Source organism: Anomalospiza imberbis, chromosome 6, assembly GCF_031753505.1.
Source record: "Anomalospiza imberbis isolate Cuckoo-Finch-1a 21T00152 chromosome 6, ASM3175350v1, whole genome shotgun sequence".
Classification (NCBI taxonomy): Eukaryota; Metazoa; Chordata; class Aves; order Passeriformes; family Viduidae; genus Anomalospiza; species Anomalospiza imberbis.
The window spans coordinates 1674581-1746669 of record NC_089686.1 but is presented as its reverse complement, the minus strand read 5'-3'; positions in this window follow the sequence as shown (position 1 = coordinate 1746669).

The following is a 72089-nucleotide window of genomic DNA, read 5'->3' as shown; positions in this document are numbered from 1 at the left end:
CCATTAATCCAATGAAAAAGTTTATTTTTGCCAGCCCTTCCCTGGTGTTGGCACAGGCAATGAGCACAGCCTCTCTCTGTGTTTTGTGTTTGGTTTTCTTTCTTTATCTTTTTCCTCCCTTGGTGTGATCCTGACATTCTGAAGGAATGAGCTGCTCCAGCCAGAGCATCTGGGCTGGAATTGAATTTATTTCATATGGAACTGCTTGTAATTGCTCCTAGCAAATAAAATTATTCCTGGCTGATATTCCCAGCTAATGAGAGCAAGGAACAATTCCAAACCAAACCCATTTTTTGTGTTTGACTTTGTGAGGAGCAGGACAGGAGCTCGTTAGGTATTTCTGTCAGGGATTTGTTATGGTTCCAGGAGAAAATAAAAATTTTTTATTTTGAAAACAATAATTTGAATTTTTTTTTTAAATTTTATCTTGGAGCACCAGGGGTGGGAGCAGAGCTCAGACATCGCCGGAGCTGCTGCAGCTGCCTTAGCCCAGAGGTTCAAATATTGCGGGGAAATGAGATTTGTGGGATTTTTATTTCCCCTATTAAGAATTTCTGTGTGTTTAAGTGTTGTGATCATCACCAGAGAGGTCTCTGGTAGGATTTTAGTGGCAAAAAGCTGAATTTTCACAGGAGAGGGAAGATCCTGGCTGGATACATGGGTTAATTGGCTGCTCCTGTGGGAGGTATTGAAAGCTTTTTATTTTTGAGTGAAATTCTTTCCAGAAGATTTTCCTTAATCCAAGAATTCCAGGTAACTGGAATTAATTAGGGAATATTCAAAGTACCTGATTTCAAATTTAATGATTTATTCAGGGTGCTGGGTCCAGGAGGAAATTCTGGCTCGTCCTGAAATTCTGAGGGCTGGAGCTGTGACCCATCAGATTGAGGAGCTACAATTAATAAAGGAATTAATTAACACATTATTTAATTATTAATGAATTATTCAGAGGGATTGCAGCTCCCACTGCAGGGGATGCAGCTCCTCTCCCAGCACAGCACAAGGTGCCAGATTTTGGGAATCTGGGTTTATTTTTCCCAGGAAAATTGCTGCTTCCACTTAGGGAACGAAGGATTTTGAGCGCTGAATGTGGGATTTTGGGACACTGGAAACTAATTTCATGGTCCTTTCCAGCCTGTCCCATCCTGGAATTCTGGGAATTTCCGGTTATTCCGGAGTTGTTACTTCTTCCAGGCATAGGTGAGAACAGAAAATGGGAAGAGCTTAAACTCTTTAATTATTATTTGCTAAGAAACCTCAAAAAATCCCCTTCCCATTCATTTCCTGCCCTGCTGGTTGGACTGGAGCTGTCTCCCAAACTCCACACCCCAAAATTCCTTGTCCCTAAAAATTCCCATGGTCCAGTATTGACTGGTTTTATGCTGGTGTCCATAAAAATTCTGAGAACTTCCCTAATCCAGGGATTTCCATGGAAAATTGGTGACATCTAACCCCTGATGAGTCACTTATTTTATGATTTCTATGCTGCTGGAAAAGGAAATGGGAGAAATTCATCTGGATACTCCTAAATCCCATATTTTGTGCTACTTATAAAACTTCTATGGCACATGAGGACAATATTCCAATACAAAAAAGGAATTATCCCCTGAAACATGGGAATTTTCTGTTGGAATTGTTGGCCTGGTGTGTGGTCACAGCTCTGGAGTTTCCTCTTAGGAATTAAGTCAGGAATAAAAACCTTGAACAATTCAAATCTGTTGCTGCCAGTGCTCATTTAGGACCTGAGTGGGAAATATGACAATTCTCCCAATTTTTTGTGGCACTGGAGGCCTGGTGGAGGAGAAAATCCTTTATTTTCTGTCTTTGAGGTCAAGGTGACTTCTGGTGTGACAAACTGGGGCCTGATTTCAACCAATAAACACCTGGAAGTGTCTTAAATTCCATTTTTTAGCATTAAAATCCCAATTTAAGTGGAAAAAAAAGTCCTACACTCTTCAAATATCCATGGCTGGTTTGTGGGATAATATGGGAAAATCCTACTGGCATTTTTGGGTTGTTTTTTAAAACTAAAAATTTGCTCCTTGTTTTCTAGGAAGGGATTAAAGAGCTTTTAGATCTTCTGGAATAAATGAATCCAGCCTGACCCTCTTAATTCTTGGGATAATTGCAAAGAGATTTGAAATCCTTCATGGATTTACAGTTTTCCCAAGGCTCCATCAACATTATGGAATTTGGAATCCACTTTAATTTCTTTAATTATGATCTTAATTCATGGTTTAATTCTTATCTTAATTCAGGAGGTTTCTTCAGAACAATAAAAAGCCAATGAGGAATTTGGGGAAAAAAGGAAATTTTGTGCTCCCTTTTTCCTAAGGAAACAAAGCTTGGAATGTTTGCATCTTTCTTTTGCTTTTCCTAAATCCAAACAGTTTTTGACACATGGGCCCATTTTATTTAAATATAAAAAAATAGAAAATTCTGCTGCTTATTCTCATTATTTTTCCACTTGAGAGTGATTGGTGCCACCATAAAAGTGGGATTTGTAAAGCTGGAATATTGATTATGGATTTATTAGTAGGAAAACCAAGAAATCAATAAGCAATAGAGGGTGGAATATTAATTAAAGAGAATGATGTAATTTAAAAGCAATTAACATTCATTTTTTTGCTAAAAATGTATAAATCAGTGAAAAAATTTTGTGTTGGTCGCACACAGACCCTGGCCAGGGATAAACTCATGAATTCCTGCCCCTAGAAAACACATAAAGGGTTGGATTTATCCTGAGGAATTTGGGGGATTTAGGAAAAATCTGTAATCAAGGAGCTCAAGGAGATGAACCTGTGGTGGGAAATGTGGGGAAATTCCACCTGCCACAGCTGCTGGAAATGAGGAATTCTTGGGACAGGGAATGGGTGACGGGGATTGTTTCAGGTTTAGCTGGGGTGTGTTCTGTCCCCATCTGTCAGAGCTGGGGCAGGTCTCTGCTGTTCTCTGAGCAGGTTTCTTTGTCTCTCCCACAGCCAATCCTCCCTCCAGGAGATCTCTGCTGTTCATGGCCACTGAGTGTTCCTGCATGGCTGAGAAAATTCCATCACCCCATGGGGAGATGCTCTGCCCAGAGGAGGAGCCAAGCATTCCTACCTGGATCCAATCTGTCCTTGGAACACCACAGCAGCCTTTGCCCACTGCATTCCCAGAGGAGCAGCTTTCTTCCCCACTGCATTCCCAGAGGAAGCCCAGGCCCATCTCCAGCAGCCCTGGAGCTTCAGAGGAAAGCTCCAGCCTTGTGCAGGATCCCTGCTCCAGCAGAAGCACAGCTGGCACTGCAGGAGGGCTGAGCCACCATGGGATGGGACTGCTGCCACCCCCCTGACCCACAGGCTGCCAGGGCTGCTCTGACCCTGGCAGGGGTTTGATTTCTTTTTTGTACTATTGCATTTGTATTTTTAATTTTCCTGGTACAGAACTGTTATTCCTAATCCCATATCTTTGCCTGAGAGCCCCTTAATTTCAAAATTATAACAGTTCAGAGGGAGGGGATTTGCATTTTCCATTTCAAGGAAGGTTCCTGCTTTCCTTAGCAGACACCTGGCTTTTCAAATCAAGACAGGAATGAATCCTTTGGCTCCCAGTTTTGGGATCCCAAATGGAAAAAGGGCAGGAATGCAGTGCTTGGAGATCATTCCCAAATATTGGAGAACTGGATTTTTAAAAGTGGCTTTTTTCCCTTGGAAAGAGGAGGGAGTTGTGGTTCACAGTGATAGAAATGAGAAATATTTAGTCCAAGTGGAACCCAAAAATATTGAGGAGCTTCAGAACTGAGGGAATTGGGAACTTTATTGGATAGAAAGTCCAGCCTGGTAAATTGGACTGTGGAGCTCTGGGTTTTCACCTTTAGAATGTTCTCATTTTATCCAGGGTTTTGCCTGATCCAAGAGAGATCAAAGACAACTGTTGGATGCTTTCAAATCAGTCCTTGTCATTGTTGCCTGTACAAAAATCCACTTTGTTGGGGGAAAAAAAGCAGCAAAAGAGGTAAAACACTTGGAGATTGAGTGAATTAATTAAAGATTAATAAAGAGACACACAGGAAATGCATCCGAAGGACTTGAAAGTATTTTGGAGGCTAAAAGTTGATTTTTTTGGCCAGACAAAAAGCCCTGAACTTATTCAGCTTCAGAAAGGAATTTCATGTTAAATTCCATGAAATTCCACTTCCCAAAAATCCCCAAATGCTTCCAGAATTTAAATCTGGATAAAGCCAAGCCAATTTTAGAATTCAAAATAAAATTTGGGGGTGGTGGGATTCTGCTGCCACAGAAAATCCAACTTCATTTTCTGTATCACCCTCAAATCATGGAGCTTAAGAATTTCACTTAGGATGGAAAACTGTCTTAATATTTGATGTTAATTAAAATATTTAGAGGGAACTGATGACGTCACAGGCTCTGGGAGCTGCCATCCACGCAAACCCTAAAATATTTCATCATTAAATGGATTATTCTTCATTTAGGTTGTGACATTTGGGGACACAGGGCAGTGCTGGGGAATGGCTGGACTCCCATCTTGGAGAGTTTCCAGCCTTAATTCCAGGATTCAGCTTGGAAAAGCATTAGGAAACAATGAGGAAATTTGGATTTAAGTGGAGCATGGGCCTGGCTGGGATTTTGGGACAAACCCCACAAAATTAAAATAAAAACCACCACAGAATTAAAATAAAAAATGGCAGAGTTGTTCCCCAATAACCAACCAGGATTCCTTTTCCATGTTTTTCCTGGAATGAGGATGGCCCAACAATCCAACACCTGAGGAGGTGCTGCTGCAATCAGGGAATAAATGGCATTTTAATCATCTCCCTCATCAAAACCCCATTATGCTCTGAGTTAACGAGCTGCTCCAATTAATCTCGGGCATTTTGTAACAATCCCGTGTTTTATTAATTAATTAAACACCAATCACCCTCAGCTGGAGCTGCAGAAATGCTCAGAACTTGGTTAAAGGAGGATTTAGCCTGAGCTGGAATTGGATGTTTATTAAAAAATCATCCCAGAGTTCCTTGGAAAGATAAAAATGTTGGGATTCATGACTCTTGTGAGGTTGATCTTTAAATTTACTGAGACTAGACTTTAGGCTGAGCTCTGAGTTTACTTAAGCTGCAAATATTGATGTGAACACCTCGGGGTGTTTGCACAGATGAAGGAGGGTGTTAGAGCTGGGAAATACAAAATTTACCATTTTTACATTCCTAAAAACATAAAGGAAAGGAGATCTCAAATCTGCTGGAATTCTGCATTTTGCAGGAATAATCAAGGCTTGTTTTGGAAAAATCCTGCATTTCAGCAAGGTCTGGAGTTTCTATTCCAAGATATTTCTATTTAAAATTGATATTTTTTTGTGATTTCAGTTTTATGGTTTTGGTTTCGATGCTGCAATCAGGAGCTTGTAGGCAAATCCAGTTTTTTTTTGTGCGTGCAGGAATGCAGCTTGGCATTTTGGGGAATAAATCAGGATAATACAGAATTCCAAAATGGATTGGCTTGGAAGGATCTTAAATCTCATCCCCTTCCAGCCCTGCCATGGGCAAGGGCACTTCCAGTTATCCCAGATTCCTCCCCAAAATGTGGCACTTGGCTTTCCAGAGGATTTCTGCTCCTTGCGCACCCCCAAACTCCCAGCACAGAAATCCACTCCCAGCTTTTTTGGATTTTCCAAGACTGACAGTTTGCTCCTTAAGGACAATTCCTGCAAATTTTGCCAATTGGGACTTTCCAGTTGATACAAGTCCAATTCCATTGATTCCAACTTCATCCCAAAAGACCCCAAATATCCAGACTTTGACAGGCAGAGTCTGAGCCTTAAATATTAAACCTCAAAGCTGAACAGAAACTTCTTTTTTCCCCTTTTTAAATCTGCTTTTGCTCTCAGTTGCTGAAGAGAAAATGGAGCCGTTTGTCTGTTCCAAAAAAATGATGGTTTTGACACCGGAATTCAGCGGATTTTTGAGCTGGAGCTTTATTTGGAAGAAATGTCTAAATGTAGGCTGGGATTAGCAGCCTAAAACTGAGTGAAAGGCAGGTTTTTTTCCCAGGTTTTTTCTTTCCTCCTTGACATAAACCTCTCCTGAAAATCCCTTTTCACCCTCCGAGCTCTGCATGTGAAATTTTTAGGCCCTCTCCAGTTCACATCAAAGAAATTTGGGGATTTGATTTTCATCCCAGGAACCACTTGCTGTTAATTTGGATGCTAATTCCAACAAATCCAAATGCCTGATGTTTTTTTCTTCTGGAATTCATTTTTCTATCCAAATAATAAACTTTACACTCGGTGCCTCTTCCTCACCCTTAGGAAAATCTAGGTTGGGGGACTGCACAGGGACAGGATTGATGGATTTTGGAATTTTGCAGCTTTTTCAGTTGGTTTAAAACTATAAAACCCCACCTTAAATGTTTTCCAGGCAGGAGAAATCCCCAAGGGGAATTGGGTGTAATCACTTTTCTATTTTCAGGGGCATGAAAAAAAAGTATCCCTTGGAAAAATCCTAAATTTAAAACTAAAAATACTAAATATCGACTTTAAAGGTGATTTAGAAGTTTTTTCGGAAGTTGTGCTGTTGATTGATGCTCACAAATCTCCCATTTTTAAAGTTTAAAACTAAATGGATTTGCCAAAGTTTATTTCCAGGAATATCCAGGATAATCCAGCAAGGAATCCTGCAGTGGGATCTGCAGGAAAAATTGAAATCCATAGGAATGGGGAATTAACAGAATGTGGGGTCAGGAGCCAGAGCTGCTCGGTTGGGAACAGATAATTTTCAAGGACTCATTATCTCGCTGTTTTAGGAGGCATTTTTGATATTTTGAGGGATATTATTTCCAGATTCCCCCATGATTCCCTCTGTTTCTGGAATTTTCTCCCAACTCCTGGTGCTCTGTGTTGTTTTAGTCACTGAAATACATCCAGCTGCAATTTTCTTTGAATTTATCCTGCACCATTTTAATTTGCATTTATCAGGTGAGACCAAACAGGTTTTAGAAATATGTAGGAATAAATATTTAGGGATAAGTATTTATATTTTAATTTTAACATTTTAAATATTTTATTAGTTAATAAATATTTAGGTTTTAAAACAGATTTTATGATAAATTTTATAAATTTATAAATGTCAAGCTTGTGTCCCCTGAGCTCCTCCATTAACCTGAAAGAAAAGATATTAACTCAGGGAACAAGAATATATGGGAAAAAAATTCTTGAGGGATATGGGAAAAATACTATGTGCAGGCAAAATTCTTATTAAAAAAAAACCCCAATTTATACAACCTTTTGTCTCTTTTTCCTGTGTTTTTTCCAGCCTGGAATAATTCAAATTTATCCTTAAACTGGAGTGGGACAATTTGGTTTTTTGGGGATTCCAATATGAACATGGCCCCGAAATTCTCAAAAATCAGGCTGTGGCAATCCCATTCTGCTGCATTATTTAACTTTTTGATGCAGTAAAGAATAATAAATAAATTAAAATAAAAATAATTTATTCTGTACCAAAAAGCTGCTTTTAATCATGAACTTGTTAAAAACCAACGTGGCCTTGACAAGTGAATTATTAATTCTGTCACTCTTCTGCCTCCTGAGCTGAAATCTTCTCCCTTGTAATGTTTGGAGGCCTTTGACTTCAATAATTATGATTGAAAGTAATTAAAATAGAATTAGAGGCTGCTAATTCTGGATCTTAAGGCACAACAGGATTGGGGAGCACGGCCCCAGTCGGCCTTCCCGTAAATCCTCTTGTTGGCAAAACAAATCCAAATTATCATGGCATGGAGAGGCCTGGTTGCAGAATTTGGGATTTAAGGAGGGATATGGAAATTCAGGAGGTTCTGCCAGAAAGCAGCTGATTCATTCAGGGACAAAAAAATTCCTGGTGAAATTCATGGAAAATTTCGCAGGGGTTTTGGGTTTTTCTTTGATTTGCTGTTGACACCAAGGGATTCTGGAATCATGGAATAGTTTGGGATGGAAGGGGCCTTAAATTTCATCACATTCCACCCATTCTATGGGCAGGGACACGTCCCACTGTCCCAGGTTGTTCCAATCCCCATCCAGCCTGGCCTTGGACACTTCCAGGGATCCAGGGGCAGCCACAGCTTCACTGGGAATTCCATCCCAGCCAGGAATTCCTTCCCAACATCCCATCCATCCCTGCCCTCTGCCAGTGGGAGCGATTCCCTGTGTCCTGTGCCTTGTTACCACTTGTTCCAGGGATGGACAGCCATTCCAGGGAAAATTTCCCCAATATCCAGCCAAAATTCGCTCTGGTGTTATGAGCTCCCTCCAGATCATCTGACATTCCCTCCCAGTAAATTCCAGGTTTCTTCCCCGAAAGGGTCGCCAGGCATGGGAAGAGGTGGGAATTCCCATCCCTGAGGGATTTAAATCCATGTGGATGTGGCACTTGGGGATGTGGGGCAGTGGTGGCCTTGGCAGTGCTGGGAATAGTTGGAATCTGATCTCGGAGGCCTTTTCCAGCCTCAGCAATTCCATGATTCTGTAGAATTCCACAGAATTCCTGCATGACAAAATTTTCCTTCTGTTTTTAACCCCAGGGATCTGACCTGCCCTACAACCCTTTCCTTAACACTGGGCATTCCAGTGAAATAAATTAAAAAACCTTGGAATTTTGTGCACTTTGAGGGTGAATTTTGGGATCCAGGTCAGAGCTGAGCCTTATTCCAAAGCGGGCTCATGAAAATCCCCTCAGCTTTTACCCTGGAACAGGAATTGCTTCCAGAGGCAGCTGCTTTTAGCAGCCATTGTTAAAATTCCTGGGACTTTAAAGTTTTATTTTGGCTTTTCCAAGTGCAACCTTCAGTTATCCCATCTTTCTGCTCTGCAAAAAAACCAGTTATGGAGACAAGCCCCTGCCTGTGCAGCAGAGTGACCTGAGAGCTTGGGAAGTGCTAGGAAAAAGGAAAAAAATGGGATTTTTAGAAGGAAATATCTCTGGAAGGATGGAGCTGTGGGAGGACACCTGTAAGCCTCCAGCTTTGCCCAGGGATTTAGTGGATAAAGAGCTTGCATTTTCCCAAATCCTTCTCCCAGGATCCCAGCTCTGGGATTGCTTCCCATCCTTGTTTTCTGCTCCATCCTCACTACACCCAGCCTGTCTGCTCTCCCAAATCCCTCCAGGAAAAAGGAGTGCAGTAAGAGAGAAAAACCAACCCAAGAATTCACCAAAATCCTGCCAGGACACCACCTCTCCTGGATTTCCATGTTTTAGGCAGGAATTCTTTTTCTCACCCCACCTCCCCGCACCCCCACCAGGGCAGCACATGGCTCAGTCATGAGCTGAAAGCACAAAAATGTGTAAATCCAGAGCTAAAACCGAGAGCAAACCACACTTAATTAGCCTCAAATACTCAGCTTTTCCTTGTTTTTTATTTTCGCCTGTGCATTTTAATGCACGTTGATCCACTGGTGAATTGGAAATGTTAACCCTGGGTCAAAAATGGGCTGGCAGGAAAAGCAGATTTGTGGGAACGGAAACTTCACAGAGCGATATTTTCATTGTTTGGGCAGGCAACAAATGAATGGGAGAAATTTCCTTTTGGAGATGGAGTTTGGAGCAGATTCAGAGGGGAATTTTGAGGTTTTAATGAGGCAGTTGAGGAAAGTGAGGTCCAAGATTGGTGGTCTTGGTGCCCCACCAGAACTCCACAGAGTGCTGAGCTCTGGGCTGGCACTGCTGGTGGCCCAGGAGGCCTCCTGTGGTCCCCTCCAGCCTGACAGGTGACAGGACAAAGGGGAAGGACTTGGAACTGAAAGAGAGTTGGTTTAGATGGGATATTGGGAAGGAATTCCTGGCTGGGAGGGTGGGGAAGCCCTGGGCTGGAATTCCCAGAGCAGCTGTGGCTGCCCCTGGATCCCTGGCAGTGCCTAAGGCCAGGCTGGAGCAGCCTGGGATAGGGGAAGGTGTGGATTCCAGAGCTGGAACTTGATGATATTTAACATTTTTTTCCATTCCAAACTATTTTTAATGTTATTATTTATTATTTTCCTTAGGATTAACAGGAGACACCTTATTCTGCATTTTCCCAGACCTCCATCCACCATTCCAGATTGCTGGGCTGTGTTAAAAATATCCAATAAATTCTTGAGAACAGCTTGGAATTTTGCCAAGCCAATGGAACACCAGGAATCTTCTCTGGGAGCCACCACAGACTGTTTGCCCAGCTTGGATTGAGCCAGCAGCTGGATTTGCCGCCTCTGGATCTCAGCTGGCCCCAGCGTGGGGGTTTGATTCTTGGAGAAGGATTTTCCTGGGATTCTTCCTGGGACAAGCTTCTTCCTTTTGTTCATTTCCAATTCCATTTGATAGCCGTCAACAAAAGAAATGCTGTTCACTCTTTAAAAAACATCCTTCAACCCCTGAAAAAATGAACATTTAAGCGGTTTTCCGAAGGATGGCGAAAAGTAGGGAAAGAAATATGATAGGGAAGACATTAAAACAAATGGCCAGCAATTACTGATTCACTTTTTATTCCCTGCAATCACCATTCCAGAGGGTTTGAACACATTTTTAAATGGAATATCTAGCCCAGGAAATCTCTCCCAAATTTCCCCTGATTGCAGGCTGTGCCGGCAACGGATGATTCAGGATGGAAATGCCAATTTTTTTGTGGATCTGCAGCCGATTGTTCAGGTTTGCTGCTAAATGAATAGACCCATGTGAGAGATTTGCTGCCTTTTTCTTATTTTTTTTATTTTTTCCCCCCTGCTTTTTAAAAAATGATTGGATTATGGGGAGGTTACCAAAGGTTTCGGAGAGAAATGGGAGCTGTTGTTTCCAAAGTAAATAGTGGCAGCCCCCGGAGTGTCCTCACCTGCAGGGAGCTGTTTATGCACTTCACAGCTTTGTTATTTATTATTTTCACAGAACCCCAGGGCTTTTTGACCCAGGGTTAACATTTCCAATTCACCAGTGGATCAACGTGCATTAAAATGCACAGGCGAAAATAAAAAACAAGGAAAAGCTGAGTATTTGAGGCTAATTAAGTGTGGTTTGCTCTCGGTTTTAGCTCTGGATTTACACATTTTTGTGCTTTCAGCTCATGACTGAGCCATGTGCTGCCCTGGTCGGGGGAGAGGGGGTGAGAAAAAGAATTCCTGCCTAAAGCATGGAAATCCAGGAGAGGTGGTGTCCTGGCAGGATTTTGGCGAATTCTTGGGTTGGTTTTTCTCTCTTACTGCACTCCTTTTTCCTGGAGGGATTTGGGAGAGCAGACAGGCTGGGTGTAGTGAGGATGGAGCAGAAAACAAGGATGGGAAGCAATCCCAGAGCTGGGATCCTGGGAGAAGGATTTGGGAAAATGCAAGCTCTTTATCCACTAAATCCCTGGGCAAAGCTGGAGGCTTACAGGTGTCCTCCCACAGCTCCATCCTTCCAGAGATATTTCCTTCTAAAAATCCCATTTTTTTTCCTTTTTCCTAGCATTTCCCAAGCTCTCAGGTCACTCTGCTGCACAGGCAGGGGCTTGTCTCCATAACTGTTTTTTTTGCAGAGCAGAAAGATGGGATAACTGAAGGCTGCACTTGGAAAAGCCAAAATAAAACTTTAAAGTCCCAGGAATTTTAACAAAAGCAGCTGCCTCTGGAAGCAATTCCTGTTCCAGGGTAAAAGCTGAGGGGATTTTCATGAGCCCGCTTTGGAATAAGGCTCAGCTCTGACCTGGATCCCAAAATTCACCCTCAAAGTGCACAAAATTCCAAGGTTTTTTAATTTATTTCACTGGAATGCCCAGTGTTAAGGAAAGGGTTGTAGGGCAGGTCAGATCCCTGGGGTTAAAAACAGAAGGAAAATTTTGTCATGCAGGAATTCTGTGGAATTCTACAGAATCATGGAATTGCTGAGGCTGGAAAAGGCCTCTGAGATCAGATTCCAACCATTCCCAGCACTGCCAAGGCCACCACTGCCCCACATCCCCAAGTGCCACATCCACATGGATTTAAATCCCTCAGGGATGGGAATTCCCGCCTCTTCCCATGCCTGGCGACCCTTTTGGGGAAGAAACCTGGAATTTACTGGGAGGGAATGTCAGATCACAGAATTCCAGGATGGTTTGTGTTGGAAAGGACCTTAAATTCATCTCATTCCTTCATCCTCGAGCAGGAACACCTGCCACTATCCCAGTTTGCCCAGCACTAAACCACTGGGATAAGCAGGAACTTGCTGCTGGTCCGTTGTGATGGATCCCTTGGGATGGGGCAGATCCTTTGGAATTGCTGAGGGAAGGAGGGCTGGAATGGAGTTCCTGCTCCACGGCAACCAGCAGGGCGGGAGCTCTTCCCTTGCCTAAAAATGGGAAGAGGGAGCCAGAAATTGGGAGAAAAGTGAATCAATCCGACTGCAGCAGAGCTCTGGAATAATTAATGGATAATGTGCATTGACCCGGTTAGGGGGTTGTTTACTGCATGAATGCATGGATTTAACTTCCGAGGGAGCTGGAGGGGGAAAGCCCAGAACAATTGGGAAGGGAAAATAAGGACTGGGGAAAAAAGCTCCTGTCCTGATTAAAACTTGAAGCTTGTTAAGAGACAATGTCAGGACAAGCAAATGTGCAGGCACAGTTAATTTGGCAAGAGAGGGGAATATTACATAAGGAGAGGGAGCAGTGAATTCCAGCATTTTTTTTTCCACTGGGAGTCTCTTGCTGGAGCCACTGGCACAGAGCACCCTCTGCAAGAGGGGGTCACAGACAGACCTTTGACCTGTGGTCACCTTTGTGGTCACCTGCTCTCCAAATATTTGCCAAATGTTTCGCTGGGGTTGATCCCCTGGGATGGCAAAGCTGGCAGGATTTGGGGAAAATCGGGGTGCACGAAAGGCTTGAGTGAAATTTCAGCCCATGAGGGGCAAAGAGCTGCAACCTCCTGTTTGGGAGTGTTGGGGAAGGCTAAGAGATGGAGTTGGGGAAGGAAATTCCACTTTAACTCTTATTCACCAAGAGAGGCGGGGATAATAAAAAAAATTGGACCATAAACAAGAGACTCAGGCATGAAAATTCGGAGGCTGGTGGGAGTAGATGATGCAGGAGGAAACTGCAGGGGTATAATTATGTGAGATCCCTAATTAGTGAGATGGGAGGGGCTGGGCAGGCCTGCAGCTGTCTGGGCAGAGGAGGGAAAATCTTGGAGGAGAGGAAGGGGAAACTGCTCCTTGGAGGAACAGGGAATTTCTGTGTCCTTGGACTGCTCTGGTGCAGGTAGAGCCTGTGGGTGTTGGAAGTGGGAGGTGGGAACTAGATTTGGGAAGAATAAGTGGTTTGGGAATGTTTTGTGGGTAAATCCCACATGTTTCCATGAGAAGGAGCTGCGGCGTTTGGGTCAGGGATTGTTGGGATGGGATAGGATGGGATGAGATGGATGGATGGGATGGATTGGATGGGATGGGATGGATGGGATGGGATGGGATGGGATGGGATGGGATGGGATGGGATGGGATGGGATGGGATGAGATGAGATGGGATGGATGGGATGTGAAGGCACTGCCTGGGAGGCAGCTGGAAGTGGCCTGAACACAAAAGATTCCTGAATTCTTAATTGTGGATCCTCTCCCAACTTCCTGCTCTCTCTGATCTCCTGGAAGGAGGTTGGAGCCAGGTGGGGGCCAGTCCTTTCTCCCAGGAATCAGAAGAAATGGCCTCCTGTGGAAAGAGCAGCAGGATAGGATGGTCTTGAAGGTCCCTTCCAACCCAAACCATTCCATGATCTATTAATGGGATTTCGGGAATCCAGATCCCTCTGTACAGGATTCTTCTGCTTCCACAAACGTGCAGGTGCTTGGAATGAGGTAGGAGGGATTCTCCATCCCTCTGGATCCCTCTGGATCCCTCTGGATGGATCTGGACCTGCTCCTGGTGTGCCCAGGAGCAGTGACACCCCCAGCCCAGCTGGACTGCCTTTACTTCCTCCCTTGCAGCAGAGAAATGAGCTGCTCGTTGTCCCTGGATTCCCTGGATGCCAAAGGCTGGAGCACAGAGGGGGATCAGTTCGTGGATGGAAAAGGGAATGTGTGGCTGGATGTTGGGAATGCTGGGAATTGTGGGTGATTTATTTCTTGCAACATCACCACAAGTGCCCTGTGAAAGAGGCTGGAAAATCCCTGGAAATTGTTTGGTGCACCAAGGCAGGGATGGAATGAGGTATCTCAGGAAGGGAGGTGGAGGCACGGGGAATATTTTAAAGGAATTCCAGCCTGGGTAGGAGGTGAGACCCTGGAATGGGATTCCCAGAGAAGCTGTGGCTGCCACTGGATCCCTGGCAGTGTCCAAGGCCAGGTTGGACATTGGGGCTGGGAGCAGCCTGGGACAGTGGGAGGTGTCCCTGCCCATGGAATGGGATGGGATATGTTGGAATCCTGGATGCTGAGGATTTTAAACTTTCTGTGCTGAAAGGCACAGACCCACAAGAGAACACTGCGTTTGACCTGAGGTCGTGGAACAGGCTTTTAAAATTGATGAATAGCACTGGGATCACGGGTGTGGAGTTGGTTATAAATCTGTAATATCACAGGGTGGAAAACTTAGAGTTTGGGATTTTAGAATATAGAAATAAATATGAAGCAAGATGGAGGTTTTAGGGTGGAGGCAGGTTGTTGTTTTTTACCTTCTTCTTCCTCCTTCTCCATGGGTTTGGGTGGTGTTTTGTGATTGGACAGAAAAGTCCACAGTGTGGGCTTCGAGGGATCAGTTATTGGGTTAAAAGGGAAAATAATCTAGGTGCCACTTCTTAATTGGACAGTTTAGTTTTAAAAGACCTTGTAACAAGAGTTAGTTTGCCATTTTGTGCCGTGCTAATGAAAAAGCTGCCGAACTCACGGCAGTGAGGCTGCAACATAGATAAGAAATAATAAACACCTGAGTCCAAACTTGAAATGCCGTCTCAAGTGCCTTCAGTCCCAACCTTGAGAAACCCATAGGATGAGATGGGATTTAAAATCCTTTCCAACCCAAACCATTCCAGGATTCTACAAAAGGATTCCCATAGTGATATGGATGTTGCCATCCTGGAAATGTGGGAAAATCCATGTTTTCCATGCTCTGAGCTCTGCAACCATAAAATTGGTTTCGCTTTAAGGTTCATGCCACTGAGAATGTGCTGCTGCACCTGGACTCCAATTCCTTGGGTGTGGGCTGGTGCTTCTCTCTCATATTCAGGAACTCAAATGATCATTTAAGTACTTAAACCACCTATCCTTCTTTTTCCTCCTCTTCCTTTTCCTTCCCTGCCTGGTTTGTTTCAAATGTGTGCACAATGCCTCCAAAGATGTTCTTCCTCATTTTTCCCAGCTGATCAGCTGGAGCAGAGGCCCACGCTGGCTGCAGCAGTGGAGATAATGAGGGATGGGAAATTCCCTGCTATTTTTTAGGATTATTCAGCTGCTGGGGTTAAACCAGCCCTCAGTCAGTCCAGGGTGGGAAGCTCCTCACTGCTGGCTGGGAATGGAGATCATGGAATCATGGAATATCCTGAGCTGGAAGGGATCATCCCAGCTCCTGGCCTTGCACAGACACCCAACAGCCCCACCCTGTGCATCCCTGGGAGCGCTGTCCAAGCACTCCTGGAACTTTGGGAATGTGCCCATTCCCTGAGGAGCCTGGGCAGTGCCCAGCACCCTCTGGAATAATGGAAACTCTCCCTGATATCCAGCCTAAACCTCCCCTGGCACAGCTCCAGCCGTTCCCTCGGGTCACTAGAAATGTCAGCCGATGACTTGTGGAACGTCCATCCTTGGCTTTGCTCTTTTCACAGGAGCATCCCTAAATTCCTCATCCCCAGGGATGGCTTTCCCAACCCAAAAGGCTTTTGTCCCCTCACAGGTGACTCTGTTGACCCCAAAGCCGTGCTCCAATCCCAGTCCATGCTCCCACCCCAATCCGTGTTCCCGCTGCTGGTCTGATCCAAGCCCTGCTTCCAGCTGACCTCAGCCATGGAAGAGCTCCAGCTGTCCCTGGGGGCACTGACTCATCCCTTTTTTATAGAAAAACCTTTTTATGGATGGATCCAAGTCTTCCAAGGGGCCTGCAGGGAATGACTCATTCTATTGGAGCTGGCAGGACAGGGACAGACTCCCCCATGGCATAGGGAGAGGAGAGTTTTCCTCTGGAATTCTAGGGAACACCCAGATCCCATGTTTATTAGTGAAAGTGGTGTTTTGTAGCCTACTGGCTGCTTTTCCCTAATTTTGGGGGGATTTTTGAGGAAAATCCTGGGTCTCCAGGGCAGGAAGAGCCCAAAGTGTCACCTCTGAGCTGCTCCATGGGGACATTAACACCAGGAGGATGATGGCAATGTTTTCCTTCCTCCCTTCTTTTGGTGTCCCTATGGAATTGTGCCCTGTCCCAGGAGGGTTTGGCTTTGTTAGGCCTGGCCCAGCTAAGCTGATGATCCTGCAATGTAACAGAAGGTTCCTAGGCCACACAGTTCAGGAGACTCTGGATGCTTAAGGGTCCTTCATATCCACCTCAGGCTGGTGGTAAAGAAAAAAAAGCAAAATTTTAGCTGTAATCAGCATTACTGTGTTTTTAACAAAACTGAATTTTTCCAAAAACCACCAAAATAATTAAATTTAATGCAAAGGAAATCACTGGTTTTCAGAAAAGGAATTTGCACCGAGCAAAACAAATGGCAGAGCTTGTAGGGGCTCCCTCAAAGGCAGAAAATGCTCTGAATTCCCTGAGAATTCCTTAAAATCCAGAAGAAGTAGCTTGATTTTTCCAAGGGGTTTTCCTAAGGTTGGGGTGCTGCTGCAGTTCTTCCCAGGAAAAATCCAGGGAGAACTTTTCCTTGGCTGTCCCCATGTCTTGCCCTCGGAGTTCTTGCTCAGACCAGCTGCAAGCTCAGTTCTTCTCTGTTTTGGATGAGAAAAGTCTTGGACTTGGGACTTGAGCTTGGCCTGGAGTCAGGTTGTAAAATCAGGGGTCAATTCCCATCGAGTTGGAATTTAGCACAAATGGAACTTTAAAAGTGTGGCCCAGGAATCACCTTTGTCTGCAGGAGCTGGAGAAATGTGACCTCTCTCCTGGAAATCAAAACTATATTAAAGACCATTTTCACTTCCATGTTTTTCCCAAATTTTCCAGATTTACATCCCCAAGGAATTGTTTATCCAGAAGACATAAAATATTTACATTTCCTGACCACACAGCCAGGAAATCCAGATGTAAATATAATTATAATTCTATTTTCCAGCCCTTAGCAAACCTGGAAGCGAATCCAGTCCTAGAGCAGACAATGAGAGGGTACAAAGCAGAATCCAGATATTTTTCCTCCTCTCCAGATTTTTTTCCTCTTCTCTTTTCAAAGGAATGATGTTCCCTGGCACTTCTGTGTGGTCCATGGTGAGCTACAGAAGACTTCCAGAACTTCCAGAATGGATTTTCCACTCGATTTCCCAGCTGGCAGAGCTGTGCTGACAGCAGTCATTCCCTGAATTTTCAGGGATAAATGGAAGCAGAGTCCTGTCAGCTGCTTTTAATTGTTCCTTCCAGTTTTATTTTGCTCAGATATTCCAGAATCCAGCTTTCTGATGGATCCACAGCATCACAGGACACGAATATTCCTCTTCCCACTCCTTGCAGTAATTAAACCCTTAAATTGGATTATAAATAAAAGGCAGGGCATTAAGTGGAGGTCCAAGGAGCTGGTATCCATGTCTGAGATGTGCCTAGATCATGGAATCATGGAATGTTTCGGGATGGAAGGGACACAAAGGTCATAAAATTCCACCCAAAGGTCATAAAAGGGACAACTTCCACTGCTCCAGGTTGCTCCAACCTGGCCCTGGACACTTCCAGGGATCCAGGGGCAGCCACAGCTGCTCTGGAAATTCTACCCAGGGGCTCCCCACCCTCCCAGCCAGGAATGCCTTCCCAATATCGAACCAAAACCTCTCCCTTTTTAAATGACAAGACTTTTGGGAGTGTTTGTGCTGGAAAAGGATTTTCCAACCCAAAAAGGCCATGCTAGGGCAAGGAGCAGAATTCCTGCAGGGAATGCATGGAGCCAAAACAACTGGGTAGGAAGTAGTGGTGGCTCAGTGTTGTGAAGAAAAATTCCCCTTTTATGAAATATTCCATTTCCCCCCATCCATCTGAGCGCCTTTCTCCTTCACTACTCTCTTTTACATAGCTCCGCATTCCTTTGATTTTTTCCCCTCTATTGTTGAAGGAATTGTCTAACAAAAAGAGTCGTTCCCACTCGAGTGCTCGGCCTCAAAGGGCAGCATTTGGATTCTGGGCACAAAAAAATAATTCCTGGCCATTTGTCAGGATCTGAAATGCATTCCTGACCCCTCTGGAAATGCCACAAAAAGCCATCTGCTCATATTTGTCCTTTATTTCCCCCCAGTTCATAAAAATCCTGCGTTTTGTGTCTTTATTCTGTTTTTTTAATGGAATCACAGCCTGGAAATGCTCGAGGCAGTGGAAGAAGAAGCTCTGGGTGAAGCTTCCTTTGCAATTGTCCACAGGGGGATTTAATTCATCAAGGAAGGGGAAAAAATAATTGTGGGATCATTCCCTGCTGCTGCTGAGCTCAGGGAAGAGTTGAAGCCCAGGAGAGGCAATCCTGGCATGGAATATGTACAGGAAAAGGAGGAATTGTGGAATTTTTGTGGATATCTTTTCCAAGAAGATGGGGAGGCTCAGGCAGAGATTCCCAGAGCAGCTGTGACTGCTCCTGGATCTCTGGAAGTGTCCAAGGCCAGGTTGAACATTGGGGCTTGGAGCAATCTAAAATAATAGAAATATTATTTTATTTAAAATATTCTTTATTTTTTATTTTATTTATTTATTCTTTTATTATTATATTTTATTTAAAATAGTATTTGATTTTTATTCTTTAAATTCTTTAAATTATTATTATAATAGTATTTTATTTACTGTATTTTATTTGAATATTATTTTAAATATTATTTAAGAAGAATTGGATGGGATTTAATTTTCCTTCCATCCCTAACCATTCCAGGATTCCCTGACTCACAGACACTGCTCAAATTTCCTTTTCCTTTCCAAACTTCCTTTGCAACAAAAAATGTGGAGTACAATTTTCAGCCCAGCTGAGCCTGGTTTTTCCTGCTTTTCCTAAAGATTTGGGCAACTCTTCCTCCTGTTATGCTATAGCAGAAACTTCTTTAAAAATCACAGGGGTTAAAGAGATTTTTGGGGGTTTTTTTGGGTTTTCTTTATAATTTTTTGTTGATTTGTGATTTTTTAAAGAGCAAGCTTAACTTAAACTCCTCCTGTAATAGATCCTTTGCTGTGATGTTCATCCTTGTGGAATGACGCAAACTGCCTCAATTTCCCAGTTTACCATTCCCACTACATTTGTGGAAGATTTTTATGAAAAGTGATATAAAAAAATCCTTATTTGTACAAGCAACACTTTCCTGGACATGTTTTGGAGCATCCAGGGCATAAAAAAGGAATAATGCAGGAAATTGAAGCCACTCAGAAGTGCTAAAAGCTGTTTTTTTCGGGGCTGGATAAACACATTGAGATTTTTATTGGCAGCAAAATCATCTTTTTGGGGCACTTGAGACTCGTCTGATGGTAGAAGCCGAAAGAGTCCCATGAGTTTTTATTAGGATGAGATCAATCTGAAAAAATATTAGAAGTGAAGGGGATTTATCCATATTTTATCTGGAAATTTCCTGGGTATAAAGGAATTGTCAACATCTTTTTAAATCCCCTCAAACGCAGGCAAATTTGTGCCTTTGGGGCAATAAAAATAAAATGTGGTAATGGATCCATCCATTTTTATGGACTTATTTACAGAGATTGGATGAAAGCCTTTTTGTTACCTTTCATCAGGAAAAATGGGAGGCATTGGAAAGCTCAGACCATGGGAAGATTTGCAGGCAACTCCTTCAATTCCTGGGATTTTTAAAGGTTTTTAGCTGGGAATGAGAAAGAGGAACCTTTTTGCTGGATGAGTCTCTTCCTCTGTTTTTAAAGAGAAGGAGATTCATCTCTTTATTCCCATTTCACACCTGCTGAGGCGGCGGGAGGGAGCTCTTTTTATCAGTTTTCTGCATTTTATTTACTCTTTTCATGCAGATTTGTATTTTATTCCAACATAAAATGTGATCAAGCCCATGGAATGCTGTTGATATAAGGGAGTCACAACAGGGTTTATGGGATTTATTCTGAAGGTCAAGGTGATTGTGGCTTTTCTGGTGCATTTCTAGCCAGGAAAAAGGGCCTGGTTGGCAAAATCCCACCTGGAATTATTTTCTAGATTCTTTGGGATGGGCAGGGAAACCTTCCACTGTCCCATGCTGCTCCCAGCCCCAGTGTCCAGCCTGGCCTTGGGCACTGCCAGGGATCCAGGGGCAGCTACAGCTGCTCTGGCAATTCCAGCCCAGCCAGGAATTCCCAATTCCCAATCTCCCATCCATCCTTGCCCTCTGGCAGTGGGAGCCATTCCCTGTGTCCTGTCCCTCCATCCTTTGTCCCCAAGTCTTTCCAGCTTTTTTCCTTACTGGTTGGAGCTCCAGACCCTGAGTGAAGTGGCTCCAGTGCCAGCATCGCCCTGACTCCTGCAGAAAGAATTCCTGGAGTACATTGGACCAAATTCCATCTGGGAATGACGATGTGGAATTCCTCTTATTCCCAGCTTTTGGATTTTGCTGCCTGCTGCCCTGGGAGCCCTTTGGATGGATTTGGGATAACTCAGTGGTGGAACCAGAGATGGTTCCAGCAGCTCCACCCACATTTCTCTGCCCTTTTTTGCCTGTTTGCGGCTGAAGAAAAACGAGGTTGCATTTTCCCTTCTGGAAAACGAGGCAGGATCGTGCAGGGAATGAATAACAACGTGGCAGTGCCCAGTTTTAGTCTGTGGTGCCTGGAATTGCTTTTTTCCAGCTTTTTTCTTTACTGGTTTTCTTGTCTTCAAGGCCTGAGTGAGCACCCCAGCACTGGCGTCACCCTGACTCCTGCAGAAAGAATTCCTGGAGTTTGTTGGCAAAAAATTCCATCTGGAAACGATGAAATGGAATTCCTTTTATTCCCAGATTTTGATTTTTGCTGCCTTGGAACCCTTTGGATGGATTTGGGATAACTCAGTGGTGGAACCAGGGATGGTTCCAGCAGCTCCACCCACATTTCTCTGCCCTTTTTTGTCCGTTTGTGGCTCAGGAAAAACGAGGTTGGATGTTCCCTTCTGGAAAATGAGGCAGGGTCATGCAGGGAAGGAATAACAACATGGCAGTGCCAAGTTTCAGTCTATGGTGCTTGGAATTGCTCCGTGCAGAGCCATCCCAGGTCAGACTGGGGGAGTTTGGTCTGCAGGAGAAGGATTTTTCCAGCCTTCAGTTCTGGAATGTGGAGCTGGATGCAGGAGCAGGGGGGATGCTCCCTCTCTTTCCCTCTTTTTAATGAGATGGAATCAAATGTGGGATTTAGTCCCTGTTTGGATGAGACCAAATGGGAACCATCAAAAATCTGTGTAAATTCAGCTCCCATGGAATAGAAAGGATCTGGAATGGGATAATGATGCCATCCGTGCTCTTCCCAAATTGATCCCACAGAATGTGCTCTGTGTCCATGCACTGAGGGGTTCATTGTCCATGTGGAGATCTCACATTTCCTCTTTTCCAGGAATTTTTTTTTTGGTGAAATGATCTGTAAAATTTATGGATTTTCCTAGAGGATTTTCCTAAAGGAAGAAACCAGGCTTGGAAATTCAGACTTGATGTTACATTTGTCCTGGAAGAGAGGATGAGGATGCCAATAAATAGGGGTTACCAAAAATAAGGAAGAGGAAAAATGAGTTCAGGGCTTGGCTGCCGGGAAGGAGGAGCTGTGCAGGTTTCTGGCAGTGCCAGAATTTGGGAGACCTGTATGTGGCAAATCCCATGGGAAGCTGGGATTTGCAGCCCTGGAAAACCAAAGTGCTGCAGAAGGATCCCAAGAAGCAACAAACTGGGAGAACTGAAAGCCACCAGAGCCAATTATTTAGGATTTTTCTAGTTAAAAACATGTGGAAAACCCCAATGATTGTCTGTAATATCTTTGCCAATCCTTAAAATTCAGGGTTTATGGAAAAATGTCTGATTTATATTTTTTTAATTTAAAATTACTTTTATTTAAAATGGAAACAGGTATGGAACCTGTATGTGCATTTCAATATATGAAATATGAGGGATTGCTTCTTCAATTTTAACACGCAATATTTTAAAAAAAAGTCTTGTGTCACGAGTTTTGAATCATTATTAAAATCCCATTGTTATAATTTAACTTTAAAATAAAGTAATTAAATAATTTCAAAGTGTTTTTTTTTTTTTTTTTGTTTTTTTTTTTTTTTTTAATGTTACGACTTCAAAAATACAAACCATGGAATTATTAAGCTTGGAAAATCTTCTGAGTCCAGCCATTCCCCAGCATTCCAAGCTTGTCCCATGTCCCCAAGTGCCACATCCAGAGGTATTTTGAATCCCTCCAGGAATGAGGATTCCATCATTTATTATCCCAACGAATGGTGCAAAGGAAAATCTTAGACCAGCTTAAGAATCCTGCTTGTGGATTTGAAAGGAAATGCCCCCACAACCTCAAACCAAGCCAGGATTATTCATAAATGAGCTGATTTAAAGCTCCTAAACCCCAGAACTCAGCTTCTGCCTGAAGATAAATTACAGTTATTGCAATTCCTGCTTTTTTCCCACTCAATAACCTGCAATCAGTTATCCAGTAACGCTCCGGGCAGGATGAATAATTCATTCCCACATTTCTCCTGATGCTGGGAGCCTTTGGAATGGAGTGAGGATCCTTTGGAATAGAACAAGGAGCCTTTGGAATGGTATAAAAAGCCAGTGGAATAGAATAAGAAGACTTTGGAATGGGAAAAAGAGGCTTTGGAATGGGACAAGGAGGCTTTAGAATGGGACAAGGAGGCTTTGGAATGGAGTAAGGAGCCTTTGGAGTGGGATAAGGAGCCTTTGGAATGGAGTAAGGAGCCTTTGGAGTGGGATAAGGAGCCTTTGGAAGGGAGTAAGGAGCCTTTGGAATGGAGTAAGGAGCCTTTCGAGTGGAATAAGGAGCCTTTGGAATGGGATAAGGAGCCTTTGGAACAGAACAAGGAGCCTTTGGAATGGGCTGATTCCCATCTCCTGTTCCAGCCATTACGGTGCCATTTAAACCCACCCAGCCTCCATGAACACTCTGTGCTTCCCAAAAGATTCCAGTGAGGAGAGAGAAATGCATTCCTAAAGTTTTTAGCCAGGAATTCCAAACCAAAGGAAAGCAGTGGATTGGGATATTTTAGATTAAACCCCTTCATTAGTTTGGGTGAAGCTCATTTTGGGGCAGAGAGCACAGGATCATTCACATTCCAAGGATTTATCCGTGTTTTTCTTGGAGATTTGACCCCAGTTGTTTTTCCCCTGTTTTTACCTCACATCTCGGCATAAAATTAAAGGGGATTATGGAAATGGGCTGCTCTCCTCAGTATTCCATGTGAATTCCCAGTTTTTGAGTTCTCTTTGTCTGTCCATGTGATTCCTCATCAGCTGGAGCTGAGGAATCTCCTGGATATTGGAAACATGGAAAACATCAGGAGTGAAATGAGCTCTTAGCATCCATCAGGGAGCAGAGATTTTCCTGAGTGATAAATGTTGGATCCAATATTGGACATCTCCGTTCTGAGCCTATCCCATCCTGGAATTCTGAGGGAATTATTGATGTCCTAGTGGGAATGGAAGACCTCATCCAGCTCCCTTTGCTGTTTACTCCTGGAGTGATCCTGAGCCCATTTCATCCAGGGCTGAATTTCACTGCGGCCCGACCCACAAATATTTCCACAACAAATTTCCTCCTGCACCACAGGAGCACGGAAAACCTGCAATCAGAACAGCCTAAAACTGCCTTTTTTTTATTTCACACCCATTTTCTCCACAGAAAACCTTGAAAGCTTTTGTTTCCTGGTAAATTGTCCTGCTTTGTGACAATTCCGACAAAAGGATGAAGTCAAAATCTCCCTGTTTCTGACCCAGCTGGGTTTAAACAAAACAAAAGCTTCAGTTTTTCTCTGTGTTCTCCGCAGGCCTGAGTTGTGTTGGCGTCCCTGTGGGAGGTGAAAATCAGATTATTGTTATTTTCTTGTAGCTAAATCGAGGAGTTTTCACTGAGAGAAAAAACAAAACCCAGTTTGCTGCTTGTGTTGAAAATGAGATTTCAAAGAAAAGCAGATCTGAAACAGAGAAGTTTCTCTTCTGCTGTGGTGGGGTTGGAGTTTGGCTTTTGACACGTTTTTGGTGTAGGGAATGAGGATGGTTTATAATGGAGAATTTTCCTTGGAGTGTTGTTCACTTCAAAGGCTGTATTTTCATTGGAAAATGGAGTTGGATGGTAAATCCTGGCTCCTGGAGAGGGAATTTTTACAGAGGTGTGGAGTGATAGGAGGAGGGGGAACAGTCTTAAATAGAAAGGGGGAAGGGTTAGACAGGATATTGGGAACTGGGAATTCCTGGCTGGGAGGGTGGGGAGGGGCTGGGCTGGAATTGTTAGAGCAGCTGTGGCTGCCCCTGGATCCCTGGCAGTGCCCAAGGCCAGGTTGGACACTGGGGCTGGAGCAGCCTGGGACAGTGGGAGGTGTCCCTGCCATGGGGATGGCATCCCCTGGATGGGATTTAAATTCCCTTCCAAACCAAACATTCTGGAATTCTGTGAAGTTTTTCCTGAGCTCCAGCTCCCAGCCCTGCAGGATGCTCAGGGGGTTTTAGTGATCGACATTTCTCCAAACCCCCAATTTTGGGAAGAGGAGCAGCTCCGTGTGTCTGTGTCCCACCCTTGGGGACAATTCTTTGCTCAAAGCTCATGAGGAGGAAGAGAAGAAAATCAGAAGAGAGGCCTTGGCCTCCAGAGGAATCCCAGGAGATGATTCCTTTTCTTCTGAAATCCAAGGAAAAGGGAGAAGTGTCTGGATGAGACAATTCCTTCCTTTCATGCACGATAAAAACTCTGGGAGCTTCTTTGTCAGCTCTTCCCCATGTGCTCCAAATGAATAAGATAATGAGGGTCATTAAAATAATTTTTATCAAGGATAATAAATGAATAAAACAATTGAACATCTCCAGGATTAATCCTGCAGGGTGTCCCTTCCCAAGGATGACATTAAGGATCCAAAGCTGCCCTTGGAAAATCCCAGCTCAGTTGGGTTCTCTGGAAAAGCATCACATCCCTGCAATATTGAAGTTATTTCAAGAAGTGCAGGGACACATTCCCTGCTCCATGTCCTACTTTATGTGGCATTAGTGGCTTGGTCACCTCGTGCTCCATGAATAATGGAAATGTGTATTCTGCAATGTTTACAGGAATAAAAGCTCGGGAGATGTGGATTCTGCAATGTCTACAGGAATAAAAGCACAGCATTAATTCGGGCTGCTTGTCCCCCTGTGGGAATGCTCCCACAGCCACCGGCTCTTCCCAGGGATGCTTTGGAGCCTGGCATGACCTGCATGTTGAAAATGGATTTTCCCGAATGGAATAAGACTTTCCTTGTTTTTTTTTATTCCAGTTACAAGTGATTTAGGTGATGCAGAGATGGAGCTGGGCTGATTCCACGATTTTTGCAGCTGGCTGGAGCTCAGACACAGGGAAAGGAGCTGTCCAAAAACACAATGTGGGCTGGAAGTTCTTTTTCCAAACTGGTGGATATCTGGGGCTTTGGGAAAAAGGAATGTGAGCAGCAGGTGGAGGGAAGGGATTGTCCCCCTCTGCTGTGCTCTTGTAGGATCCCACCCGGAATGTTGTGGTGTGGTGTCCCCAGTAAAAGAAGGACACGGAATGGTTGGAGCAAGTCCAGAGGAGGTCACGGAGTTGGTAAAGGGACTGGAACATCTCCCCTATGGAGAAAGGCTGGGAGGGCTGGAAATGTGTTGGAATCTGAAATACAGGGAGCTCTCAGAGCTTTGGGCCTGTGAGCCAAAGCTGAGAATTAAACACAGGATTTGATTTGGGACCTTGGGAAAGGCTCCCAGACTGAGGTGCTCCAAGTGAGAATGTGGATTTGTAGTTTAAAGCAGAGACACGTTCAGCTAAGGAAAGGGAAGTTTAGAGTTTCAGAGTTTAAGGTATAGAAATAAAGCAGTTCCAGAGGTGAACAAGGAGTTTAGAATGCAGCACTGTGGGTTTGTGTGCCATAACATGATTGGCTAAGAAAGCTCACACTGCAGCATGGCTCCATTAGAGGAAATATTTAAGGATTGGGTCACAAACATAAATATCCTTGTTGGCAGTGTTTTATTGGTCAATAACTCCTTAAAAAGTCTTGTAACTGAGGGTCTTGTGACCTTCTGAACCGTGCAGTGAAGATGTGAGCCAACCCACCCTTCCTGCCTGTGTAGAAGATAAGAAAATAAACCACATCATCTAAAAAACTCAGAGTCCCGTCTTGAATTCCTCACAAATTCTCCACAGGAATGTTTGTCCTGGAGAGGAGAAGGTTGTGTGGAGACCTCCCAGCACCTACCAGGGAGCTGGAGAGGAACTGTTCATCAGGAGGACACAGGGAATGGGTTCAAACTGGAAAAGGGGAAATTTAGGTTGGATATTGGGAAGGAATTTGTGGCTGGGAGGGTGGGGAGGTCCTGGAATAGAATTCCCTGAGCAGCTGTGGATCCCTGGAAGTGTCCAAGGCCAGGGCCAGGTTGGATGAGGCTTGGAGCAGCCTGGGATAGTGGAAGGTGTCCCTGCCCATGGCAAGGGGTGGGAACTGGATGAACAACAACAATAAAAACAAATTTGGAAACTGCAGGGTTTTAAGACATAAAGGATGTATTTTTGGAGGATGGGAAGTTCAGGGATGCAGAAGTCCCTGGAATACCTGTGGGATCTGAATCATTGCTCTGCAATGCTCCCATGACCAAAATCTGTGGCTTTTCTGTGGTGACAGCAACGAGAAGCTCTGTGTTCAGCAGAGGGTCTGGGGTTTGTGACAGTGGGTCGGAGATCAGACAGACTGGAGACAAAACCTCCCTGGATTTCCAACCTGGGGATTTCAGCTCCCAGAACAAATTTAGCAGCATCTGCGGTGCCTGGTTGGGAGTCCTGAACTTTCACTGATGTGGTGGCTGGACTGATTGATCCCTGGGATTTTGGGAGCAGGAGAATGTGGAAGGATGAGAACAGAGTTGAGAAAATCCCACAAAACAACCCAAAAGGCTCAAACATCGGTCACAAACCTCATTTCTGCCCTGGAAACAGAGCATGGGCTCAGGGAGCCATGAGCACCAGCAGGGAGGAAACTCCAGGGGCAGATATTGATAGGACAAAGGACAAATGAAATCCATTCTAAACTAAAAGATGGAAGATTTAGATGGGATATGGGGAAGGAATTCCTGACTGGGAGGGTGGGGAGGCTCTGGAAGAAGTTCTGGCTGCCCCTGGATCCCTGGAAGTGCCCAAGGCCTGGCTGGACAGGGCTTGGAGCAGCCTGGGATAGTGGAAGGTGTCCCTGCCCATGGAAAAATCTGATCTTTAAAATCCCTTCCATCCCAAACCATTCCATGATTCTCCTGAGCCGGGATGACTCCAGGATTATTTTCCCAGTGAGAAAATGATTTCTACATTGCACATGGATATAGGAGCCTAAATCAGCCTAACTCCTCATGCATCCCCCGTTCAGATCTGGTTCGGAGTGTGATTTATTAATTAATTAGCAATTAAATACTTCCAATAAGTGCATCCCCTCTGTGGCTTGAAAACTGCCTGACCGTGCCGCTCTTCCTGGCTGGCTTGGCTTTAGAGCAGCAAAATCTTTGATTTGCTCCTGAAGATGTGGAAAATATCCCCAAAATGCTGCACTTTGCTAAGAGGCTGCCAAGCACCACCTCCCTGGGAGTGAAAAGCTGAATCATTCCAGAAACTGCTGGCTTGGAACCCACTCCAGAGCCTCATTAATTAAAAACAAAAGCTGGGAATAACTTGATACCCCTGAGGATTTTTTTTTCCCTCACAAACGCCCATGTTCATGCTCTTAATTCCTCTGGAAATGAATAACACAACAAGAAACTTCAGTTTCGTTTTATCCTTCTGCCAGTGCATCCAGCTGGGTTTATTCCATGGTAATAAATGGACTAAAAGTGGAGAAATCAGAGTGGGGAAGAGGAATCATTGTCATGGGCAGCTTTTGGGAGCCTCTTTACTTCTGAAAGCCAATTCTGAGTTTGATGTTTCGTTTGCTCACACAACCCCTGCTTCCCTGTGTGCATCCAGGAATGGCAGAGCATGGAAAGCACGGGAAGAGGGCTTGGATTTAACTCCAGCTGGGATGTGGAGACTTCAGGGAAGTGCTGCAGGGAATAACCATGGATTGCTGAACACCTGAGTGAAAGGGCATGGCAGAATTCCCTGCCCTGGGTTGAAGGAGTAACAAGGGCTGATTCCAGCAGGGGGGATTCCATGGATTGAAATGATGTGGGGTCATGGAAAAGGGCTTGGAGGCTCTTTGTTGTGAGGCAACATCTTCAGCTGCTCAACCAGTGACAGGAATAAAATCAGGGCAGCTGCTGATGAGAGATGTGGAGCTGCAGGACTGAATGCAGAGGAATCCATGGAGCTGCTCCAAGGGCTGGAGCCAGGCTGGGAGAGCTGGGAATGCTCACCTGGAGAGAGGAGAAGGCTCCAGGGAGAGCTCAGAGCCCCTTGTAGGGCCTGAAGGGGCTCCAGGAGAGCTGGAGAGGGACTGGGGACAAGGGATGGAGGGACAGGACACAGGGAATGGCTCCCACTGCCAGAGGGCAGGGATGGATGGGAGATTGGGAATTGGGAATTGCTGGCTTGGAGGGTGGGGAGGGGCTGGGCTGGAATTCTCAGAGCAGCTGTGGCTGCCCCTGGATCCTTGGAAGTGTCCAAGGCCAGGTTGGATGGGGATTGGAGATAGTGGAAGGTGTCCCTGCCATGGAATGGGATGGGATTTAAAGTCCTTTCCAACCCAAACCATTCTGGGATTCTGTGATTCCCAAAACCTTTCCCAGCCCAGTTTCTGGGACCCATAACTGATTTTTAATTTCTATTTTTAAAAACTAAATATATTCAAATTAAGATTCATGAGCACCTCAGGAAAGAAGAATTCTGTTGGATTCTTGGAAAACAAAAACTTTTCCAAAGAGGGGCAGAGCAAGCCAAAGCTGCTGTGCCACTGGGAGACCAGAGCCATCATTTTCTGGGAGCTGCTGGATAAGTGGGAAGATGTTCCTACTGGTCTGGATATTCCATAATAAGCCAAATGCTGATTCTTGCATTTGCCATGAGAATAATTACCCCTTCTCCTCCTGATTCCATGTTGATTCATTTCTGATGGAATCAATAATAAATCAACATTATTCTGGGGATTGAGTATCAGCGATATTTTTAAGGATCAATACAAGATTATCCAGGGCCACCTCTGTTCCCTGACTTCCAGGAAGGATTTCCTGCCCAACCATTCCCTCTGCTTGTGCTGGAGCTTTTGTGGGCCCCAAATTCCATCCTTTGTTGGTGCTGATTGTTAAAATTAACAGAAGGGAGGAGGGGTTTGGTCATTCCTTGCTCCATTTCCCTCCTGGATTGGAGAACCCTGCACCCTTGGGATTTTCCAGGATAAATTGCAAATGTGGGTGTGTGTTCTGTCCCCATCTGTCAGAGCTGGGGCAGTTATCCTCTGTTCTCTGGGCAGTTTTCTTTGTCTCTCCCACAGCCAATCCTCCCTCCAGGAGATCTCTGCTGTTCATGGCCACTGAGTGTCCCTGCATGGCTGAGAAAATTCCATCATCCCATGGGGAGATGCTCTGCCCAGGGGAGGAGCCAAGCATTCCTACCTGGATCCAATCTGACCTTGGAACACCACAGCAGCCTTTGCCCACTGCATTCCCAGAGGAGCAGCTTTCTTCCCCACTGCATTCCCAGAGGAAGCCCAGGCCCATCTCCAGCAGCCCTGGAGCTTCAGAGGAAAACTCCAGCCTTGTGCAGGATCCCTGCTCCAGCAGAAGCGCAGCTGGCACTGCAGGAGGGCTGAGCCACCATGGGATGGGACTGCTGACACCACCCTGACCCACAGGCTGCCAGGGCTGCTCTGACCCTGGCAGTGTTGTTTTGTATTGCTGCATTTTTTTTTAATTTTTATTTTTCCCTAATAAAGAACTGTTATTCCTATTCCCGTATCTTTGCCTGAGAGCCCCTTAATTTCAAAAGTATAACAATTCAGAGGGAGGGTGTTTACATTTTCCATTTCAGGGGAGGCTCCTGCCTTCCTTAGCAGACAGCTGGCTTTTCAAATCGAGACAAAGGGCAGGGAAAACCAGGAATGAGCTGCATGGACACAGCACTGAGCACAGCCAGCAGCCCCTGAGGATGCAGAGTTCTTGCACTGGAGGGACTGGGGCAGGCTGGGAGCAGCTGCTGTCACAGAAAGATGGATGAGGGAATTTCAGGAAGCAGCACAGGGCATTCCATAGGAAATATCCACTTATCCTGAACAAGGGCAGTTGTTCTGGTCATGTCCTGACAGAAGAATTTGGATCAATTGTGCTCCCACCAAGCTGGACCACCCAACATCAATCACTGCAGTGTGGCTGTGCTGGGGCACGGCCTCGTTGGCAGCACTTAACGAGTTTCCTGTGCTAATTAATCATTTTATCAAATATAATTGCCCTTTGCACTCTGCCTCTATCAGGCTTCCTTTTCCCCAATGTTTTTTGAAAAATTTATGTGGCTCAGGACGCTGCTGGGTGAATTTGAGGTGCACAGTAACCTGTGCAGGTAAGAGCTGCTCACCTGGGGAGGTTTAGCAATAAACCTTTGTTTTAGGTGTTTTAATCAACAATAAATTCCTTTTTCTGCTCTGATCGATGTCTGCTTGCAGCTCTTTTCTGCTTTTTTAAGTGGAAATGATTCTCATTTCTCTGGAAGTTTCAAATCTGGAGCAGCTCCAGCTACGACAACTCAGGGGGAAGGTTTTAACCTCCAAAACTCTCCTAAATCCAGGGAATGGGGTCCTGGAAAAGGGATATCTTCTGCTCTGCAGCCCCAGTCCCACCTTGAGCTCAGAGCTCTGCCTAAATTCTGGTTGGAAATTAGAGTGTGCAATAAAACTGGAATATAAAGAGCTTAAATGGTGAGTGTGGAGGATGGGAAGTAATGGAGATTCCGGAGGTATTGGAGGGAGGTCGGCAGGCAGAGGAGACAATGGGAAGATTGATAGAACATTGGATTCAGCAGAGATGGAAATAACCCCAGAATTCCAGGATGGTCAGGCTGGAAGGGACAACAGTGAGCCATCTGGTCCTTGCTCCAGCACAGGATTGTGTCCAGACACCTCTGGAATATCCTGAGGGAGAAGACTCCACCCCTCTCTGTGTCAGTTTAGCGCCCAGGGCAGAAGTTCTGCTCCTGGCCAGGGGGAATGCCTGGGATCAATCCCTGCCCATCCCTCTGGTGCCACTGCTGGACCCCACAGAGCAGAGCCAGGATGAGTTCCCATTATTCCAGCCCTGCCAAGGCCACTGCTCTCCATGTCCCCAAGTGCCATTTGTTGTGTTAAATCCAACAAAAATTTGTTGTGGAGATCCAACCTGTGTTACCTGCTGAGGGAAGTGTGGAAAAGTCTTTTCCTGTTAAAATCTCTGAGATTCCAGCAGAGCTTCTGAAATTTCCTGACAAGACGGCTCCTGGATAAGTGGTTCAGAGGGTTTGCTGCTGAAATAAAACCCCAAGCCCAGCAGCTGGCAATTAGAGATAAGCAAACAGTGGAAATAAAAATCTCTTCAATTATCCCACACTGAGCACAAGGAAATGTGGGAATAAAAACATCCCAGCCTTTCCCTGGAGCTGCAGGCTCCATGTTTCCAGGAATTCTCTGACGGTGCTGCTCTCTCTGGGCTTGGATCATCATTAATTTACACCTTTGTTTGGATAATTACAGAAAAAAACCTTTAATTTTTTCCATCCTTACAAGGATGAAGGATTACCAAAAAAATCCCTTCTGTAAAATTAGGGAAGTGTTGCCTTCTTCCCCTCAAAAGGAATTTGTTAATCCAGATGTTTCTGATATCACACAACCCAGAATGGCTTGGAAGGGACTTCTGAAGACCATTCAGTCCAACTCCCCCTTTAAAATCTCATTTTTAAATCCATTTATGGATTTGATAGCAATTTTTGGGATCTCTTGTCTGATATTCCTGTAAATGCTAAAAAAACCTGTGGATGCGGAACTTTCTGAAATGGATTAGTGGTACTTGTTCAAAGGCTGGATTGATGATCTCGGAATCTTTTCCAGCCTTAATGATTCCATGATTTTGCCTGGGAGGGAATTATCAATTCAGCATTTTTAAAGGCTGCTGCTGTCCGGAAAACCTGAGGGAAAAGGGCTTTTCCTACAGATCCTAAGGTGACAGGAAAACCTTTCCTGCTTCTGGTTGTGACCAGGGGCTGGCTTTGGGCAAGAAAAGTGGATTTCTTCTATTAATTCCTGCCATTCCCAGGTATTTTTGGGATGGTCATTGCAAATCTGTGCAGTGATGGGGTTGAATGGGATCCTGGGGTGTCCAATCATCCCAGATACCACAGGAGATAATGGAAATGGGAAGATGTGGGAAAATAGGAAATGGGAGATGAATTCACTCCTGTTAAGAACTTAAAAAAATGATGGAATGCTTAAGGTTGGAAAAAACCTTTAGGATCATCAACCAGCACCACCACTAAACCAAATCCTCAAGTGCCACACCCAGGCATTTTTTGGACACTTCCAGAGATGGGAATTCCATCACTGCTGTTCCATGTCCATGCATTCCATGGAGAATTTTTTCCTCATATCCAATCCAACCCTGCCCTGGTGTTACCTGGGGCCATTTCCTTTTGTTCTGTCACTCAGGACAGTTCATCTTTAGCAGAGAACCTCTTTTTCCAGGTGTTTGCCAGGCTGGCATCCACAAAGCTTGGAAATATGGAGGAATTTCAGCATTTGGAGGTATGTTAGAGCTGATCTTCAATGAAATTAATCAATAAATATAAATTAATTGATTGATTGATTGCCCTTATTGGCAACAGTGTCTGATTTATAGTTTGAATTTATTCGTGCCAGATTTCATTACATCTTTAAAATGTAAGAAGAATGGGGTTTTTATTGCATTTTTGTTAAATTTGAGGTGCTTTTGGGCCACAATCAGGTCAAGGAATATGAATCAGAGAATCATGGAATGATTTGGGTTGGATGAGACCTTAAAGATGTTCCAGTTCCAATCCCCTGCCTAAACTGCTTAAATATTCCTCTGGAAGAAAAATTTCCAGGACCATGAGCTGTGCTTTTACTGAAACCAAACCCACTCCCAGGACTGGAATATTTATCTCTTAAAATGCCATGATCTGTGTCTTAATAAGGCAAAAATAGAGAATTTTGATGAAGTCAGCATCTTAAACAATACAAATATTCCCAGACTGGAATAAGAAGCAGGATAATGTTTCATGTGGATATCTAACCTGACATCATTTATTTACATTGACTCTTAGCAACTCTGCCTGCATGGAGCTCAATAAATTCTGATTAAAATGGAGCTGTATTTTGGAGAATCAGTCTCTCACCAGCCTGGAAGAGCTGGAGAGTTCTCCTGCCTTCCTGCTTGGATGCTTTTCCATCAAAAGCAGGAATGTTGCTCCCTATTTCAGTTTTTCTGTGTTTTTCCAGCTCCGAATTTCTTGGCCAGGAGATAAAAACCTGCTTTGCCTGTTGGGTGTCTGCAACGTGAGGTGGGGATGATGGAGGCATGGGAAAAAGTTGAGGAATTTGTCACTGAAATTGGGATTGGCACAAAAGAAGGGATTAATTCTGGTTTACAGGAGAAACCAGTCCCAACCCCTGCCATGGGCAGGGACACCTTCCACTGTCCCAGGCTGCTCCAAGCCCTGTCCAGCCTGGCCTTGGACACTTCCAGGGATCCAGGGGCAGCCACAGCTGCTCTGGGCACCCTGTGGCAGGGCCTCCCCACCCTCAGCCAGGAATTCCTTCCCAATATCTCACCTAAATTTCCACCATGTCCTGTCATTCCAGTTCCTGAGGACTTGTCCCTCTCTGGTTCCCTGTAGCCCCTTCAGATCCTGGAATTTGCTGGCAGATCTCCACTCAGCCTTCTCGTCTCCAGGCTGAAGAGAGCATTCCCAGCTCTCCCAGCCTTTTTCCGTATGGAAGGTGCTACAGTGCCTCCAGCAACCTTGTGGACTCCTCTAGATTTGCTCCAACAATGCCATGTCCTTCTTTTTTTGGGGACACCACACCTGTCCATGATATTCCAGGTGGGATCTCATGACAGCAGAGGAGAAGGGCAGAATCAAGCTCATCCATGTCAGCCCAGCTGATCCAGCTACTTCTCCTTGCATACCTCTTTAGCCATGAAGGATTGAGAAGGAGGGAGGAGCAATTCCCACCAAACCCCAGCAGGAATTCCTGCATGGACTGGGAGCTGTGGCAGCAGAGGTTTGTCCTCCCTACAAGGGCCCTTCTCACACCATGGTCCTGGGGAGATGTCGATGTCTCGGGGTTCAGAAGGTCAAGGTGACCCCGAGATCATAAAGAGTCTTTGCTTCCCAGCCTGTGCAGCCAAAGAAGGAGCCTGGAATGCTTCGGATCGCGCTCTCAAGGTTGTTTATTCTTCCTTATCTATAACATTCCTTCTCTGAACTGCCCAGCTCTGGCTAGCAAGGAGGCAATGGCAGTCTGCCCCCGAGCCTCTGGTGGCTCCCACCTTATCTACTCGAAACTACGTGTGTATGTTTACAATTTATTACCAATTCCCATCACCCATGTTAGACTGTGAATCTCTGCTTTGAACCAACAGAAAAGTGTCACCATCACAGCGAGACATGGAGGGCAACAAGAAGGAGAAGAAGGCTAGGGCACGCCCAAATCCCTCCAACTTGACCCCCTGAATTTTATTCTAAAAATCCCAAAATTCTACTTTTCCACCATGTTTTAGTTCAAATATCACACAACTCAAACCCTTTTGGCTTGTAATTCCTCATACAAAATTGGCAGCTTTTTCCACGGGCTAAAATCAAAGCCACAGATGTTTTTGACTTCATGCCAGGGTCTCCAAGCCCCTTGCCAGGGTCTCAAGACAGCCAGGGCAGCCAGAGGGATGTCCTGGACTCCGACAGGGAAAGTCACCCTTGGAATATCGGGAGTGTGACTGCAGTTCCAAGAGCCCTGATGGTTTAATAAGAATTCCTGGTGATGCTTCACCGGCTCTTTCATGGCTCTGACACAGTGCCTCTGGCAGGACAGATTACACGGGCTCCCCTTTCCAAGAGGGAATTGTGCCAGTAATATGGATGTGTCAGTGGAGATCCCACTTCATCATCAGCCTGATGCCTAAAACTCCAACCTTGAACTCCCTGGGCCTGTCTTTTTCCATGAGCTAAGGTCCAGGATGCTGCTGTTGCCTCCTGGAATGGCTGACACCTAATCCTTCACGGAAAATCAGATTTAATAAATTCACAGCTGTGTTGCTTCCGTGGGGAAGCTCTGTATCCTTCACATAATCACACGGAACCTCCAGGGATGAGCAGCACCTTTTATACACTCCTTTCCCTGAGATCTGTGAGTATATCCCAAATAAATCTTGGGAGAAGATTTCATTTTTCTTCTGCGGGGTCGATACTCAGCTCGCAGGGAGCAGATCCATCTGTATATTTTCCTCATCCCTTTGCAGGATGGATGGAGCACAAGGCTGGGAAAGAGATGCTGTTATTTCCTCTCATCTCAGCCTGTGATTTCTGGAGTAGGCTGACACAAGGTTTAATAAATATTCCCTTAAAAGGGAAGTGAAAGGTTCTCTGGAAAGCTTCAACTTTTGAATGGAGGAAAGAAAAAAATAGGGAAAAATCCAAGATATTTCTGATTTTGAGGATTGCGTTGTTAGAAGAGATGGGATGGCTGTTCCTGGATTAAAATACCAGGAATGGGCCTGGAGCCCAATACAAATTAATGACAGAAAGAATGATTGATTTAATTCCTCACTAAATTACCATCGGCATTCCAGGGATAAAAAGCAGGGATAAGACTAGAGTTGTCCCCCCCTGCCATGGAAAAAATCCATTTAATAAATGCCAGGAAACTTATTAAGTTGTTCCAATAAATCCCAAAATCCCATTCCTGGGGTAAAGCTGTGTTTTGCTGCCCTGACACATTCCAATTCCCTTTGTGTTATGGAATCCCAGAATATCTGGGACCTTAAATCCCATCCTGTCCCACCCCTGCCATGTGCAAGGACACCACCAACTATCCCAGGGTGCTCCAAACCACTCTGAGATTCTGGGATTCTGTGCTCTGAGAATCCTGAAAACACAAGCATGGTCCTGGGAATTTGTGCAGAAACAGCTCCCTTGGCAGAAGGAACTGGGAATCCAGGCACGGCTCATCTTCACAGAATTCACAGAATTTTCTAGGTTGGAAGAGACCTTTAAGATCATCGAGTCCAACCCATGTTCTAACACCTCAACTAGATCATGGCACCAAGCGCCACATCCAGTCTTTTTTTAAACACATCCAGGGATGGTGACTCCACCACCTCCCTGGGCAGAAGATTCCAGTATTTGACCACTGATTCCAGGAATCCCATTCCCAGAATTTGGCTCCTGGGATGGAGGGGCCTGCACCTGAGGGTGTCTCTGTGCAGGTGAGTGTGTCCTGAGGGCTGCCCTGGCAGGGAATTGAGGCCTCAGGTTTTGGCTTTTCTATTTTCCCATTCTGTGCTGCTTTAGTGTGTGGGTCTGGGCTCCATATCAGGGGATGGTGAGCTCTCTGCACAGAGCAGGGAGACAAAACAATTCCTTCTCCAGCTGGGCACCAAGGACAAATGATCCAAACCTCAGGCCCAGGAGCACAAACAACGTGGGCTGGAGAGAGGAAAACAAGCAGGATGGGACTGCATGGGCTAAAGCTGGAATGGGACAATGAACTGCAATGTGCCCATGGAGCAGAGCTGATCACAGTGAGAGCCCCCGGGAGCGCTCGTGCATTTTGGGACCATTTGGGTTCATCTTGGGTGCAGCCCTGGCTGGGCTCTGGTGCTGCCCAAGGTGGATCCATGGAGGAGATCCTTTGACTAAATCCCTGCTTTATTCTGGAACTCCATCCAGCCCCTGCTCCAGGGCAGCCTTCACAAGGCATCAGAATCACCACATTCCTTGCTTGTGGTGCTGGGTTGTCCGACAAACTCTGGCCATTTCCGATCCTGAGTTTTGTCCATTATAATTCCCAGTTCCCTGTGCCTTGTGTTGCCAGGGTGATGGATTTCAAAAGGCCAAATCCGTGCTCGCTTTTCAAAGGCCGAGTTGTTCTTTTTGATCTGCAAACCAGGGGCAGCCACAGATCCAGGCCTGGCTTTTGTGTTCCCTTGTTTTGTCTCTGTGTTACAACCAGAATGATCTTGGCAGCTGAATTCACTGGGATAAAAACTCAGCGTGGGATCTTGTCAGGGAGGTGCTGAAGTCACTTTGGAACTGCTGAGGTAGCTGTGTAAAAAGACATTGAAACAGCCAGCCTGTGAATTCCTTGATATTTTCAAATTCGTGGGCAGAATTATGGGATTGGGATGCCTCCTGAAGATTTTCCTGTGCTAGTATCCATGGGCATCCTTTGGAAAGGCCATGGGATGCAAAAAATAGTTGTGGACCCTGTAATTTATTGGGAGAATTCTGTTTGGGACCGGCAGGAGAACAAAAACGCAATTATTGCATCTCTCACCTGACTCAGGACCTGGCACAAGGAATGACTCGTGCATTCCTGGTTTTTTCTCCTGCTGAGATTGAAATTGGCTCACAGCTTCTTCCTTGGCCTTTTTGTTGACTCCTGAAGTTAAAGCTTTTAATCCTGAGCTCAGGAGGAAAACTCCTGACTCAGCTCTCACACTGCAGGGACCAGGCAAGAACTCGCACAGCACAGGGAGGGAATTCGAGCTTATCTTCCCAAAATTCTGCAGGAATACAATAGCCCCGACACCCAGAGCTGGGATTTTGCAGATATTTATGTCAAACACATTTCACCTCCAAACAGCACAAGTGATGCTCAGAATTAAGCAGACTAATTCTGGTTTTATGTTGCTCTTTGACTCCCTGAGCCTGGGCATTCCTGATCGTTCCCATTTTGCCCGGCCTTCAGTTTCTTTTAGGGGAATGCTTGACTATTTTGGGGTGCTGGAAGAAGGATTTGTCTTTTTCTGCAGAATTTGGGTCCTTTGGGAATCATCCAAGTTTATTTTCTGCAGAGATCACTTTAATTTAGCTGCAGCCTTTCCCATTACCTGGTAGGATCTGAAACAGGATGGAATTTTAGCAGTTTAACAAAATCTGACACCTCCAGCTCCCAGTTGTGCCCCAAGCTGTGGAAAAATTTGGGAATTCATCTTTCCCTACTCCACAATGGGAAAACATGGATTAAATACCTTTAGTTTGCACAGTTCTGGGCTGAGCTGTTGCACCTGGACAGCTCCTGCGGGGAGCTGATGGATCACGCCCGGGTCACTTAATTAATGAATAATAGAATTAATTCTTGTCTTCAAGCAGGAGCTTGGAAGTGCCAGCAATGTGATTAACGCCCATCTGCGTGGGGCAGATGTTGCTGAGATCCAACCTGTTGGAAAATGGATGTTTCTCGGAATATCCTGAGCGGAAAGGGACTCCCAAGGATCGTGGAGTCCAACTCCTCACCTCTTCACACTGTGCTGGCACCAAACTGTTGGCACCTGATGCCATCCCTGCACATCTTCCCGAGAAGCTCCAGGAAAAACACCCAAAATCCCCCAAACCCCTCCCTAAACACCCCCAAATCCCCCTGACTGCCCTAAACCCCCCATACCCCCCCCAAATCTCGCTCACCCTGATGTTGTGAATCCTGATGACCCCAAAATCCCCCCAAATTTCCACAAAACACCCCTGAATTCCCCCAAATCTCCCTCACCCTGATGTTATGCATTCTGATGATTCCAAAATCCCACCAAAAGCCTCCCCAAACACCCCCAAAGAAGATGAGGAGATGCTGGAAGATGTTGGTGTTGGTTCTGGCACAGGGAACCTTGCCTTCTCCTGGAATTCTGTGGGTATCTGCTGGGCCTTGGCCTGGGGTAGGCACGATAAACCACTGATTTCATGGCTGGGCTTTCCCCCTGGCCCTGGTTTAGTGGTCCCAGCTCCATCCTCACGGCATTCCCAGATTTGCTGTGTCCTGTGGCTGAGCCCTTAGGTACTCCCCGGAATTCTTCCCTTTGCTGTCTGCATTTCCCTCCTCTTAAATCTCCATTTTCCCATGGATTGGGAAGTCGGAATCTTGTTTTTTTCCGGGGCTGGAGCCTCAGCTCTGCCTGTGCTGACTCTGGATTGTCTCTGTGTTGCTGTTTTTGTGGTTCAGCGTCATCGTTTCTGTTCTGATCTTTCAAAAACTGCAGGAATGAGGGGCTGGAGCATGTCCAGGGAAGGGAATGGAGCTGGGAAGGGGCTGGAGCCCCAGGAGAGGCTGAGGGAGCTGGGAAGGGGCTCAGCCTGGAGAAAAGGAGGCTCAGGGGGGACCCTGTGGCTCTGCACAACTCCTGACAGGGGGGGACAGCCGGGGGGGTCGGGCTGTGCTCCAGGGAACAGGGACAGGAGGAGAGGGAACGGCCTCAGGCTGGGCCAGGGCAGGCTCAGGGTGGACAGCAGCAGGAATTTCCCCATGGAAAGGGTGCTCAGGCCTGGGCACTGCCCAGGGAGGTTTGGAGTGCCCATCCCTGGAGGTGTCCCATGAATTCCTGGAGGTGGCACTGAGAGCACTGGGCTGGGGACAAGGTAGGCATCGGGCACAGCTGGGACTCGCTGATCCTGGAGGGATTTTCCAACCCCAGAGTGAAGCTGCTGGTGTGGAAAAACAGGGGAATTTCTGCCTCCTTCAGCAGTTGCCCCATGGAAACCTCATGGAGAAACACTTGGGGTGTTTTCTGTGCACTGTTTCAGTTCAGTGACACATTTGTTCCAAACCCCCTGACTTTTCCTGCCTGGAAATTTCCCTGCTGGCATTCCTTATCTGGCAGTGGGCATCTTTCAAACTGGGAATGGCCAAACCAGGATGCAGGGAGATAATATGGAAAAGCAAAATTTAATCACCTCAAAACAATGATTTAACAGCTGCTGAGGGAGGAAATCCTTCAAAAAGGGTTGAAAACCAAGTCTGAGATTTCCACCTGCAAATCCAAGGTGTGAAACACCCAAGGCAAATCTGCAGCATTCCCAGGATGCCTGGAATTACAAAGACCTTGGAACCACTTGGATTCTGCCCTCTGCCTCCAGTCCCCACCCTGGCATACACAGATCCCTCTCCTTGAGAGCTTTGTGGGGGTGTTCAGTGCCTAAAATCCCATTTTTCTGCTCCCAGTGATGCCTTGAGAAGGCTGCCCTGGAGCAGGGGCTGGATGGAGTTCCAGAATAAAGCAGGGATTTAGTCAAAGGATCTCCTCCATGGATCCACCTTGGGCAGCACCAGAGCCCAGCCAGGGCTGCACCCAAGATGAACCCAAATGGTCCCAAAATGCACGAGCGCTCCCGGGGGCTCTCACTGTGATCAGCTCTGCTCCATGGGCACATTGCAGTTCATTGTCCCATTCCAGCTTTAGCCCATGCAGTCCCATCCTGCTTGTTTTCCTCTCTCCAGCCCACGTTGTTTGTGCTCCTGGGCCTGAGGTTTGGATCATTTGTCCTTGGTGCCCAGCTGGAGAAGGAATTGTTTTGTCTCCCTGCTCTGTGCAGAGAGCTCACCATCCCCTGCTATGGTGCCCAGACCCACACACTAAAGCAGCACAGAATGTGAAAATAGAAAAGCTCAAACCTGAGGCATCACAGCACTCCAAAGGTTAAACCCCAGGCCACAGGCCTGACTTTCCAACTGCATTTCCCTGGAACTCCTCACCTTTCCCAACCAATCAGGCTCCAAAGGGTTCAGCTGTCACGGGCTGTTGGAAAATGCATCAATCCCCAGGAAGGAGCCAGCAGGTGAGTCTGGAACAGGACTGGAGAGAGGGAATGTCCTGGGATTGGAAGGACATGGAGGAAATACTGAGTGCCCACCACAGCCAGCGAGGAAACCTCCGAGTGTCACCTCCAGCTTCCCAGATTCCAAAGGCCGTGGATGAACTGCCCTGATTTACTGGATCAACAACTCAGCAATGATCTGTCACTCAGGTGTCACCACAGCACAGGTTGAAGGTGCATTTATGGCTCTGGTACTTCCAAAATCCTCTTTTTTCCTCTTTCCTGTGGGCTGGCAGGATCTGGGATACAGCCTGGTCTATGCTGGACAACCAACCATTCCTTTTGTTGGGATACAATGGAATTATTTTGGTCAGAATCCCAAATAATCATCTTCAAAATAAAAACCTGCTGGAAAAGAATGTGGCTTCCACTTTAACACCTGGAATGGGGAAACATTCCATTATGGACAGGGTGAAAAAACCCTACAATAGGCTCCCCAAAGAGGTTGGTTCCTCAAATCTGTTGGAAAATGGCGTTAATAATGTATTTTTACCCTTTATCAGCCCTGATGTGCTCAGGGAGTTGGACTAAATGATCATTGTAGGTCCTTTCCAACTGAAATATTCTAATTTTTCCATCTTTTCCACACCCCACTGGAAGAAAAAGCCTTCACTAAGCAAACATGAAGACTCACAGTTAACATTAAGGAACCAGCAGTGACAGCAGGAATCCATGAAGAGTCCCTGGATGCCACCAGTTTTCCAATAGATAGGAAATCCATAGGAATGGATGGATTGCAAAACAATATGGGTTTTCCTAGGAGAACAGCAGATATTTCAGCAGGAATATAATGCCTGATCCACCTTTTTTTCACGTTATATCCATGCCTTGAAGGATTCTGGAAAATGAAACGCAGAGGAGTCTGGAAAATGAAGGACAGAGGACTTGGGAAAATAAAATGCAGGAAGCTCCTAGAATTATGGAGTTCTAAAGCCCAACCAGCTTCTGTCTGAAGATGAAACAATGAAAAAAACAGGGAAGATAAAAAGCTGCTGCAGAGCCTGGTACAAATTCCAGCTTTTTTGCAAATACAGTCCCAGGAGAACAAGAAGTTAAAGAGGAATAATTTTAGGCAGAAAATCTGGAAAGGAGGAATGAGGGAAATGATTTGTTGGGAGCTTCAGCCTCTGCAAAAGCCCCAAAATACAATTCTGTGAGACACCAGGTAGAGCTGGGAGGGATTTTTCCAGCAACACTGCCTGGTTTCCATGGCATTCTTCCCAAAATAATATTCCCTGTTCCCAGCCAGGCCACCTCAGAGTGGTGGAAATTCCCCAAAATCTGGCTAATTCCAAGCTCAGGTCTGAAGACTCGGTGTACAAACATTCCTTGTGGGATGACTCCATGTGCCTGAGATAGCCCCAATCCCATCCCTGTCCTGCAAATATTCCTGGGCAGCTGCAGGAGGTTCCCACAGCAAATCCAAACACTCATTCTCAGCTTTCTACTCCTTAAAATGAGCTTGGAAAAGGAGGGAAAACAATTTTATACATGGATAGAAAGTGCTAGGAGAGGAACGGTTGGAAGCTGAAAGAGGAGATGTTTAAATTGGATATTGGGAAGGAATTCTTGGCTGGGAGGATGGGGAGGCCCTGGAATAGAATTCCCAGAGAAGCTGTGGCTGCCCCTGGATCCCTGGAAGTGTCCAAGTGTTCATGGTTAGGGAACTTTGTCTAAAATAAAAGTTTTGTCTTCTCTATTCGCCAGAGAAAGACTTTTAAGGTCTTTGAGTCCAACCATTCCCAGCACTGCCAAGGCCACCTCTGACCCATGATCCCAAGTGCCACATCCACACAATTTAAAAATTTTTAAATATATATTTTTAAAAATCCAGGATTTAAAACTTTCGGACTTTCTGGGCACCCTTTTCCATGAAGAAATTTTCCCAATATCCACCCTGAGCCTCCCCTAGCCCAGACGGAGGCCATTCCCTGGGAGCAAATCCTAGCTCCCACCTTCCTACAAACATTGCCCATAGATTAAACTCCTTTTAATTTCCTGCTCACCTCTTGTTTTCTGTAGTTCCATCATTGTCCCAGGGCAATTCACGGCTTATAACATAAGACATTTCCCATTTTTTGTTCCTTTCCTCCTGTGAATTCTTTTCTCCTGTGAGAAGATTTAATGTGAGGAGGTTTTTTTTCCACGTTCGTTTAGAACAACCCGAAATGTTTTTTTTTTTTCTTTTTTTGCACCTGTTTTCAAATCCACGGAGGTCAAGAGATTTTGCTGCCAAGAATTTGCTGACTCCACAGCTCCGAGTGTCTCAGTAAGCAAATTCAGCTGCTTTTGCTTTTCTTGCCTCGTGTTGAGCGGAACTTGGAGATTTTCAGGTTAGCACCACCACAAAAGCAAAGGAAAAAAAAATCCTTTGAAAAGAAGTGGCTTGGTCAGCTCATTCTGCCTTTCCTCAGATGATAAAAGAGGAATTGTTGTTTTGGAGACACAAAGCTCATCGTTTTTACAAAGGGAGTGGCTTCAGGGAGGCTCATCTTGGCTGAGGGTGAAAAGGTGCTGGAAGATGTGGTCTTGGGTTAAAATATGAGTTAATGACCCTTCCAAGGGCCCATTAAAGAATTCCAGGATATTTCGGGTTGGAAGGGACCCTAAACTCATCCCATTCCACCCCTGCCATGGCAGGGACACCTCCCACTGTCCCAGGCTGCTCCAAGCCCCCGTGTCCAACCTGGCCTTGGGCACTGCCAGGGATTCAGGGGCAGCCACAGCTGCTCTGGGAATTCCATCCCAGCCCCTTTCCACCCTCCCAGCCAGGAATTCCTTCCCAATATCCCATCTAAGTCCACCCTTTTCCAGCCTAAAGCCATTCCCTGTGTCCTGTCCCTCCATGCCTTGTTACCAGTCCCTCTCCAGCTCTCCTGGAGCCCCTTTAGGTACCCTCAGCTCTCCCTGGAGCTTTCCCTTCTCCAGGTGAACATTCCCAGCTCTCCTAGCCTGGCTCCAAATTCCAGTTTTTTCCTGAGCCAGTCCTGGATTTTATCCTTTCTCACAGCTTCTATTCCTCCCTGCTGAGTGGCTGTAATTTTGGGAATGTCATTCTCGTTTTGTGCATGGATTGTTAAGAAAAGCTCCCTGAAAGGTACAGAAAAACCATATAAATTTCCAGAGCCGTAATTTAGGGAATTATCCAGCATCCTTGGGCAGTGGGAGGAATGCAGATTGTGTTTGTTGTGGTTCCTCTGCATCAGGACAAACCTGGGTCTGATTACCTGGAAATAATTCTCACTTGCAGAGGGGAGAAAATGCAGCTTTAATTTAAAAACAGGATAAAAAAAATCCCGAATCCAAAACCTTTTCCATGACTTCAGAAGGAATTTTCCCCTTCATATCTTGTTTTTTTTCTCTCCTTAACCACTCATAGTTCACAGGACTCCTCATCCTCTCTTTCCTCGTCCACTTTGGGAAGGAGGAGAGGAGAAATTACACTCACTGGGATTAATTTTGTTCCACACTTTGGGGATCACTGAGAAACCCTGGAATTTCAGACATGGGTTGTTTCCTACAGGAATTCTTTACTGGAGAAGGGCAGGGACAATTTCCACTTTCCAGGGTGCTCTGAGCTCTCTCCAACATGGAATTGGATTATCCAGGGATGGGACATCCATGGTTCAGCCTGGAAATCTGGGCTCTCAGAGATGTATTATTAATTCCTGGAAATTCCCTAAAATACTCTGAAATAATTCCTTGAATAAGAATTAAAATCCTATATTTATTAATCACTGAGACAAAAAATGGAATAAAGATTAAGAATTGCGCCTTGGACTTAATTTAATTTGGTTTTGGGAGAGCAGGAAAACCTCAAAGCCACTCATAATATTTCAAATGAAGTTATTCACACACTCATAATATTTTAAATTAAGTTATCACACATGGAATATTTCTATAATTCCATATGAGAATCCCAACGTTATCCTGGTAGGAGGATGTCAGATACAGCTTTGGATTATTGGATTTTTCTGTCTCTCTCTTTTTTTTTTTTTTTTTTTTTTTTTTTTTTTTTTTTTTGGGTGGAAAAAAGGTATTGGGAATGGTCAGCTTGTCATGTTGGAGATTCCATTGTCCCCCTATTCCATAAGGAACAGAACTGTAGGAAATGCCTCTATAATGATGCACTTGGAAGGAGCAGAATTTAGGAAACTTAGGGAAAATAAAGCTGGGAAAAAGGGAGAAGAGCCTCAATTCCTCTGTTCCTTGAGCTCCTTCCTTCCCTCTGCCCAGAGAGGACCTTTCCCTGCAGGTTGCATTCCCAAGCTCCTGTTTTGCGCTTCTTTCCCAGAAATTTGTGCTGGAACAGCACTGAGTTGATCGATCCCACATCCAGCCAGTGATTCCCTGCAATTCCCGTGCTTAAAGGGAATGATGGCTTGGGAAAAAAACACCCAAAGCAGACTTTTCAAACCAAGCTCCTACTGGATGTTGCCCAAAGGAAAAATCCCAAGGATTTGCTTTCATAAAATTCCAACAAATTTCAATTTGCTGACGTAATTGGTTGTTCACATCCCTTTGTTTCAATCCCATTCTTTCAGTTCTTTCACAATACTGGGAATTTATTTAGGGTTCTGCTGGTGTAGTATAAAGGGTGTTGATTTTTCCAGCTCCTGATCCAGGGCTGAGGAGGATTCATTTAAGAGGGAATCTCAAAGTAAGGAAGCAGAGGGAAGAACGGGGTTTTCTGCCTTTCTGTGGATTCCTGGGATTATTACCCAAAACGGAATCCCAGGATGGGTCAGACTGGAAAGAACCACAGGGGGTACCTGGCCCCATTCCCTGCTCCAGCAGGGCCATCCCAGAGCACAAGTGTAAACTTGGGGAATATCCTCATCCCTGGAAGTGTCCCCATCCCTGGAGGGATTTCAAGGCCACGTGGATGTGGCACTCGGGAACAGGGATCAGTGGTGACCTTGGCAGTGCTGGGAATATTTGGACTGGATGATTTTAGGGGGCTTTTCCAACCTTAATATTTTTATGGTTGGATTTTGTGGTTCTATGGATTTGGGGACAACACTCCATGGGAATAAGGGATGGTGGATTTAGAGTTGGGCAAGACTGGAGGGGTTGCCTGGGGGAAATCTCCTTGTGGTCCTGCCATGGGTGGAGTGGGAGCTCCAAAGGTTTTTAGGGAAGCTCCCATCGAGTTGGAAGGTGCAGAGAGGATCCTATTGCTTCCTAAACTCCTTGGTGTCACCTGGGGTTGGCTGGATCCAATCCCAGTCAATGGTTTAAGTTTTGCTGCTGCATCCCACAGGTTTTAACGACAGAAAATCAGATCCATTTATATAAACATGAATTATTTATCACAACAAATGATTAGATGAAAGATCTTAATTAGAATTATTGAGTGTGCAGTCTAACACAGTGCAATAAAACAAAACAATTCTATTCAAGCAATTTTATTGAAGGCAGCAAAAAGAAACAATTATTAAGTCGAGATTGATAAAACTCACCCACACCAACACTCCTGGGCAGGGCTCTTCCTCTTAACCTTGAGGAGAATCCTTGGAGAGTGTCCTCTTCCCAAAGGAGGAATCCCCCCACATTCTAAGAAGGAATATGACAGGAGAACCTGCACTAATCAGGGGTTTTAACTTTGGACTTGCTGAGCCAGACTGGTTTTACCCTAATTCCACACCAAACCCAGCTCATGATGCCCCTCTCATCCCACCACGGACTTTCCAAATGGCAGTGTCCAAGCTCCTGGACCACATTCCAGGGAAAACATCCTGCTCCAGGCTCCTGATGCCCAGTTAACAAGTGGATGAGTTTTGAGGACACACCGAGCCAGCAGCAGCAGCTCCCAAGCTGAGATTTGCTCATTCCCACAGAAAATCCCATCAGTTTGGCCAAACCCCCCTTTGCCTTTCAGCGGGAAGATTTATCCCAGCTTAAAGTGGCCACTTTCATCAGACTTAAAGCTCTTCCCAACCAGCAGGAGCTAAATAAATCATTTGGGATGAGCTAATAGGGGATTATCCCTGGGGAGTCTCACACCATCTTAGGGAAACTGGTTTAAAAATTACCCCTTAAATTAAAGCAGCAGCACTTCATAAATTGAGGAGCTCGGGATGGCGGGATGGCGAGGGATCAGGCACTGAGTGACTGATAAACAGAATATTTTAGGGAGAGGTGAAATCCTTGGGAAAGACATCTCCCTCTTGTCTGAGGACATTCAGGGAATGTCAGCAGTATTGTAGGGATGTTTTGAGGTTAATTTCCATCTCTTCCACCTTGGAAGATTCAAGACGCCCAATAAATGATGCACTTTTAACTGACACCATTTTCAGGTGCATTTTTGAGTGCTTGAAATCATTTTGGAGGAAGAATTTGAGCAAATAAACCCCATTGTGCTCATCCTCAAGCAATGTTTCCATTTAATAGCTATGTCAAATAAATTCTGGGAAACGTTTCCAATTAATAAGTGATGTCCATGCTCCCATATTACCCTGCCATGGAGAATTTAGGAATATTTGGGCAATTTACTCCTATTCTTTCCAGTCCCCATTAGCATATTAAGCTGCAATTATCATCTGCTCATATTTCAAACCTTCTGAAGTTTTTATCATGGAGCAGTGGAATTCTTTTCCATGATGCCTTCAAGAAAAAAAAAAAAAAAAAAAAAAAAAAAAGAAAGGGAAGATGATACTGGTTTTGAAGAGAGCTGAATCTGCAATTAAGGAATGAATATTTGAGAGTCTTACATTAGGAAATTCAGCTTTAAATCAGAGAGATAGAATTCCTTTAAACAAAATTGGAAAATGATTCTTGCGTAGAAGGGGCTGATCTGAGCGATGGGTCTTTGTTAATTAAAATAAAACATTTCATGATGTTAATAGGAGGAAATAATTAGTCTCAAGACAGTGTTGTGGGGAGAAAGAAGATGTTGTTCCTCCAAAATTCCCAGTGATTTGCTAGGAAAGGTTGGAAACGTAGTCTGAACATATAATCATGGAATAGAATCATCATGGAATGGTTTGGGTTGGAAAGGAGCTTGAAGATCATCCCATTCCACCCCATCCCATGGGCAGGGACACCTCCCACTATCCCAGGTTGCTCCAATCCCTGTCCAAGCTTGGATTAAACTGGAATACCTAAATTAATTCTTCCTCCCCCCCACCTTTACTGTCTCCAGCTCTTTTGGATTCAAAGATTTCTGGCTTTGGAATTTGCAGCAATCCTTGATGGAATTCTTGGAAACTCTGCAAAATAAAGAAGCCTTTGGAGGAGGGGATTTTCCTCTTTCTATTCAGGACAAGAGGAAACGGCCTCAGGTTGTGCCGGGAGAGGTTTAGATGGGATATTAGGAAAAATTCCTTCATGGAAAGGGTTGTCCAGCACTGGAATAGGCTGCAAGAGCCAGAGGGAGTCCCCGTTCCTGGAAAGGTGGATGTGGCACTTGAGGACACAGTTTAGTGGTGATGCTCAGTTAATGGTAGGACCTGGTCTTGGAGGTCTTTTCCAGCCTCAGCCATCCCATGATTCCATGGTAAATCATTGGAAAAATTGAGGGAAATAAATGTGACTCTCCACTACTTCCAATTCCTGTTTTTCCAGTGCCATTCCTGCTGAACTGTCCCTTTCCAAAAATAAAGGTGATTTCAGCCGCAGAGGCCACACAGCACCAAGGAGCTTTCCCAGACCTTTTCCCAGAGAGGAAAGGGAATGGGAGCAGAGTGAGAGCACAATGGGATTCTGGCTCCAGCCTGCTTCCACTTCTCCTCAGGAAAACCCCAGCCAGGAACAGAAAACAGGGATGAGAAGAACAAGGCTGAAGGATTCCAGAGGAGCTGCAATGTTCCATCCAAAGGGATTTGTGTATGAATCCATTTCCTGGAAATCCTCCCCAAAAACACCAAAGAAAGTGTTAAGAATAATCATTGGAAAGGGAAAAAAGTCGGGGAGCCAAGTGGGTTTTGTTCATTTTTCAGGACATATTGACAGAAGATTGGTGGGACAACAAAGGGATCAAAGCACTCTGGGACAACCTGTGGTGAGTGAGGCTTGAAATGCAGCAAAACTGGAAAAATCTGTGGGATTTTAGGGTTTTCCTGGTTCAGTATCAGGACAAAACTTACTGGAGATGGTTAAAAAATAAAAGGAGGGGAGTTAGGGTAGGAAAGGGCTGGGAGAGAAACCTTGAGGGGCAAACTCTATAAATATTTGAAATCAAAGCTGCAGCTTCACTGGGAGCCCTGGGAGTGGTTCTTGAAAGGATCTTGCCTGAGTAGAAAGGGGTGAGAGGAGTAGGAAAATGGGAAAGGTTGAGGAAAGCAAAGCTCTGGTGGGAAGAGCATGAGGAATTTCCATGGGAATGAAAGGTAAGAAGTGCTGAGAGGAGGAAAAAAAAAACTCTTTTCTGCAGTTCATCCTCAGCCTGTAGAACCAAAATACAACTAAAACCAGGATCAGCATTACACAGTGGTGGCTAATTAAAATATTTCCTATTCTCCTAATTAAAGGGTGAAAGGGAATCCCCTTTCATGTCATTGACACCAATCTTGACCTTTTGGGATTAGCTGGAAACCCATTGTAAGGAGCGGATTATTTCACCCTCCTTCCTTTTCCAGGGAGTTCCTCTCTCATAGAATTTCTCCAAGGAACTGGGCTCTATTCCAGTCTTGGGATTTCCCTGCTCCTGGCTGCAAATTATCCTTGGGATAGTTGAGGTGGATCCCCAATGGATGGGAATTATCCCTGGCTGTGGGAACCTCTGGTGCAGAACCAGGATTTGTGGTGTCGTGTTTTGGATTTGAAGTCACATCAGGAGTTTACTCCTTGGGATGTTTCCCAGGATTATTCATTTGATAGGAAAAGGTGAATTTAATGTTAATTTAATTTAATTGTGCAGCTTGAGGAGCAAAGCATGCGGGGAAGTGTAATCATAGTTGGATATCAACTTCTTGCTTGTTAATTTAATAAACTTTGGATTCACTTTATTGACAGATTTTATCCCACATATCCTCAAAACCCCACAATTCCTGATAATTTGCTACTATCCGGCAACTCTTTTAAAAAGGAGGAATATTTCTCCATGGGATTAATTTTAGAGCCATTTTTCTTCATCCTATTGTCGTGCTAACAAGGAGACAAATTATTCCTGCACAGTGCAAAGACAAAGAGATGAAGAAATTAAATATTATACAATTCATTTGAAATGAAATTTGAATTTTTTATCTCACTTTGATGAAAAAAGTGGCTTTTAATATTTGTCTGAAGTGTTTGCACCAAGACACAGATTTTGTTTCCAAGAAAATTTGGAATTGGCGGTGGGACTAGGTTGGACTTGGTCTTTAAGGTCTTTTTCAACCTTAATTATTCTGTGATTCTCTGAATTACACCACAAATAAGGAATTTAATTAATTTACTAAAATTATATCCTGGTATTCTACCAGTTTATATCCCTGCTCAGGATGGGGTCATGTGGATATTTAATCATGGCAAATTTCCTGGAAAAATGCTGACTCCAGAGCTTTACCTTTCAGGAGAAGGTTTTTCAGTGCAGATCAGGACGAAAAGAAAGATTTTCACCTACATTTGAACTCTAGGTTTGGGTTTTTTTCGCAATTATTTTAAGTTTTCAGGACGTGTGGATCAATAAAGCTAATTTGCAGGTAGTCCAAGACTTCTTTATCCTCAGCTTCCAAAGAATTTTCTCCTAATGGGAAGATCTAAGGTGACAAAGAACAACAGGGAGATGTTGAACAAGCTACAGAGGGGAAGAACTTTAATTAATTTACAAGATGTGTCTTCCCCTACATGAATTTCCTTTCTTTTTATTATTTTCTCTTTAATTCCCCTTTTTTTTTTTTTTTTTTTTTTGTTTTTAAGAGGAAATGGTGACCCCGAGTTGCAAACAGTTTACAGGAAAAAGGGATGAAAATAGCACAGAAAATTTAGATTATACCATTAAGAGCCACTGTGAAAGAGTGTGACATGCAAAGATAAGTCATTTTTAATTAAATTAAGAAGAAATTAGTATTTCCCAAGGTCATCTCCTGCTGTCTGGAGCACATTTGGAGCATTGGGAGGGAAGCAGGAGGGAGAGCAGAGGAGAGAAAACCAAGAAGACAAAATTGGCCTCTTTTCCCAGGTCTTTCCAGCCCCTTCCAGGTCCTTCCAAGACAATTTCTCCATAATTCCCACATCAAGGTCTAGGAAAGACAGGGATTATAAAGAAACCAGGTCAATAAAGACCTTAAATTTCTCAGTTTCTCTTCCTCAGCTGGATCATGGGATGTTTTTTCCCGGTTCTTTTCCATTTGTAGCTCCATAATGGATTCAGACACCACTTGTGGCAGGAATTGGAAAAGGACACTCACGGCCATGGAATTTTGTCTCCAGTACTTTCAGGTGAGCTGGGAAAGATCTTCAGAACATCCTTTCCAAACCCCACAGGCTGTAAACCCCGGTGCTCTGGAAGGAATGGGACATTCCAAATGCCTTTCCCACTTTCCTGCTGCTCAGACTCCACAAAATTAGGAGGAAGAGCCACAGGAACCTTGAAACAGGTTTTTCTTGGAGGAAATATCCCTCCCCATCATGTGTTCCTGTATCCCATTTGGCATTCCAGAGGTAAAATTTGGGCCAAATGAATCGGAGCCATTGCAAGGTCCTTGTAGGAGAAACATTTTGAATTGTATTTAGAGATTTGCTCCCTTTTCCCATTTTTTTTCCTTGCAGTTTGTCCAATCCTTGCTTTTGAAGCAGAACCTGCACATTTTATGTTATTAATTTTAGTTATATTAATGAATACCCATCACAAATATTAAAAATAAAGCATTAATTCCTAATTAATTCTTTTAGCAGCAGAAAATCTGTTCAGCATAATTTGGCAGGATTTCTGACAGGAATTTCTCCTGTAATTGTGTGAGTACTGTCTAATATTCCCTGTTGGAATTGTAATTGCTGAATAACTTGCCTTAAAAAAAAAAAAGAAATTCCAGCCCCTTCTGTTGTCTAGTCCATCAAATTGTATTGGGAAGGAAAATGCCACGAGCAGTGGCCATAAATTTCCATTTGGACATCAACTATGTCTTGGTCATGTCCTGAGTGCTTGGCCAGGGTTTTCCAGATCAAAATATGGATGTCAAGAAAAAAATTCCAAAGATTTGATCTGAAAGAAATGGAACACAACAACTCAGAATAAAATATGAAAGTCTCTTAGTATTATTTTAGCGATTAAGGTGTTTGTGGAGAAAATGGATTTGAGGAAGCTCAGGAGCTCCTGGTCCTTGAGGATGCAGCAGATATGGATTCATATTTGGAGCTGGATTTCAGGTACATCCATAAAAATTGATCTTAAAACATAGTCTGAGACCTGGAGCCGGCTGGGCACTGCAATTGGAAGGGTTTGTGTCCTGAAACATTCCAGGATGCACCAAAACTCAATGGATGCCCTCAATGCACCAGTGCTTTTCCAAGGGGAATGTGCATTCCATTGTCTCTGTGATCCATTGGAGCAGCAGATGGAGAGCAGAGCCCTGGAGGAAGGAGCTCGTCCAGGAAATTCCCGTTTCCATCATTGCCATCCCAAAGAATCTCAGATTTTGGATACTTACCCAACCTGACCTATCCCACCTTGAATGGTCTTTGTGGGTTTTTTCCATCTCCAGGATATTCTGTGGAGGTTCTACCAATGAGGAGTTGGTTAATTCAGGGAGTAACAACTTCCTGGTGATTTTTTTTTTTTTTTTGAATTCACTGTTGATATCTCACCAAGGGGTAATAGAATCCTGGAAAGGTTCAGGATGGAAGGGACCTTAAATCCCATCCCATTCCACCCCTGCCACGGGCAGGGACACCTTCCACTGTCCAAGGTTGTTCCAATCCCTGTCCAGCCTGGTCTTGGACACTTCCAGGGATCCAGGGGCAGCCACAGATGCCCTGGGAATTCCAGCCCAGCACCTCCCCACCCTCCCAGCCAGGAATTCCCAATTCCCAATCTCCCATCCATCCCTGCCCTCTGGCAGTGGGAGCCATTCCCTGTGTCCTGTCCCTCCATCCCTTGTCCCCAGTACTTCTCCCAGCTCTCCTGGAGTCCCTTCAGGCCCTGCAAGGGGCTCTGAGCTCTCCCTGGAGCCTTCTTCTCTCCAGGTGTATATTCCAAGTTTTTCTCCCTCTTTCTTGTCTGTCCCTTTACATCCAAGGGCATTTTTTATAATATTATTGAAAGATTCCTGGAAGGAGTGGATTTTCCAGGTGGATCAAATCCAGAGCCATCAACAACTCCTTTTTTTTCCCAGAACAAAAGAATCCTGTTGGAGTTGGCTCTGGATTCAGATACCATCAGTTTTCAACACTATCCCTGTCGGAATCTTTTAATTTTGCTGGATAATTCCCTGTCAGGAGGATCAGGAAGCAGCCTCCAGGAAAAAGCAGAATTTTGCTGACATCCTTCCTGATCAATGTTAGTTTTATTTGAAATGGATCCTACCTGGAATGGGGACTTTGGGAAAGGACACACTGGGATTTGTCACATTGGAGAATCCTTGTGGAGGAACTCCCAGAAAATTTCCTGGGAATCACCATAAAATCATTATTTGTTCATAGTTTAAATTCTATTTTCTGTGAGAAATCAGGAAAAAGTCAATTTTGGGACACACCAAGGGAAAATTTTACTTTGTGGTGGCTATGACAGAATTCCTGAGACCAAGGAGCCAAGGAGCTGTGCCCTATCCATGATAAGCAGCATCCCAACCCTCTGGATGGTTGATGGAGGTGATCACATGTCACAAGATCAGGTGATGCTCAGAAGGAAAAAAGAGCTGCCAAAATCTGGTTTTGGGAAAAGAAAGACCCGATTAAGAATTTTCTCTGTGGGTGTTTTTTTTAATCCAGCTGTACAAATCCAATTTAAAGGAATTTTGCTGTCGGAATTGCAGCTGATCCAATCTCATGCTGTTCTCTCCATGCCCACAGCTCAAGGAATAAGGGGATTTTAATCAATTAGAGTTGGGGTGAGTATCAATATTTGGGATTCTCAGTTCTGGCCCTTGGAGAGTTCAGCTTTGCTGGGGGATGGGGCCAAGTGTCTCCAGCCTTGTGCAAAGGTTGATTCCTGGTATCCAATTAGAGAAGATTGGCAGTTGGAATTAGTCTGAAAAAGAGGATTTTTTTCCTCCACAAATTTAGCAAAAACACTGGAATTGAAAGTTGTGACTCAGCCCCCAGGCCCCTTAATTTGGATAAGAAACTCCAGAGTGTTTTTTAAAGAATACTTGGGTCATTTGCTTCCATATTTTCCAGTTTTCTCCTTAAATAAAACTTGGATGTTTGAAGCAGAATTGAAATTAAATTCTAATTCTAAATTAAATGAAATCAATTAACTGAATTTTAAAGTTTTAATAAAATTAATTCTAAATTAAAACTCTTTTTTTTGGTAATAGACCCAGAAATCCATGGAATTTTCAAAGGTGTGACTGAGGACCTGAACTTAATAATTCCAGTGACTGAACTTAATAATTTCCTTATTTTCTTGTTTTAGTTGTGCCCAGCGTGACACAAATTCCTCTTGCTGATTGTTTCTTCCTCTGAGCAGAGCAAACCCAGTTTTTTTCTCCTTTAGGCTGAGCTTGCTTTTACTCCAAGCATTTTTTAATAAGGAAAATCATGGGAATTACAAAATGTGACTTCCCGTCCTTGAAGGGAAGGGACCATCCAGGATTTGTAAATGTTTGGGTTGAAAAGGAACGACAAAAGTCAGGGGATCCGCAAAAGATTCCAGAGTTTATTGGTAAATTATAAATTTGGTGTGGTAATTGGTGTTGGATTGTCCCTGATCTCCTAGGATGAGCCCATGGGAATGAGGTTTGGATAAAGGTAGATAAAGGGAAGAGAGAGAGGGAGAAGGGGATAAAGGGAGATCCCCAGTGCTGGCTGCAGTGCTGACCCAGGTGATGAGATGTGCAGGGTCCTGGGGCTCCTCCTGGGATTTGGGGCCACCTTTTTAGGGATGAGTTTTCCACGTCCTGGAGGACAAATTAATTCTTGGCTCAGTTTGTTCTTCCAGACCTTCCTGGTCATGGGTAGGAGGCTCCGGGCTCTGGGATGGTCTTGATCCTCCTCCAGTCCATGGGCACTTCCTGGCCTCATTCCTGCCCCGTGCTGGGCTGAGCTGATCTCCAGGAGCCAGACCAGGGATGACATTCCCAGAAAATCCCCACCTCCACATGCCAGAGCTCCCAGGGACCCGGGTCAAGACATAAAGTTTGTGTTGCTCAGGTGTTGATCCCCTCACTCCTCCACAATTCCCTCTTTTCTCACTCCTCAGGATTCCCTCAGCTCCCTCGGGGAGTTCAGGATGTCCCTGACATCAGATGTTTTCCACAGGGCCACCACCACTCCGTTTATGGAATTAATATCCAGGGGATTTGGGGAGCTGAAGGATGTGGAGGAGGAAAAGTGGGCACGCAGGGTCCTGGGGCATCTCCTGGGAATTTGGGGGCACCTTTTTAGGAATGAGTTTCCCACCCTGGAGAGTTTCTCCCTTTCTATGGAACACTGTTCTCTGCACAGTCTGCTCTTCCAGACCTTCCTGGGGATGGGTTGGAGATTCCAGGGGTCTGGGGTGGTCTCGGTCCCCCTCCAGTCCATGGGCACTTTGCAGCCTCATTCCTGCCCCGTGCTGGGCTGTGTTGATCTCCAGGAGCCAGAACAGGGATGGCATTCCCAGAAAATTCCCACCTTCACATGGTCCCTTCTCCAGCCACATCCTGTTTTTCCCACTGAGTATTCCCAGCAATCTTGGATGGCTCCATCCAGCTGTGGGTGTTTGGGACATCCCAACACACAGGGACAGAACTCCTGGGATTCTAGGATCCTACACCCAAATAAATACTCATTTGGAGTTTGATGAAGGCTGTGCTCCGGAATTACCTTTCCAGATAATTTCAATGGAATTCATGGGAATGGGTTATCCCTTTTCAACTCTCCCCCACCTTCAGAACACACCTGCTGCAAAAAAATTCCTTTGAAGTTCAGGAAAAGAAGCTCCTCTCTATTTCCACATTGTCTGGATTTTCATCTGGGCTTTACTTACAATTTTTTAACAAGAATAAAAAAATATTCCAGGACTTTCAAGCCCCATTTCAAGGCTTTCTGCTTCCCAGGTTTCTTATTTTCCAAACCACAAAAAGAACGAGGAAGACTCGGGCTGGGTTTCAAAGCTTTTTGCTGAAACCATTTGCATTGGCATCAAATTTAATTCATTGAGCTGAGCTCAAAACCTCCTCAAATCAACTCCTCTCCTGTCTGCAGTGTCCTAATTAATAAAGCTGCTGCCTATTAAAAGAAATCCATTTATTTGAAGGAAGAGAATTACAGTCTTGGCATATTTTTCCCTCAAAATCAATTTGCATTCACTGCTCCTTGGGATAAAGCAACTGTACTTTTAAAGCTCTGGCAGGAGACAACTTCCAATGGAAAATTCTTTCGGAAACATTTTACTCTGACAGCTTTATTAGGCCATGAATAGAGACTTGAGGCTGGGTTTAAAGTATTGATGGGTTTTAAGCTGCTGCGTGAGCAGAGGCTGCTGAAAGCAATTCCACGAGTCAGTCCCAATATCCCGGAGTTCATAGATTTACTGGAAGTAACTTTTGCTCCATTCTCCAAGTAACTTCTCTCCATTTCAGATCTTTTCCACCAGTAGGAAGCTTCTGTTACTTCAGAGGGGCAAAGAATACAGGAATTGAAAGTTAGGAACCAAAACGTGGTGGGAAAAAGCTTCAAGCCCAACATTCAAACATTCCTCACTCATCCCCATTTTCCATACAGGGTCTGTGATGATCTGTGATTTATTCACGTACCAAAAAGTGATGTAGGAAATGCTCCTGGTCCTTGTATTGGTGGTAGTGGCTGGAATACCAAGGAATTGTGGAATGATTTGGGTTGGAAGGGATCTTAAATCCCATCCCATTCCACCCCTGCCATGGGCAGGGACACCTACCACAATTCCAGGTGGCTCCAAGCTCCATCCAACCTGGCCTTGGACACTTCCAGGGATCCAGGGGCGGCCACAGCTTCTCTGGAAAACATGTGCCAGAATTTCTCCCAAATACCTGAGCTACATCTCCCCTCCTTCAGTTTAGGGTGATTCCCCTTGTCCTATCCCTCCATATCCTTGTGAAAATTCCTTCTCCACATCACATCCAGCAGATGGGAAGTGGATGGAGAGCCCAGTGTCCCTCTTTGCAGGGATTTCTGCAAAGAATGAGTGACACGATAGGGGAAGTGGCATCAGAGGATCTGCAAATATCCACAGAAGACTCTGGAATATTCAAACAGCTCATTCCCACAAACACACAAAGCCACGTGGACAGTTCCCTCAGGATTATTTACCTGGAGCAAACCAGCTGTGGCAGAACAACTGTATTTTCAGTGCTTGGAAAAATCATACAAGAACCATAAAATCAACCCCCAAAATATCCCAAATATTCCAATTCCTTATCCGTTTAGTGGGAACAGTTTTATGTGGAGTTTGCATTCACAATTCAGTGAAGATCAAATACATTTTTAAAATAAATGTTGGTTTCTAGAACCAAAATGCACCTGAAAGTTCACAAATGTCATTTAAAAATGGCTTTTGTGACAGGGAGAAAGTGTCAAGTTCTAAATCTGGCCTGAAATTCCTGGGATGTTAAAAATCTTTTCTCCAGATACCCAGCTCAGTTAAGGGAATCCTTATTTTCCACACATTTGTGAGTTTGGAAGGGAGAAGACTCCACAGTGATAACCCAGTCTTGACCTTGCATGGAAGACACTGCAGAATTCCATCTCCTGCTTCCTTCCCTGGTGTTGGTCCAGGGACAGAGGAAAATCACTAAATCATCCAAGGCAGGAAAAATATCTTTAACATCATCTGGTGCAGAGATCTCCAGATCCATCAAGGAACAAGGAACATCCTTTGGATTGGTGCTACTTAATCCCTTGGGATGCAGGGATGTTATTTACGGATCGCTTTCCTAGGAGCCATAATGGTGCAAATCCCAAATTATAATATTGGCAAATCCAGGTGCGTTAAGGCTGGTGGGATGATTTCTTATCCATGGCTCAGCTCTGCCACAGGTAATTTGAATTCCTGAAATTTTGCCTGCTGAGACTCCATTCCCAGCTGGGAAGGAAACACCTTCCCTCCTGCCAGCTCCTGGGATGAATCCTGCTCCTTCCTCCAACTGGGTGACTTCCCACTGTTCCACTCTCATCCCTGTTCCCACCCTTTCATTCCAGATCCTCCTTCCTCAGCTGGATTAAAGGAATATTTAACAATTCGGGACCTCACTGCCTCTCAGTCTGGCTGCAGGGAATTTGATTTCTGACCTCTGGAAAGTTTTTTCCAGGCCCTTTGTTCCCATTTTATGGTTTCCCAGCTGTCTTTTTGAAATAGAAGGGCCAGGTTTGTGCTCAGGATCTCCGTGGAGCCTTCTCAGTGCTGGAGGCAGGAATAAAATTCCTAGTCCAAGGAATTCCTGAATGTGGCACTCAGTGCCAAGGTGAGAATTGGGCATAGCTTGGACTTGATGATCCTGGAGCTCTTTCCCAAAATCTGTGATTCCAACATTCATTTCTTTGGAATGATTTCTCTCCCTTTCCACCCCAGAATCATTTCTTTGAACCTTTCCCATTTTTCCTGGGCTCAGGGAGCCAAAGCTGCTCCCATATTTTAGAAATAATCCCATTCTCCAGTTCCCTGCTGTCCACTGCAATTAATGCAGCTCAACATCAACCCTTGATGAGCAGCCACGACTTTTTCAATGACTGTAACAAAAATTCCATCACTTCCACCCAAAGCTCCTCATTCACCGCATTTGTAAGCTCAGAAAAGAATGGAATCAGATTTGTCTGACACGACTTATTTTTCATGGAATGCTGTTGACTGGAATTAATGATATCCTTATCTTTTAACCCTTATTGATTTCCATATCAGCTTCCTCGTTATTTTGCCTGGAACTGAGGGCAGATTAAGCAGCCTGGGAGTTGCTTGGATCATCACAGCAGCTCTTTTTTTATTTATTAAAGTGAAAAATTCTGACTTTTCCGGTCTTCTGGAACATCTTTTTTTTGTCACACTTATTAAGACTTCAGAGCAGTGGGGAGAGACTTTATGGAGTAACATTTTTTTCAGGATTCTTGACTGAAATTTATCTGGATTTGCCTAACTTTCCCATAATATTGTATTTTTAAAAATGAGGCTTTTTGATCTGAAAGATATTTCATCAATGATTTGGGATATGAGAACCTGAAATAATGGGAACTGTCCCTGTCCATGGGTTGGAATGAGAGGAGCTTTAGATCCCTTCCAGTCCAAGCCATTCCCTGATTCTGTAAATATTTTATGTCTGTGCTTTTCCAAAGCTGTCTTGGGATGTTCTCCCCCCACACACGAAGTTTCTGCACCCCTGGGGGATGTGATTCCTTATACCACTGCCCATTCCAGGGATTGCCCTGTCTATATTGCTGTGGAATTGGGAAACGTGGCAGAGGAGCATGGAGAGGTGGGAGTGAGGTGTTGGAAAAGCGTGATCCTCTACCCACGTTCCCACTGGCAATTCCTTTCCTTTCCTTCCCTTCCCTATAATCTGGCTGTGCCAGCCATAAAAAGCAGGATTTTGTGAGTGGGGGAGGAAACCTTGCTCAGATGATTTAATAAATACTCATTATTGATAATAACATACTATTAGTCGTTAATTTTAGGGCTTTGTCTCCCTGTATTCTCTGGGATCCAACACTGACAACTTTCTCCTTGATGTAAGTAGGTCATTCCTGCTCCTCCTCCCACTCGATAATTACAGGAGGAAAATTAAAATAGATACAAATTTAACAAAGGTCCCATTTTCCCTTTATTCCCGGAAATTTTTGCGTTGGTAAATCTGCAGCTTGCGTTGTTTATGTGTCACCCAGCCTGGTGGCAGCGACCCACTTGGTGGAGTTGAAAGTTCATTAGTTCTGGTAGATTAGACAGCATTAATTAGCTACGATTAAACATTCTTTTAAGCCAGCCTAAAGTGGCAGCCTATTAAAGAGCATTTTCTGGTTGTTTGTTAAAGCAGACTGAAGTGACAGTGGAATTATATTTGTCCCATCAAACACAAAGGTCACTTGACGAGCCGGATGTTTCCTGCTTAATTACAGCTGGATTATTTCCTTGATTAAAATACGAGCTTGTTAAACCTGTGCATGGAGCTAAGAGACATCCAGGAATCCTGGGAAGGCAGGAGAGGGATGGGAAAGAGATTATTTTGTAGGTTAATTCCACTCCTTCCTGCTCAGAGCCTTGGTGTGAATTCTAGCACTTCCCAATCCCTGGAAGTGTCCAAGGCCAGGTTGGATGGGGCTTGGGGCAAGCTGGGATAGGGAAAGGTGTCCCTGCCTGTGGACTGAGATGAAATTGGTTGGGATTTAAGGTCCAACTAAAGGTCAGTGATGCCCTAAACAAAGTAAAAACCAGTAGGATGTCAAAATCATGGAATTATTAAGGTTGGAAATGACCTCTGAAATCATCCATGTTGTTAATTTGGAAAGCGTTCTTTATTTTCAAAGATCAAGGATTTAAGGGAAGGGGACAAAAATTTCATTTTCTCACCTTTTCACTCAAGTTTTTGGGAATTCACTGGCAGAAACAAGCTCTGGGATCCTTGTTTGACCATGATCCATGTGCTGTGCCCCTGGCTCTCCAGGCATCCGTCTGGAGACTCCAGGTTGGAAGGGACACAGGGTGACACTGGCAGATGGCACGAAGGACTTTTGTCCCATTTATTCCCTTCCCTGCACACAGAATGTTTTTTGGGATGAAAGAACTTTCCAAATTGAGGGGCAAAGCAGGATGAATAAACACTGAAGAGTTCCAAAAATCCTGGGAAATCAGGGAATGAAGATATTCCTTCTCCCTCCATAAACTCCAGACCCTGTTGGGATAAGGATGGTGATGAGAACAGGTGGAGTGAGGATTGCAAATACCCTTGGAAAGTCACAGAGCCTTGTGCAGGGCAAGCCAGCCGTGAAACCACGGGACACATTCCAGGCTGGAAAGGCACAGGACCACGGAAATGAGAGGAAAAGTGCCAAGGGTGCCAAGGAAAAGCTCAGGAGCAGCATTGCAGTCACCTCCACGTCTTCCAGCCTTGGCAGCCTTTTCCAACATCCCTGTTGGAAAAACCATTTCTGCTCTGATTTTGAGGGTGGGAGATGTGGCAGTCAAAACTGGGAGATTGTCCTGCCAAAAGCTGCTTCCTCTCCTGGAACATGTTGGAAAACACCTTGGAACAGTGGAGGTTTAAAGTTTTTATGGGAAAAGCTGGAAGTCTCTGAAGTTTCAGGCAGATCTTTCTGTTGTTGTGTCCTTGCCATAAAATCAAGTGTCAAAGGAGAAATCCTATTCTATTTAACAGCCCCAGTGAAATCCATATTTATGGATCTGGGGCTGGAGATGTTAAAATGCATAAAAAAGGGAAGATTTATGGGGTTTGCTGTGCTGGCCTTTCCTTACAGACACTCATTAAAGGTTGTTCCCTCCCAGGGCGTGATTCTCCTGTCATCTCTCAAATCCTGCCTTCCTTCTGGTCTAAATCCCAGAATTTATGGCTCTAACCCCTTCCAAACCCAAAAATCCTCCGGCTCTCAGGGCTTTTATTTCCGTGGATTTATGGGCATTGACACCCAGGAGCTGCAGAACAGATCAAAGTCTCCTGATCCTGCACTGCTGGGTCTGCCCATTCCTTTTAATCACAGGTCCTGTGCCCTATCCCAAGGTAAAGGAATTCTGCATCCAGGACAATCCACAGCTCCCTGTTCCTTAATCTTTTCCTAGGTTTGTGCCTCAATGACTCAGCTCTGACCCCGTTTGGGGTCTTGCCACAAATCCAGGATGGGAAGAGAATGGATGGGGAGCGGCCCTGGGAAGGACTTGAGGGTGCTGGTGACTGAAAGGGAGATTCCAGAGAGGCCATGGAGGCCTCTCCAAGGGCTGGAGCCAGCCTGGAAATGCTGGGAATGCTCCTCTGGATAGAAGAAGCTCCAGGGAGAGCTCAGAGCCCCTTGCAGGGCCTGAAGGGGCTCCAGGAGAGCTGGAGAGGGACTGGGGACAAGGGATGGAGGGACAGGACCCAGGGAATGGCTCCCACTGCCAGAGGGCAGGGATGGATGGGAGATTGGGTACTGAGAATTCCTCGCTGGGCTGGAATTGCCAGAGCAGCTGTGTCTGCCCCTCACGCCTGTGGCATTCCCAGGATTGGCATTTGGAAGTGCCACACTTCCCTCTGCTCCTACAGACCCGTGAGGGATCTGTCTTGTCGTACTTGGTGTTTCCATGTTCTCCAAAACTGGATAACAGAATTCCTTCTTGTTTTATTCAACTCAGTGATGAATAAAGGATCACATTTGATGAGTACATGACACCTCCAGAGCTGCATTTCCTTTCACTCCCTTTGTTCCTTTGGATACTTTTCCTTTGATTTTGACAGCAAATGAATTAATGATGAATCCCAGCTCTGCCAGGCTGAGGTTGGGGGTGGGACTGATTTATAACATGGAATTCTGCTCCCACCCCCTCCCTGTGTCAACCTAGGGGCATTCCCAAAGTTTTCCCCACATTTCTATGGGCAGATGACATTGTCCAAGATTGAAGTGTGTCTTGGAATAACTGGAATTTTCTTTTCTGGGACAGTGCAAGTGGCTGCTGGGGAGACAATGGAAAGGTATATCCTGGATTTCACCATCGGAATAAACAGCTTGGAAGTGGAAGAGATTCCCCAGGAAAGAAATCTGGAGTAGGAAGGAGAAAAAAAACCCTTCAGATACTGGAGAAAAATCCCACAATGTTAGGTTTGGAAAAAACATTAAAGCCCATTTTGGAACGGTTTGGGATGGAAGGGACCTTAAATCCTGTCCATTCCCACCTTCTACTATCCCAGAGTGCTCCAAACACCATCCAGCGTGGACTTGGACACTTCCAGGGATGCAGGGGCAGCCACAGCTGCTCTGGCAATTCCATTCCAGGGCCTCTCCACCTTCACAGCCAAGAATTCCCTCTTAAAACAACAACAAAAAAAAAATCGTCCTAAAAAATAGCAAAATCAGGCTCAAAAACAAGCTTTAAAAATTCCCTGGTGGTCCAGCTGAAAAATAGCCTAATTGTTTTTTTAAAGGTGTCCTCTAGGATCTGGAAGCTGCTGTCGGAATTCTGGATATTTGGGGCTGCATTCCCTTCATGGAACTGAGGTGACATCTCTGTGCATGCCAGCAAGAGCAGCGCATTTGTATTCAGGCGGAAAGTTTGGCAGATACATTAATTTGGAAGCTCCTTGTGAGGATGATCCAGTATTTACTCTGGAATGACTGAAAAGGCTCCAAGTGGAACTCTAATCCATTAAATACCTCTTGAATGATGTTGTTATAAATCCCAGTGATCCCTGACATGCCAGGCTGCAAATGAAGACTTCCAGGGAGGGGAAAGCCAAGGCTGGTGTTGGGATGCAGTGCAGTGGATTTGGCTTGGACAGGGGAATTGCTGGGATTTTCATGGAATAACACAGGGAAGAGGTTTCTGAAGGGAATTTATTTGCGTTGGAGATACCCTGACCCATGGAACAGCAGGGACATCTCCCATTCTCCCAGGCTGCTCCAAGCTCCAGTGTCCAACCTGGTCTTGGACACTTCCAGGGATCCAGGGGCTCCACAGCTTCTCCGGGAATTCTGTATCAGAGCCTTCCCACCCTCCCAGCCAGGAATATCCCAATATCCAACCTAAATCTCCCCTCTTCCAGTTTGAAACCATCCCCTTGTCCCTCCAGTTCCTGTTCCCTGTATCCCCCTCAGATCCTGGAGTTTCCTGGGAGATCTCCACACAACTGTCTCCTCTCCAGGCTGAACATTCCCAACTTTCCCAGCCTGTCTCCACAGGGGAAGATGCTCCAATTATTCCTCAATGCCTTGATGTCATCTTTAAAGGTAATTTTTGACCCAAACTGTGCTGAGGTTCTGTAGCTCCATTGTTATATTTATGTTTATATTTGTTTATATTTATTAATTTATATTCCTGTGCCGAGTCAATATGATCTGGTCAATGAAAGATCCTGGTAGAAAACAAAGACCACTGAGAGTCTGGAATTCCAATCCCCCATGGATTGTCCCACTGTCACCTCGGGATTTTGGGTTTAATATTCATTTGTGATGAACAAAACCGGGAGCAAAACAGCAACCCCGACAGTAGGTTTACAGACAGTATTTCTCAAGTTTAATCCGTTATTCTGTGGGGAAATTACCCAAAATAACCTGGAAACACAATGTCCACAATTCCAGACCCGCTGGACTTGCGGGAGAGGAGGTGAAGGTGAATCCCTCGATATGCTGGAGGGGAGCATCTCAAGGTCACCATTAAGCAAGAAGTGGAAATTTGCTGAGCTTGGCTTTGTTTGTGAATTCCTTTGGGTTCCCGAGGTAATGCTGGAGTGTTCTTTTAGCACAACACAATATTTGGATTTGTGGCTATAGTTGCAGAGGGATTTATATGGAAAAGGCATATGGACCCAGGAATTTTTGTTAACCCCGTGTTAAGCCAACAAAGGAAATTCTTTGGCCTTTGATAAGAGGCAGCAAAGTGCAGCCACCACAGGGATTTTTTTTTTTTTGGTCATTTCTTTCCTGCATTCCCAGGGCTGGGACTGCAATTCCATCACAAATTCACAACAATAAAATTCCTGTGGCTGAACAAGACAAGATGGATTTCTCCTGATTTTTTTGTCACCTGCTCCCTAATCCTTGTTATCAACCCTGTTAGGATCCCAGAAGGGTTTGGGGTGGAAGGGACCTTCTCATTCCATGGGCAGGGACACCTTCCACTATCCCAGGGTGCTCCAAGCCCCATCCAACCTGGCCTTGGAGACTTCCAGAAGCCACTGGAACATCGGATGGGGAGGATGGTCCCTTGGGAATCCTCTGGTGTGAGAAGGCTCAGGACTAAGGTGCTGGGAATTTGGGCAGAATGATCCAGAAAGGGGCAAACAACAGTTAAAGATCTGTGGGGATAAAGGAGAAGCAGGAGAAAAGGGAATTGGGAAGAGGATGAGGAAAATGGGAGTTGCATAAGAGAGTAAAGGGGAGTTCACTTCCCTCATGAGAAGAGGATGAGGAAGATGAGGATTAAACCAGAGAATTAAAGGGGAATTCACTTCCCACAGCACCTCCCAGAGCAAAGAATGCTCCTTCCTTCCACAGTAGCTGCGAGTCATTGTGGTTTGGGGGGATTTATGTCCCTTTTTCCACAGATCCTGTTAACCAGCTCCTGAACAATTCCATGAGCTGCACGATCCACTCTCCATCCAGCCAGGCAATTTTCTTCCTCTGTGTTCCCTAAATTCAATGGATGCCATTAACAAGAAGGTGAGAATCCCCCAAAGAGCAGCTTTGGCTCCTAATTAACCCAATTAGAATCATTACTCAACAGCCCCCTGCTAGTTCCAGTTTCCTCAAGGATCTCATAAATGCTGAATGTTGTCCCTATTCCTGGAAATCCTTTGAAGCTGTGCATGGAGGTAGGAGGCGCTTGGAGCAGACCAAGTGGATCAGTGAATTTTGGAGGACTTTCAGGGCTGGTTTTGTTCAAATTCAGATCAAGTTGGGTTTGGTGGAGTCCCAGTACAAGAAACTGCAATTCCACCAGTGAAACGCCGAAATTCAGGAATCCCCAGGTTCCCGGGGATTCAGCAGAAATATTGGTTGTGATGGAAGATTTGGGACCTGGTGCCTCTTTCCACCAAGATGAACAGGCAGAAGATTTTTCCCTTCTCCTTTTGCCTTGGTTTTCCACAAGGATTTTAGGATGATTGTTCTACTGTACTCTGTGAGTTATCAAAAATTATTTCTCTGCAAGGCTTGACTGTCCTAAATCCCAGATCCCAGAGGCTGGAAAAGACTCCCAGATCACCGATTCCAACCTGTGACTGATCCCCACTTTTTTGGAATACAAATCCAGAAGATCCTAACCATATGGAAGATGATTCAAAACAAAGCCATTTTCTTTACTCTAAAAATTCTGCAGGAAAAGTTTTTGTCCATTATAAGTCCCATTTTCCATGGGAAAAAAATCAATCAAGAACCATTGAAAATGAAAATGTCTCTGTCAATTATAATTCGGGAATGAAATTCTGCTTCATTCCAACTTCAGTGGGAATTTGGGAAACTGCACAATTTTGGCTGTTGATTTTAAGGTTCCCTCATCTCCTCTTAAAAAAAATGAAACTTCTCATTTGCTTCTTGCATTGAAGAAGAGAAAAAAAAACATGAAAAAACATGGAAAGGAGGTGGTTTTATGAAGTCCTGCACCGGGATTTATGCCAAAGGCCATTTATTTCCTGAGGAACATGGAAAAGAGGCTCTTCCAGCAGGATTTATGGCATCAGGGACTCTGGGCAGCTCTTCAGGTTGGGATGGGCAGGGAGGTTGGTCTGGGGGATGCCCCAACCTGCCCTTGATGGGCATTTCCCATTTGGGTTTTCCCCTTTTATTTCTGAGTTTGTGTTGACTCCTGTCCCATCAAGGATACCTCATTCCCAAGGGACAGGGAACAGCGGGGTCAGCACAGATTTTTTTGTCTGTAGCCATGAATATTAAAAATCTTGGTGAGAGCATCAGTGATCCTCGATTTCCAAGGATTTAAAAGACAAAACCACGTTGGCCCAAAATCCTGCACACAACGATGCAAATTCACCCTCTTTCCCAGGAATTTTCTTCTTCCACAGGCTTGGGAGGTGCTGTGATATCTCAAGTAGGAACCACAGAACCTTTAAGGTTGAAGAAGACCTCCAAGATCATCAAATCCAACCTTCAATGAAGTTTTTTGGACACTCCCAGTGATGGTGACTCCACCACTGCCCTGAGCTTGACAATCCTTTCCCTGCAGAACTTTTCCTAAATATTCAACCTGAGCCGCTCTGGTGTCACTTGAAGCCATTTCCCTTGTCCTGTCCCTGTTCCCTGGGAGCAGAGCCCGATCCTCCCTGGCTCCACCCTCCTTCCAGGTGGTTGTAAAGAGCAACTCCCTGAGGAGCAACAACCTCGCCCCACCTGGGAGAGAGGAGCAGAGCTAAAGGTGAGGTTTGAGCATTTATTTTGTGTTTCTCCTTGCAGTGATGGAGATGTTGTGCTTGAAGAACACAAAGCAGACAAACAGACCCTGCTGTTAAAATGAGGTTTTAGGCAGCGGATTTTTGTGAATTTTATGTGATTTTATTCCCTTGCTGATTCGGAGAAAGGGGGAGAAGACAGCGATGGATGAAGAATAATTATCTCCGTGATTTCAGAGTGGTTTTCCTCCCCGCTGTGCTGTCATTACTGTCACCATATAAAAACAAAGGGACATCAAAGAGCTCTTAATGTGCTCCTTGTGTCCCTTCTCCCAGCGCCTCACAGACTGCATGTCTTTGGGATGCAATCCACCCGGCCTAAGCAGGAATTATTGGGATTAAAAGAAGGTGATATCCAATGGTTTCTGTTCCGTGGGGCAGCCAGAAAAATGATTCAGGGATCTCCCTCTGCTCAGCTCCAGCTCTGGAATTCTGGGATTCAAATCCCACTGGATTTATAATCAGGGTCAGAGCCCTTTTATCTTTATCAGTCATTTCCCTTCCCTTGAGTCCTTGACTTTATTTTCTTTAACCATTTCTGGGCTGAAACCCTGCATTTTCCTCTTTCGTCTCCATGAATCTCAGTGATATAAACCAAGGCACTTGGTCTTTTTTTGGTTTTGTGGTTGTTGTTGTTGTTTTGTTTGTTTGTTTGTTTGTTTTGTTTTGTTTTGTTTTGTTTTTTCTTTTCCGGGCGCTGGATATTGTTCACTTGGATGTCTGAGCATTTCAGAGGGAACAGCAAAGTGGAAAGATCAAAAGGCAGAGGGAGCAGCAGAAGGGGCAGCGAGGGCTGGGAGAGATGAAAAGACGCCGGTGACAGATGATGACAACTCGTGTGTCCCCAGCAACGTGACACACGTTGTTCTCAGCAGGATTGGAGGAGGAAAACAGCTTTGCTCGGAGCAGACAAAACAAAATGGGAAAAAAAAATGATAGGGAGAGAGAAAGAAAAAAGAAAAAAAGGCTGGAGCTGTCAGTGAGTCATGTTGTGAAGGAACTGCAACATTTCCAGGGCTTTCATTCACAGATCAGGCTCTTCCCTGAGCGTGCTCCCTTCCCTTCCCCCCATCCCTGAGTTATTCCCTCTCTAGGATAAGCAGCTTTTCTCTTTTCCAAGCCACAACTCCCCTCTCCAAGGCCCTTTACAATCCCGAGGCTCCTCAGGGCCCTTTCCCTGCTGTGTCCCAAACAAACCCTACCAGGAGCAGCTCTCCAGGCCCATCTCCCTATTTTTGCTTGAGTTTTCTGTGCATCCATTCAGATGGATTTGCCTGTGCTTTCCCAGCACTGAGGATCTGGATCCAGATTTTTGTGACTTTATAACAATTCATTTAGGAACATTTCACATTGGAGCTCATTAACTGCTTAGTTGTAGTTCCACTGTTCTGGAATCGCTCCTGAACTATTCAATGGGAACTGTTTTTTCCAGCAGCTCTCTCTCCCAGCTCCTCAGTTATAAAAATAACCAAACAAGTCCTCTGGTGAAGCAGCTTCAAAAATTTCAGAAATCTAAAAAAATTTCCCAATTTCCATCATTGAAACAGAGCAGGAAAACTCCTCAATACCCAGGATGGACACCTGGAATTCAGGAAGAGGGAATATGATGAAGAGATTTGGGGAAGGTTGCTCAGTCCATTGGTTTAGCAAGGACAAGCAGCCAAATTTTTTGGAGGCAAATGCTTGACTTTGGAGTTTAAACAAATGAGATTCTCCCAATAAAGTTGTGGGGGGTGCTATTTAGCAACAAAAAAAAAAAAAAAAAAAAAAAAAAAAAAAAAAAAAAACCACCTTAGGTTTGTTTGGCATTTCTTCAAGATAAAAGGATTATTTAAAAACTAAGACTACAGTTCTATCATCTAACACCAAAGGGAATTCTGATGGGATAACGAGCAGGAATGCAGACAGAAGAAATTTTGGGATGGAATAATCTCCCAGGAGGAAAGGATGACTTCATTCCATTGCTGGGTTATTTCCTTAGGCTGAGCACAGCTCGAACCAACAACGTGAAACGATCCCCGTGATTCTTGCATTAATGAGTTTTATCGTCCTCTTTTATGATCAATTCCATTTTTGAGTGGTCCATATAATGGAATTGTGGGTAAATATTATCCATAAAAACCCATGCCAGGGAGGGAAACTTGATGCCATAAAAACTTAATGCCATAATTTTACCTTTGGTGCCAAGTGCTGCATGTTCCCTGTTGGGCTGCACACATTCCGTGGTTGGAATGCTCTCATAACTTCCCAAATTATTCCCAAATACTAATTTTTCCTGCTTCTGGGGAGAGTTACATGGAGTGGAGCACTGCCTGAGTGGAGCCTCATTTCCTTCCCTGGAAAAATCAAAATCTGGGAATAGCAAAAAGGGGGAATGGAGAGGCTTTGTGACATTTAATGGGAATGGAAATGTGACAGCACCAGAACCAGCTGGGACAGTCCCTCCTGCCCATCAACTGGAGAAAAGCTCCTCTGGAAGTGTCCAAGGAACTCCTGGAAGTGGCACTCAGAGCTCTGAGTGACAGGTGGGGATTGGGAGCAGCTTGGACTTGATGCTCTGGGAGGGCTTTTCTAACCTCAGCTATTCCATGGTTCTGTGGTCCATGAAACTCTGAGCACTTCTCTTGGAATGCACTCAGCATAACCTTAGAATCCATGGAAAGAAGAAATCCTTTATCAAAGTTTCATTAAGGGAAGTAAGGAACATTTTGAGGTATATCCAACCAGGAATGTTTTCAATATGAGTGGTTTTTGTTCCAGCATCCCTGAGGTCACAAAATTCCTGGGCATTTATTTTTCCTTGAGACACAACAAGGATAAGAACATTTTGAGTTTATGGGATCGTATTCCTGCTCTGGACAAAAAAATTATAAGAGAGTTTGATGTAGTGAATTGTAGGATCAGGGAATGGTTTGGGATGGAAGGGATTTTAAGGATCATCTCATCCCACCTCCTGCCATGGCAGGGACACCTCCCACTGTCCCAGGCTGCTCCAAGCCCCAGTGTCCAACCTGGCCTTGGGCACTGCCAGGGATCCAGGGGCAGCTACAGCTGCTCTGGGAATTTGATCCCAGCCAGAAATTCATAATTCCCAATATCCCATCAAAATCTACCCTCCATGTATTGAGGTATCAGAGAAGTTTAAAATGGATTTTCTGTAATTCCAAAATGGAATTTCTCCCAATAACCACTGGAAAATCCGTAAGGATGTGAGCAAAACCCAGGGGATGATTTTCATTCACTGTTGAAGTCACCTGGCACAAAATGACCCTGCCCAGAGGAGTTTTATGGGATGGACTGGAGATCCTTTAGGAAGAAGCTTCGTCTGGAGCATCTTCAGAGGGGATCATTCCTGGTATCCCAGTTTTTGATGGATCAGCTACCGAGAAGCTGAGTCATTGCCGTGTAAAAGCCAGGAGGAGATGTGGTTTTGTTTAGAAACTTGAATTTTAGAGACCAAAAGCCAGGACAGATTGATCCCATTGCATGAGAAATAGATACCAGTCAAGAGTCCATGTTTCTCCATTGCTACCAGGAGACTCCATTGGTTGATTTTTTTTTTTTTTTTGGATTCTACAGAAATGGAAGGAACTGTTGACATTATCCCTAGGTCCTCAAAAACCAGAAATTCTCTTTTCAGACCTTCAGATTCCTGCCAGGAGAGGATGGCTTTAAGAGAGGTCTGGAATGAAACAGGTAAAAATCAGCCAGACGCCTTCCACTCCATTCCTTGGATCCAGAATTGAGCCCTTGGGAAGACATTATCCAAGGAAAGGAGTATGTCAGGAATGCCTTGGAGATAGACAGGAAAAACCCTTTAATGATGAAAGCTTTTCAAGACACTCATCACCTCTGATTTGCCTGGTAGCTGCTGCTCTCAGACAAGATTTTCCAGATGGTTTTCCCTCAGGGAAGACATTCCCTGTCCCAGGAATGCTTCAACCTCCACCATGTCTGACAAGCTTCAATTTGTCCCTCCAAGCGAGGTGACCTGGAATTCCATCCACTGCTGAGGCAACAGGGAGCTGAGGGAGTTCCAGTGCTCAGGGAGGCTGCTCAGTGTCCACGTTTTGTTGAGGAAAGGGGAATTTTGGGCAGGTGGAGCAGCTTCCACTCACGGCAGGGATGGATGGAGCAGCAGGGCTGATTTGTGACCGCTCCTGTCGCACTCGCCCTTGTCCCTGAGCTGGGAAAAGCTGGAAGGATAAAGGAGATCCATGGCAAAGTGCTGCAGCTGCAGCCATAACCACCGGCCACAGAGAGAAAACCAAATAATTTTCCCATCATTTCTTCCTTATCCATCTTGGATACCCACGAGAAGGAGCTGGGATTTGCCCTGTCACACCGTGGCAGCCTTGCACAAGTCTGGAGTATCCCCAGTGCCGTATGGAATTGGATCCAGAGCAGATTAATCATCCCAATTAGGCTCAAAATGCTGTAATTGGTGTTTCAAAACTCCACACTTAGTGGAAGTTTTCAGTTCCTGAGCTGCTTTCAGTCTGTGGAACCACCCCAGCTTCCCCTGGAAAATGGAATGGGAATGTGCTCCAGCTGTTTGGGAGCAGAGTTTGAAGATCCCACAATAAATAAGGAGTGAGATGAGGCACTGAACAATGCTAAAAAGCAAATTATTGATTTTTCTCTTACTAAGGGGGCAGCCTCTGCTCTGTGTGCAAGGAACGAGGCAGAGGAGCTGAGAATAACAATGGAATGTGGTCCTGAAATTAAAGATCCCATCATGAACAGCTCCAGATGGAGCTGAACCTGCGTGTGCATCTTTATCTCTTTTTGTTCCTTGATTTCAGCTGCTGATTTTATCTCATCATCCATTTTCTCCCTGGTAAATAAGATGCAGAGCTGCTCTCTAAATCAGCACCTTCTTAATGCAGCCTTTTGTGGTGACCACAGCATTTGGGAAGCTCTTGAAGGCCTA